The 67,579-nt window shown below is 47.3% G+C and overlaps 1 protein-coding gene across 3 annotated transcripts; it reads left to right on the forward strand.

Moving 5' to 3' along the window:
• The first annotated feature begins 4,578 nt into the window (after positions 1–4,578).
• Positions 4,579–54,997, forward strand: ACVRL1 (activin A receptor like type 1). 3 transcript variants are annotated; one of them, XR_014508039.1, is made up of 11 exons: positions 4,579–5,112; positions 20,279–20,362; positions 21,163–21,384; positions 24,091–24,311; positions 24,780–24,879; positions 27,510–27,656; positions 28,954–29,229; positions 30,755–30,952; positions 40,351–40,481; positions 51,721–52,531; positions 53,963–54,997. XR_014508039.1 is itself a non-coding variant. In XM_083427668.1 (10 exons), the coding sequence occupies exons 2-10, from the start codon at positions 20,284–20,286 to the stop codon at positions 51,853–51,855; spliced, it is 1,509 nt and encodes a 502-aa protein (XP_083283794.1). In that variant the 5' UTR covers positions 4,579–5,112; positions 20,279–20,283; the 3' UTR covers positions 51,856–52,831. The 3 variants fall into 3 exon arrangements, 1 of the variants encoding a protein (XP_083283794.1); XR_014508040.1 differs by having other exon boundaries at positions 51,721–52,436; positions 53,993–54,995; XM_083427668.1 differs by lacking the exon at positions 53,963–54,997 and having other exon boundaries at positions 51,721–52,831.
• The last annotated feature ends 12,582 nt before the right edge of the window (positions 54,998–67,579 follow it).

Raw genomic sequence — 67,579 nt, forward strand, 5'->3', positions numbered from 1 at the left:
ATATAGAGCTCCACTAGAACACAACAGTAAACCACTTTCTGTAACTATCCAATCACTGAACGTCACTTTCAAATCCTTATTTGCATATGTGGACCTGAGTGAAAACTATCTACAGTATCCCCCTGCTGGCCCAGGGTGAGAACTTCAGTACATAACACTGAGATTTTTCGTTTGTTGAGAGTTGTTAGGAGACGCACACACCCCTCACAGAGCTGCAATACCCGGCACGCTTAAAATCTACATTTCCCATGATTCTTTGGGGGAAGCCATGACAGTTAAAGTATTTAAGGTGGCACCATGAACATGAGGGAGCACATGGTTCAATGAATGGTTTCCCTGCGCTTTGCCACGACTCCATTAGACTAACCCGTATTAGTGTTTTATTATATGTATATAAAGTACCAATAAGCAATCAGAGTGTTTATTTACATAGTTTTCCTGATTTATGCCTCATGACCCAGTCAGAGCCTTCACGACATGCTGTCTCTCTTTAGAGTTTCTGCCTTTTCCCCCCAGCATGGCTGCTATGCTTTTAATTGCTGCTAATTTAACAGATAAAGCTTTCTCATTGCCAAAGGAAGCTTCACATGATGAGTTTCTGTCGGTATCTGACAAAGAGCAACTCCACTTCTCTCTCTCTCTCTTGTGGTTTTAGAGTGCTGGCGGGTTACACTTAAAAAGAATGAAAAGTGAGACAGAAAAGAGAGAAATCTCGCACAACGTAATTCTTTAAAAGGGGAAAAAAACCTACGGATGTCACGAGGTTGTGCTGAAAAATGCACTTCCACTGTTAAAAGGAACAATAATGAAAGATGGATTCAGAAATAGACCAGGACCAACTGACTCCATTATGAAGGGGTGGGCAGCTGAGATTTCCAAGAAGGAGGAAAGATGGCTAAAGCGATTAGCGAAAGGTATTCCAAGACACATTTCCTGCAAGGAGGGGACTTCCTTTTCCTGTCTGCATGGCAACAGACCTGCTCTTTATCAGATCAAAACTGTTTATTTCCAATTGAGGGATGCAGACTCAAAGAAGTTTTCTTTCCCATCCACAAAGTCTTTGGCTGAGATAATGAAACAGCCCTTTAAAAACTGAGCGGCATTCTGGTAAATTCAGTTGATATGTATCAACCCACACATTTGGGGAAACAGGATAAGGGGAGTTTAGCAACCTATTCTTAAATAACTCTGCAGTGTCTGGAAAGGGTCTGTCCCCACATCTTCTCATAGCAGGACATTTCAGAGGACTATTCCATTCTGGCCTTTTTATTTCCACTCCTGTCGTGTCCCTGGCAGCTTACGTAAATTGACTATTTGTCCTTTTTCTGCATTCTGTCAAAATTTGAATTTTTCGACATTTGAAAGCAACTTCAGAACATGGTTTGAAAACAACAACCACCTCAGACTCTCATACATTCCAATAAATATGCACACAGTCTTTATTTTGTATCGGATATACTCGTTGCTTTTTTCGGGGGGGGGGATGCAGGGGTACATTTTGTGAATCTAAGTTTGGCCTCATTGAGGGGCAGTATTTCAATATGAGTAGGAAAAGGACAGTACCCCTAAACATTTTTTTTAGGAAAAAAAGCACTGGATATACTGATTTAATGCAAGCGGCACACAACAGAACATACTAGTCCAGTTATTGAGATAAATGTGCAGTCAAATGGCAAACCAGCACACTGGAGAAAACAAGCTTGCTCCATCTTTCATGTGACAGCCCTTTAGATATTTGAAGGTGGCTATCATATCTCCTCTCAGGCTCCTCTTATCCATAAACTGTTATCCAGGCTAAACATACTCAGTTCCATTAACTGTTCCTCATAAAGCTTGGTTTCCAGACCCTCAATCATCTTGGTTGCCCTCTGAACACATTCAACATCCTGTCAACATCCTTTTTAAACTGTGTTGCCCAGAACTGGACACAGTACTCCAGGTGTATTTTGATCAAGGCAAAATAGAGCAAAACTATCGCAACACTATATTTCTGTTGATGCAGCCTAGAACAGCACTAAGTCATTTATAAAGACGTTGAACAACGATAGCCCAGGACAGAATTGTATCGCAACCCCACTTACCACTTTTTTCCAGGATGGCAAGGAACTATTAGTGAGCAGTCTTTGGGTTCAGTCAGTCAACCAGCTACAACTCCACCTAAAAATGACCTCATCCAGACCACATTTTACCAGCTCCTCTGCAAGAATATCATGGTGGACTTTGTCAAAAGCCTTACTGAAAGCTCCATCCACAGAATTGCCTTGACCCCCCAAGCTTATCAACAAAATGGAAATGTGATTCATCTGGCATAACTTGGTTTTGAGAAACCTATGATGGGTTTATTACTATCACTGCATCATTTTCTAATTGCTAACAGACAGACTGTTTAGGATCTATACTGGTATCACCATCAAGCTGATAGGTTGCTAGTTACGTGGGTCTTCTCCCTCCACCTGTTGAAAATGGGGACATTTACCTGCCTCCAGTGTGCAGGGACATCATCTTCACCTGTTCTATAATCTTTGAGAAGATTATAGACAGGGGCTCTGAGATTACATCCTAATAAAAGGTAGGTGTGCAAGAATTTAGGGTCACATATTAATGGTACAGTATGCATAGATTAAATTTGTCCAAAAAGTGTTCTTCCAAGTGCCCATCTTCACAGAAGACCAATGGACACCATCCCATAATACTGGATGGGGGAACTGAAAACCAATTGTTGCAGTCCTGGTTATACATATATAGTAGCTTTTTCAAAGCCCTTGCACGTTGGAAATCTCCTTTGAAAACTGTTTGCACAGCTAGAAATTGTGGGTGTTTGGTTTAAAGGTAAAGGTAAAGGTACCCCTGCCCGTACGGGCCAGTCTTGACAGACTCTAGGGTTGTGCACCCATCTCACTCAAGAGGCCGGGGGCCAGCGCTGTCCGGAGACACTTCCGGGTCACGTGGCCAGCGTGACATCGCTGCTCTGGCGAGTCGGAACGCCGTTTACCTTCCCGCTGGTAAGCGGTCCCTGTTTATCTACTTGCCCCCGGGGGTGCTTTCGAACTGCTAGGTTGGCAGGCGCTGGGACCGAGCAAAGGGAGCGCACCCCGCTGCGGGGATTCGAACCGCCGACCTTTCAATCGGCAAGCCCTAGGCGCTGAGGCTTTTACCCACAGCGCCACCCGCGTCCCGTTTGGGTGTTTGGTTTAGGTTTTCGAATTTTACATGTGTTTTGTTGGCCTGTTTTATTTATTTGTGAACCACCCTGGGATCTTTATTGAGTAAGGGTGGCTTAGAAGTGCAGTCGATCAATCGACCGACCAATCAATCAATCAATCAATGTTCTGTAAGAGTTGCTGCAGTGTGGCATTGACATTCATCCCGTAGTGAAGAATGTTGGTCAGCTTTATATTTAGTCTCCAGAGTTGACTTACACAAAATTACCGAAGCTATGAAAGCAGAACAGTCATGAGATGCGGCTGGTTGGTACTACTGGTCCTTTAAAAAGAATGGTAGGGATTGCCAAAATTCGCTTATCAATCCCATGTCCAGAGCAGATAAATGCCAGTGCCTGTGGTAAAGGTAAAGGTACCCCTGCCCATACGGGCCAGTCTTGACAGACTCTAGGGTTGTGCGCCCATCTCACTCAAGAGGCCGGGGGCCAGCGCTGTACGGAGACACTTCCGGCTCACGTGGCCAGCGTGACATCGCTGCTCTGGTGAGCCAGAGCCACACACGGAAACGCCGTTTACCTTCCCACTAGTAAGCAGTCCCTATTTATCTACTTGCACCCAGGAGTGCTTTTGAACTGCTAGGTTGGCAGGCGCTGGGACCGAACAACAGGAGCGCACCCCGCCGCGGGGATTCGAACCGCCGACCTTTCGATCGGCAAGCCCTAGGCGCTGAGGCTTTTACCCACAGCGCCACCCATGTCCCCAGTGCCTGTGGTACTGCTGGTTAATAAGGAATGAGAGATTTTGATTGCAAAAATACAGGGCCACTGGGCTGAGGACAGAGCCAAGACAAAATCTGGAGGTACACTGTCAGAGCCAGAGTGGAACCTGATGCATTGTGGGTGAACAATCTGGACAGAGGCAACTCTAGATGGTGGTGCATTTTCTGTGGGTCCAAGCACACTCCAATTCTCAACTAACATAGGATCTCTCTTCAAGGTCACTGCCTTGTCTGGTCCACAGACCTCTGTCCTGTGACGGCAGCTGGCCCAAGGCATCCACAAAGCTTGTAGCCAGGACTGTGGGTTTTGGTGGCTGGCTGGATCACTGTTCTGGTTGCCTGACAGCAATAGGGCATAATCTTTCTGCCCAGACTGGTGAAATAGAGACTGATCTGGTTGACAGCCCCCACTCCCACCCCCCAAATTAGTCAACTGCATTCTGAAAATGAAAACAGATAAAAAAGTAACCGATCAGCTGGAGGAATGAAACAGAGTAAGGTGAGGCAATAAGAATCACTTAGTTGTCAGAAATAGGAGATCATGAAGAATAATTGCGCAGGACCCTACTGTGTTCTGGGGGAAGAGAGGGAGGGAGGGACTGTGTGTGTGTGTGTGTGTGTGTGTGTGTGTGTGTAGATCTGTGCTTTGCAATAGGAAATGCTTTATTAGCTGGGAGTGGTGGAGAAAAGCCAAGCAGGAAGAGGCAGTAATAAGAAACATTTTTAACTTCTCCCACTTCCAGAGCTTGCCAAACCACTGCTTTCAGAGCGAGAGGGAAAGTGCAGAGGGGGCTGTAGAAAAGAATCCTGGCTCCTGCTCCCCATTTAATCAACCCTGCTTTCGATACGCCGGCCTCCCTGGGATACGCTTTGCCAGAAAGGAGATTCAGACTGAATCAGGGGACGCTGCGCCTTTAAAGTTGGAAAATTCAGGAAGGTTCGTACGGTCATCGGAAAGGAGACCCATGATTCTGTATCAGGCCAGGCATCTGAGAATGGTGAGGAGCTCCCCAGGGTGATCTAAATACATGCATCTGCTGGTGTTTTAAAAAAACAACACTTCAGACTTTGGTACCGAAGAAAACTTTTAGCCGAGGCCCGTTGAAAGCAGGAAGGCAGCAGGATACAGGACGTGCCTAAGCTTCACTCTCTTCCACCTACATAGACTTCTGGGTAAGTTGGATTCAATGTTTCTGACATTTTCATTTTTACTTGCGGGTTTTTTTTAAAAAAAAGAATCTGTCAAGCAAAACAGGAATTTCTAAGATCCGATCTTTAGGCACCAGGCCCCTCATAAAAGAATGGAGAAAAGATTGAAATGCATCACTACTGAAATCAAATTCCTAGCAGCATTTAGCATCTTCGGTTTTTTTCTAGCCTGGCTCTCAGACAGGACAGACCAGCTCCCTTGAGCTCCTCCACAAAACCAACTGACCATTGCAATGGACTCTTGTTGAGCTCAGCTCAGCTGGGGGATTATGGCGAAATCCTTGGGGGAAAACGTCGCAAGGACGATGCTAGACAGCAGCACCAATTTGCGGAGAAAAATCAAAACAGATGTTTCCAGGGGTGGGTTGAAATATTTCATTTGTGGGTCGTGGGAATCTGGGGGGGGGGTGCCAGACCTCTGGCAGTGAAAGCTGACCACAATAATAATTATGATTTCTTTTATTTATACCCCGCCCATCTGACTGGGTTTCCCCAGCCACTCTGGGTGGCTCCCAACAGAATATTTAAAACACAATAAGAGATCAAACATTTAAAACTTCCCTAAACACATGTCTTCTAAAAGTCAGATACAGTGGTACCTTTGGTTAAGTACAGTGGTGCCCCGCAAGACGAATGCCTCGCAAGACGGAAAACTCGCAAGACGAAAGGGTTTTCCGTTTGCAGAGGCGCTTCGCAAGACGAATTTCCCTATGGGCTTGCTTCGCAAGACGAAAATTGAGGGTTTTTTCCGCTCCAAAACCCCATTTCCTGAAGTGCTAAGCTGCTAAAAGCATTTTAGCAGCAAAACCGCTAATCCCTTAAGCCTTAAAAAGCCGTTTTTAGCCCTTAAACTGCCAATAGCGCTAATAGCGCTACTCCGCTAATGGGCTTGCTTCGCAAGACGAAAAAACCGCAAGACGAAAAGACTCGCGGAACGGATTCTTTTCGTCTTGCGAGGCACCACTGTACTTAATTCATTCCGGAGGTCCCTTCTTAACCTGAAACTGTTCTTAAGCTGAAGCACCACTTTAGCTAACAGGGCCTTCTGCTGCTGCTGCCGCGCCGCCAGAGCACGATTTCTGTTCTCATCCTGAAGCAAAGTTCTTAACCTGAAGCACGATTTCTGGGTTAGCGGAGTCTGTAACCTGAAGCATATGTAACCTGAAGCGTATGGAACCTGAGGTACCACTGTACTTGTTTATTTCCTTGATATCTGATGGGAGGGTGTTCCACAGGGCGGGCGCCACTACTGAGAAGGCCCTCTGCCTGGTTCCCTGTAACCTTACTTCTCGCAGTGAAGCCCTTGGAAGTGGACCCCAGGCTGAACGATGGTAGTGGAGATGCTCCTTCAGGTATAAGAGCAGCTGTAAGAGGATTTATGGCAGTGGTGGAGAATCTTGTGCCTTCCAGGTGTGTTTAGACAACAACACACATCGGCTTGGACCACTGGCCATGCTAGCTGGGCCTCATGGCAGTAGAGAGTCCAACAACACGTAGAGGGTCACTGGCTACCCCACCCCACTCCTGTGTTGTAGTGATTTTGTCTCTGCCTGCATCTGAAATTGATAGGCATGTCCGTTCAAAATCTATTTAGTGTGGCATTCTTGAACACAGCGAAAGGGCAACCTGACAAAGCAGAGGATACAACTTTATTAATCCAGGTAGTATAGAGAAATTCTAATTTCCTCAATGGCTGGTTCCTGAGGAAGCTACAGATTCCTGAAATTGTTAAGTCAGCTACCACTGCAGATGTCAGTCCTTGCACAGGATTCAAAAGCGGAAGTCCTTTTCAAAGGCTTCCACCTGCACAATGGGGCTATTCCCCCCTCTCCTCCCCCATGTGCCCCCCGCCCTAAAATTAGCTGGGGGCGGGGAAGGAGTCAGAAGAACCACCAGAACATTATGCAGGGAATGGAGAAGAGGATTGCTCCATCTGGCAATCAAACAATTGCCTTAGTGAGATGCTTAGTTCCTTCCATGTTGCAGGAAAACGGAGCTGAAAGGAGGAGGTTGCAGGAGGATGGTAGTGGGTGGGATAAGGGTTAAGCACCTCCCCCTCCACCTCCATTTTTCCACTCCAAATCATACCCTCCCCTTCTGCTTTTGCAACTGTTTGGCAAAGGCTCATATTCATAGGCCATGTTTTGCACCCCAATGTCTGGTTCCAGCTAGGAACAGACGAATCTATCAATTTTGCTTTCTCTCAGTTTTCCTATCTTAAGTTCCGCTCTCTGCATCTCCACACCAGTCTGCGAATTTATTTAAGTTTGCGAAAATTTGTTAGCATCACGGTGCAGATTTGCCCTAATAGTCACACCTTTGTGCAATTTTACCTAATACTGTGCGCATAACTTTTGTGAGCAAAAGCGAATCTCATTTTATTTCCATTCATGACAACAGAAACTATGCTGTGATTTACGTCAATTTCTAAAATGCAAAACTGCACATGCTCGGAGTATTTCTGCAAATCACATTTTCCTCGACCACTGGCCAGGCTGACTGGGGCTGATTAGAGTTGTAGGCCAACAACATCTGGAGAGACAGAAGCATCTGGTCTAACACATCAGGAATGTAGACACCCTTGTAAAGTGTGGAAGGGCGGGTGGAAATGTGAATTTTGTGCTTCACAACTAAAGTAATACACATGCCTATCTAAGGGGACCCCTGTAAGTCCATTGGATCAGATCAGTTTATTTGTACCTAGCTTCTCAAAACAAAAGTTTAGCAGTGTAAAAGTAGCACGAGAAGACATCAGGCCTATTGAAGGCTTTTCTATTCCCGCAGAAATTCTGGTTTTATAGTTTTATCTGGTTTTTATCTTTTTGCACCCTGCTTAGAGTTGATTATAATAAAATGGCATATAAATTGTTCAGATAAGTAAATAAAACTCAGACCTGAGCAAAACTATTGCAGTAAGCCCACAATTTGCATGCATTTAACTTGTGTGCATTTAGCTTTATGCGTGTGGCAAAAATTTGTAAAACAATTAAAAAGAGGGCAGAAAGGGTACAGGGTTCCAGGAAAAATGGGGTTTGGCTATACGCAGTGCTATTTTTCTAGAAAAAGAGGTGCCGTAACTCACCATGAACGCCTCTCTTGTTCTCTTATAATGGCAAAGGCCATTATAACCTGAAAGGTTGCCGGAACTGAGTTCCAGAGAGTTCCGGCTGAAGAAAAAGCCCTGACTATACGCGGTTTTGGCTTTAGATGCAATCCCCAGAACATAACCCCTGCATAAAATTCCAGATAAAATCAGAAACCAGGACAGCTTCTGTAAATCCGGGACAACCTCCCGAAAAAAGGGACATTTGGAGGGTTTGTAGAATTGTAACTGCACACACATACACTCATCTCGCAAAAGTGAACTATGAAAGTTTATTGTGCCGATTTCTGAGTTGTGTTGCTGTGCGGCCCAGACACAGGGAGCCTGATGTTGTTGAACTTGGATAAGCCACAATCAGTATTGTCAAAGGCAAGGGAAGATGGAAATTGGAGCCAACAGCATCTGAAACACAGCTTTCCGCAACTCAAAGGGTAAAAAATATACAGTGGTACCTCGTTTTACGAACTTAATCCGTTCCAATAGGTCCGTTCTTAAACTGAAACCGTTCTTAAACCAAGGCGTGCTTTGCCTAATGAGGCCTCCCGCCACCGGTGCCCTTCCACCATTTGGATTCCGTTTTTAGTCCGAGGTAAAATTCACAAACCGGGATGCTACTTCCAGTTTTACGGAGTTCGTAAACTGAATAGATTGTGAACAGCGCTGTTCTTAAACCGAGGTACCACTGTTCTTTTGAAATGTGTGGTGAGATTTTCATGCATTTTGTAAAAATTTTAGGAAGCCGGCTGAAATGACAATACCTGTGAGGTAAACTCTAGGTGTCCTCTTAGGCCACCTACATTTTTAGGGCACTATTATACCACTTTAAACAGTTGTGGCTTCTTCCCCCCAAATAATTCTGTGAGGTGTAGTTTTTTTTGGGTGCTGAGAATGGTTAAAGGTAAAGGGACCCCTGACCATTAGGTCCAGTCATGACCAACTCTGAGGTTGCGGCGCTCATCTCGCTTTCTTGGCCGAGGGAGCTGGCGTACAGCTTCCGGGTCATGTGGCCAGCATGACTAAGCCGCTTCTGGCGAACCAGAGCAGCGCATGGAAACGCCGTTTACCCTCCCGCCGGAGCGGTACCTATTTATCTACTTGCACTTTGACGTGCTTTCGAACTGCTAGGTTGGCAGGAGCAGGGACCAAGCAACGGGAGCTCACCCCGCCAACCTTCGAACCGCCAACCTTCTGATCGGCAAGTCCTAGGCTCTGTGTTTTAACAGAAGAGGGGCCTTCCAACAACTCTCAAGTACAACTCCCAGAATTGTTTGGGGGAAGCCATGACATGGCGGTTCGCTCACTGCGAGAAGCCAAGTTACAGGTAACCAGGCAGAGGGCCTTCTCGGTAGTGACGCCCTCCCTGTGGAACGCCCTCCCACCAGAAGTCAAAGAGAACAACAACTACCAGACTTTTAGAAGACATCTGAAGGCAGCCCTGTTTAGGGAAGCTTTTAATGTTTGATGTATTACAGTATTTTAATATTTTTTGGGAAGCCACCCAGAGTGGCTGGGGAAGCCCAGCCAGATGGGCGGGGTATAAATAATAAATTATTATTATTATTATTATTATTATTATTATTATTATTATTATTATTACTGTTTAAAGTGGCATTGTAGCACCTTAAAAGCATGGTATGGATGTGGCTTTAGATTGCGAATCTGTCACCCAGTTGTGTACTCTTCACTCCATCACAGGCACTCGGTTTTTAAAAAATAGCTGGTCACTGCAGGGAGGACTGCACCCGTGGGAAATTCTCCAGCCCCTAACCTTGAAACAAAGCCAAATATCATCCTTGAAGTCACACGCCCTGGCTTTTATTTATTTATTTATTTTAAAAAGGAACCAAGTCATGAGTACTATTTTGGCCTTCAAAAAGCAGAACCAACAAATGCGTTTGAGGTTTCCAGCCACAGAATGGTACTTGGCATTTACAGAGGACTTTTCTTCTTATCATCTTCTCAGCAATCCTTACAAAGATCCTACAATGAGTATTATACTTGTGACATATTACAGATTAGAATGGGGGCAAAAGCACCCAGCCCAGCAGCACGGGGGCAGATCGGGGGCTATATTGCTGACTTGGCTTGCCAACACCGTACACCACTTCTGTTAATAAAATAATAATAATAATAATTATTTATTTATTTATACCCCAGCCACTCTGGGCGGCTTCCAGCAGAATATTAAAATACAATAATCAATTAAACATTAAAAGCTTCCCTAAACAGGGCTGCCGTCAGATGTCTTCTCAAAGTCTGGTAGTTGTTTTTCTTTTCGACATCTGGTGGGAGGGTGTTCCACAGGGCAGGTGCCAATACCGAGAAGGCCCTCTGCCTGGTTCCCTGTAACTTGACTTCTCGCAGCGAGGGAACCGCCAGAAGGCCCTCGGCAATGGACCTCAGGGTCCAGGCAGAACAACGGGGGTGGAGACGCTCCTTCAGGTATTACCAAGAGGAAGAGGGGCAAAGCAGCAGGGTGCTTGCCAGAGTTTGGGCATAGCATCAGATTGGCTCTGCCATCGCACAATCCCCATTCTGAGCTCCTTGCTTCTTTGCCCCTCGGTTTCTCAGTACCTGGCAATGGCACACAGTGTTGGGGAGACAGGTCAGCGGCGCAGCTCCATCTGTACTACCTGCTACTGGATGGGCGTCCAGGCTGAGAGAGGGGCTTATTGAAGGGCACTCAGTGCCCTCAGCTAAGATCTGAACCATGGACGTCTAGCTCATACTATTATTATTATTATTATTATTATTATTATCATCATCATCATCATTATTTGAGTTTATATATTATATATATTTGAGGTATATACCTATACCTGGAGGTCTCAGGGCAGTTCACAGAAAAGATCACACCATATATAATCAGAATAAAAACAACACACCCCGGAAAACACCACATTTTAAAAGGGTATAGGATGTCAAATAGACATAGTTGTTAACTTTTCCCTTTTCTTGCGAGGAATCCTATTCGGAATAAGGGAATTTCCCTTTTAAAAAAGGGAAACGTTGACAGCTATGCAAACAGATCAACCAAAGGCCTGGTTAAAAAGAAGTTGCTGAATAACAACTTATCACTAAAGTGAAAACTATGGAGAGACCTGGTCTTAATAGAGATATTGGATTCCTGTCTCATTACATATGCTGATCATCTGCATACAATCCCTTGCTTTTTTCTGTAGGACTAATTGCAGTCATTAATAGTCCTCTACAGGTTTACCATACCCATTGAGTCAATCACCCATCTCCCACTACCCTCCTGAGAAAAACCCCACCCCACCCTTCCATGATATATAAGGGTCTGATGACTTCTGTTTCAGTGTATCTGAAGAAGTGTGCATGCACACGAAAGCTTATACCAAGAACAAACTTAGTTGGTCTCTAAGGTGCTACTGGACATTTTTTTAATAAATAAAAAAGACCAACCCGGCTACCTACCTGGTTAAAAAGAAACACTTTTGCCTGGCGCCTAAAGGTGTATGATGAAGGCACCAGGCAAACTTCCCTGGGGAGAGCATTCCACAGATGGGGAGCCACTGCCAAGAAGGTCCTGTTCTCGTGTTGCCCCCCTCCAGACCTCTCGAGGAGAAGGCACACGAAGGAGGGCCTCAGAAGATGATCTCAGGGTCTGGGTAGGTTCATATGGAAAGAGACGGTCCTTAAGGTATTGTGGTCCTGAGCCATTTAAGGCTTTATAGGTCAAAACCAGCACTTTGATTTGGGCCCGGAAACTAATTGGTAGCCAGTGCATTCGGACCAGGATCGGTGTAATATGCTCAAACCGTCTTGCTCCAGTGAGCAACCTGGCCACTGAATTCTGCACTAGCGGGAGTTTCTGAACCGTCTTCAGAGGCAGCCCTACATATAATGCATACTCTTAGCTTTTATGAAACACCAGCTGCGAAAGGTAGGAAGTTCAAGAACCCACGATAGGTGGTGTCTTGAGAGAAAAAGCCACAAAATGGTTGAAACCTGCCTGAACCTAAACAACAACAACAAAATGCAAAATCTCAAGGGCTGGCCCCAGATATTTTGTTGGAGGATGCGAAGCGCAAGATGGCTTCTCACTCACTCAGTTCACGTGCAAAAGGCAAAACCAGTTGACTGGCATTTGAATCTTACACTGACACCAGAAACAGGTCAGAGTCCTCCAGCCCACCAGGGGGCAGCAGCCTACCTCAAGAGATGCAGGGCGCTTGTTGCGCACAGGTCTGTCCAGTCCCTGTTCCTCCACATTGACTGCCTCCCTCTGCCTTATGGAAGGTTTGGCCTTCTAGGAAAAGAACCATAGCTCTATGGTAGATAACATGCTTGGTCCCAGGTTCAGTCCCTGCCATCTCCAGTTAAAAAAACCAAGTAGCACATGATGGGAGAGACCCTCTGTCTGCCTGAGAGACCCCAGAGAGTGCTGCTGGTGGTGGAGATAGCATTGAGCTAAATAGACAAACTGTCCCGATTTAAATCCAGTCTCTTCTAGACAACCTGTTTATGTAGTGAAATATACTTGGAGTCAAGTGTGAATTTCATGCTCTTTATTCAGCTCATAGTAGCAATGAATGAAACTTTCCTCAGAAAGTCTAGCTATATATACATTATTTACACAATGTGATTGGCTAATTCCGGGCTGCTCCTGCAGGCCAATCAGGTCGCTGATTCACTTCCACCTGGAGTTGGATTGGGTGGCTCCTGCGGACCAATCAGACTGTGGCATTCTGATCTAGGATTCATCTCAGTACATAACATGTAGCGTTCATTCTGATTTGTTTGTGGGGAGGTTATATGATGTTGTGTCAAGCATGTGTCATCCCACACTTTTTAGTGCATTTTCCCATCACTTGCCTTATAGCAAAATATGGGCATGGGTTTGGATATGTGCGTGGGTGGAGATTGATTGTTACACAAGAGTGCCAAGTCAACTTTCATTGTGCCGTCCGAATTATCCACTATGTGGCTGAATCCCAACAGCGACAAAGGTACAAAGAGGAGGTCTTGTGAGTGCGGAAATTGGGATCCGTTCCCGTAAGCAAGCTGGCAAGCAGGAAATGTGGCTTACGAGGAAGCCTGCCAAATTCTGCCTGTGGTGGAGCAACCGTGCAATTGCTTCACCATGTGGCCGGCTCACAAGCCTCAAACCGCAATGACCGCTGCAGTTTTTCTGGTGTGTGGCTTCAGTGCACCCTGAAGGAGACCACATCAGCACATGCCAAATGTTAGCACCCGTTCCATTCAGCAGCAAAATCCTGCACTGGCAGCAAGTTCCGACTTGTATAATCAGTTCCACTTCCTGCTCAGCTTCATGTCATTTTAGGGGTTTTTAAATGTCAAAAACGATGACCGTACGATGAGCCCTGCTGAATTGGAACAAGGGTCATTCTAGTCCAACACCCTGCGTCCCGTGCAATGGCCAACCAGATATCTCTGGAAAGCTCACAGGCAGGGCATGAGGGCAATAATAGCCCTCTCCTGCTTTTGTTCCCAATAACTGGCCTTCAGAGGCATACTGAATTGGGGGGGTTTCATTTACCTGTCAGGGACATGGGTGCATAGCTGTCAAGTGTCCCTTATTTGGCGGGAAAGTCCCTTATCCCAGCGCCGTGTCCCGCTGCTGTCCCTTATTGATGATGTCCCTTAAATTTCCCGGGTTTCAAAGGAAGCAGCTCCTCTCACTCCCTGCCTGCCGGCCAGGGAGGAGGGAGGCTCCAACTGTGTTGCTTGGCTGCGTTGCTCACCCAATAAGAAGTCTAAGAAGGACTGCGGGGTGGAGCTTGCATGCCTTGTGCCGATCAAATCGGCCATGTTGCCTGGGGACTCGCCTTTGCTCAGCGCTTCCCAGCGGAGAGGTAACAGTGGTTTTCCTTGAGGCTTGAGGCTTCGCTTGACTGCTGGCTGGGCTTTCTGCCTTTGGCTCGGAGGGGCTCAGAAGTTGAACATACCTGTCTTCGGAAAACCCCTTATTTTGGCTGCTGATCCCTTATTTTCGAGGCTGCTAGTCCCTTATTTTCAAATCTGTAAGTTGACAGCTATGCACGGGTGGCACTGTCGTCTAAACCACAGAGCCTAGGGCTTGCCAATCGGAAGGTCGGCGGTTCAAATCCCCGCGACGGGGTGAGCTCCTGTTGTTCGGTCCCAGCTCCTGCCCACCTAGCAGATCAAAAGCACGTCAAAGTGCAAGTAGATAAATAGGTACCGCTCTGGCGGGAAGATAAACGGTGTTTCCGTGTGCTGCTCTGGTTCGCCAGAAGCGGCTTAGTCATGCTGGCCACATGACCCGGAAGCTGTCTGCAGACAAACGCCGGCGCCCTTGGCCTATAGAGCGAGATGGGCATGCAACCCCAGAGTCATCCGCGACTGGAGCTAACGGTCAGGGGTACCTTTACCTTTACCTTTATTTACCTGTCATGACCAAGAAGAACCTTTGGCAGAGCTATACTCCATGCATTTGTCTAGTGACCAAAAATACAGGTATTTGGTTCCCATTAGCATGCAATAGATGACTGGGATTATGAGATAGATAGATGATAGATAGATAGATGATAGATAGATAGATAGATAGATAGATAGATAGATAGATGATAGATAGATGATAGATATATAGATGATAGATAGATAGATGATAGATGATAGATAGATAGATATAGATGAGAGATAGATAGACCATTAAAGTGATGCTTTGGCAATCCATTCAAAAGCTCTTAAGTGCACACGCATACTTTTCACCTTTCTCCTCCTCTGTACATGGGCTGTAAAAGAGATGCGGGTGGCGCTGTGGGTTAAACCAGGGAGCCTAGGGCCTGCAGATCAGAAGGTCGGCGGTTTGAATCCCCGCAACTGGGTGAGCTCCCATTGCTCAGTCCCTGCTCCTGCCAACTTAGCAGTCTGAAAGCACGCTACTGCAAGTAGATCAGGCATGTCCAAAGTCCATTTCAGGGGCCTAATCCGGCCTGCCAGTCGGTTTAATCCAGCCCCGTGGCAGTTTATTTCCTGGGGTAAAAAACCTCCACAATTTCAACCCTAAAAAAAGGCTCAACAACTTTGGGGTAAAATCATAAAAAAGCTCAACAACTTCAATCCTAAAAAAGGATTTTGTGGGCCCTTTGATTGGCCCTCACGGCCCTTCACTTCATCAAATCTTGCCCTCTTTGAAAAAAGTTTGGACACCACTGAAGTAGATAAATAGGTACCGCTGCGTCGGGAAGGTAAACGGCATTCCTGTGCGCTCTGGTTTCCGTCATGGTGTCCCGTTGTGCCAGAAGCGGTTTAGTCATGCCAGCTACATGACCCGGAAAGCTGTTTGTGGACAAACACCGGCTCCCTCGGCCTGAAAGCAAGATGAACGCCACAACCCTATAGTCGCCTTTGACTGGACTTAACTGTCCAGGGGTCCTTTACCTTTTTAAATGGGCTGCGATGGAGCCGATTTATAGAAATGCTCGATTTGACGATTCCCTGGTCTCATCCAAGAAGGATCTGGAGAGCAGTAGACACAAGAAGGCGCCTCTTTGGCGCATCCTCCAGGGACTTCGATGCAGACAGTGTCTATGAGAACTAGAGATCAGGCCAGTTGTGAAATGACGAGGTCACAAGGTTCCCCATCTCGGACAGAAAAATCTGGGATTCAGCAGCTGGAGCAAAGGCAATGCTGAAGTGTTGTAGCTGTCGGGCTGTCCAAGAGGATGAAAATGAGCAGAAATTGAGAACAGAGTGGGAGGAAAGATGATAGACAGAAAATGTCTCTATTGAGCATCCAGTCTGATTTGTCAGCGGGGCAGTTGTACGACAATGAGTATTTATCCTGATTTATGTTTACATACATTCCCATTAATCATTTGTTCCTCCCACACTTACCAGGCCGCAAAAAGACCAATTCTCTTTTAAAGTGGATTTGTTGTGCTGGGGAAACAGAGCCCTTTAATCCATAATTGCCTGTGCAAAGCTCTGGTATGCACCTGAATCTTGCAAAAAGAGTCACAGTCTGGAGGTACTCTTGAGCGATGGAGAAATGCATTCAAAGGTGTGGAATGAACTAATTGTTATAACTGTACTGCTGCAAAAAGATCAAATGGATGCTCATGGTTGTATAACCAGTGCTATTTTTTAAAGAAAAAGAGGTGCCAGAACTCACCATGAATGCCTCCCTTGTCCTCTTATAACATACCCTCCAACATTTCTCTTCTGAAAATATGGATGGCCTAAGGCAGGCATGAGGGACGCGGGTGGCGCTGTGGGTTAAACCACAGAACCTAGGACTTGCTGATCAGAAGGTCGGCGGTTCAAATCCCCGCAACGGGTGAGCTCCCGTTGCTCGGTCCCTGCTCCTGCCAACCTAGCAGTTCGAAAGCATGTCAAAGTGCAAGTAGATAAATAGGTATCACTCCGACGGGAAGGTAAATGGTGTTTCCGTGCGCTGCTCTGGTTCGCCAGAAGTGGTTTAGTCATGCTGGCCACATGATCCGGAAGCTGTACGCCGGCTCCATTGGCCAATAAAGCGAGATGAGTGCCATAACCCCAGAGTCGGTCACGACTGGACCTAATGGTCAGGGGTCCCTTTACCTTTACCTTTAAGGCAGGCATGAGCAAAGTCCATTTCCGGGGTCTAATTTGGCCCGCTGGTTCGTTTAATCCAGCCCCTGTGACAGTTTATTTCCTGGGGTAAAATCCATAAAAATCTCCACAACTTCAACCCTAAAAGAAGGTCAGCAACCTCAATCCTAAAAAAAAGCTCAACAACTTTGTGGTTAAATCCCCCAAAACTCAACAACTTCAATCCTAAAAATAGGTCAACAACTTTGGTGGGCCCTCATGCATGTTCACTTCATCAAATCTGGCCCTCTTTGAAAAAAGTTTGGACACCCCTGGCCTAAGGAAAATCGGGACATTCTGGGATCAAATCAGAAACCAGGGCTGCTTTTGTAAATCTGGGACTGTCCCTAGAAAATAGGGACACTTGGAAGGTCTGTTATAATGGCAATGGTGCCCACCTGAGAGGTGCCGGAACTGTGTTCCTGCAAGTTCCGGCTGAAAAAAGCCCTGTGTATAACCTCCATTCAAACAAACCACAACACTGCATGTGGAATTGGACAAACTAACAGGAAGGATCCAAAACCAGCAAGACCAGAAGTTTACAGAAGACTGGAGTAAATTTACGGACTATCTGAAAAGTATTTGTGATGATCAGATGACATTTGTAGGTTTGCAAGAAGTTCTGTGAGGAGTAATATTAGAAATATTGTAAAAATGGAAAAAGAGAGATGATATGTTAAAAGATTTAATGGCAATATTAAGTTAAGAAAGGCAGGATTAAGACAGAGGATTATCAGAGGTGCTGATGGAAGTCCAAATAAGAATGTATCTGTGATAAACTGTGAGGTATGTTTTATAATTTTGTAAGCTAAAAACCAATAAAATATAAAAAAACAAGAACAAACAAACCACAACAAATGCTCAATCTAACCTCTGTATATGCTTTGGACAAGCAAATCAAGGTGCATGCTCAGTAAAGAGGTTGTCTGGAGGAGCCCAAAGGCTGAAATGGGGGGGGGGGGCGTTGTGCTAGAAAAGAGAGGGGGGGACCAGCTCTCGATACAGACTTCTGATTTGCAAGGAGCCAACATTCCCTCTGCACAGGATCTTGATCTTAGTCTTCCTTTCTGATATCACTATTTACAGGCCAATGTTCTCTGAGCTTTAGCCTCAACTTCCCCTCCACCGGCAAAAACAAAGCAAGCTGTTTCTGGGGGAGTTGCTATTCTTCCAAGGCTGGAGCCATGCAGCATATGCCTTTCTCTGATAGATCTTTGCAGACTGGTCCCTTTGCTTGCCTATCTCCCTTTCCACCCCCAAACATCAAGGACAGAATCTAAACAATCTTGATTCCTGTCCGGGCTGCAACGCCCTGGCTACACACTGGAATTCTTGAATAGCAGGAAGCTGAGTGGTGACTTGTTTATGCTAGGAATTTGTGGGCGACGCAGGACAAGAACGGTCTCAGACTCCCAGGACCCAAATTTTGCCTGTATTGACGAAGGGGAAGCTTGCAGGAATTGGAAGGGGCATGGGTGAGGTCAAGACTCCCAGAGGTTTAGTTTGGCAAGAGTTTCTGTTTCACAAGGAAATGAACAAACAAGCAATCCAAAAATACAAAACAGAAAAGCCCACCCAACCGCCTTCCCACTCCTGTCTCTTCAGTGGAGCAGCTGGAACATTTCTGGATTCCTGCAAAGAGTATTTTTATGTTAGCGATAAGCCTGCGACAAAACCCCTGAGTCCCTGAAATCAACAGCTGGCCTCAGCTCATGGAGATACAGAAGGGACAGCTTGGAGCACAGCCAGGCAGCGTAGCACGAAAAAGAATCCAATCGCACAACAGCGCAGGATGAACTCAGCATCCTTTGAGGCCAGATCTTTCCAAGAAGCAAAATTAGAAACCCTTCTCTCCTTTAAAAACAACAAAAGTGGAAACCAGTGCAGTGGTACCTGGAGTCAAACGGAATCCGTTCCGGAAGTCCGTTCAACTTCCAAAACCAAGGTGCAGCTTTCGATTGGCTGCAGGAAGCTCCTGCAGCCAATCAGAAGCTGTGGAAGCCCGGTCGGACGTTCGGGTTCCAAAGAACGTTCGCAAACCGGAACACCGGTTCGCAGCATTTGGGAGCCAAAACGTTGTTTGGGATCCAAGGTACGACTGTATACCCACAATTGCAGCTCAGAAACGCTCCCCATGTGATGGGCAGGTTTTCTAATTTAGCACACCATCATCTCCAGATAGGGTTTCATCATGAAGAGTCAGTGAATAGAAGACAGTGGCTGCTCAAAAGCCTGCCTTCTCTTTGCAGACCTGCAGAATAGCTCCCTGCCCAACACCTTTGTGCTAAACATGAACGACGAGAAGTGCTGTTCTCATTTGGACAAGACATCCTGTTCTCTGAAGGATGCCTTCTTGCTTCTAATAGTGACCTGATTCTTCTGGTTAACTGTGCTGGCATCCTCTAGTCCCCCACAGCACTGCAGTCTGCCTTCAGCCAGCCTGCCCAAGATGGAGCCCGCTCTTCCTTTTTCCTTCTTCCTAGAACACTCCCTAAAAACTCTCTTGTCCTGTCACCTCATACCCTGCCAACCTTCCAAACTCCCAGTCTCTGTTCACACCTCAAGGCAAGGGGGAAGGAGAGTTCTCTTGCATTGCTAGTGGCTCTCAAAGGCCCTGTATTTTTTTCGTAGTGGTCCTAGCTTGGCCAGGTCATTTTGCATAGGCTTGCTCAGGAATTCCTCTGCACCTTGTCTTTCTCTTTTCATATCCCAAATAATCAAAATCCTACCATTTATTAATTTCTAGGATTTAGGGGGTACCACCCCCAAATCTATAAGTATGCAGTCGTACTTTGGAAGTCAAACAGAATCTGTTCCGGAAGTCCATTTGACTTCCAAAACGTTTGGAAACCAAAGCGCAGCTTCTGATTGGCTGCAGGAAGCTCCTGCAGCCAAGTGGAAGCTGAAGAAGCCCCATCAGACGTTTGGCTACCAAAAATAGTTCGCAAACTGGAACAGTCATTTCCGTGTCTGGGAGCCAAAATGTTCACCTTGCAAGGTGTTTGGGATCCAAGGTACGACTGTATAACTCTATGGTCAGTGTTCCCCATCAGTTCAACAACACTCAACTTCGCACACCAGGTCCTGAGAGATGAAGACTGTGGTCACCTCCCCTTCGTTCAGTTCCATGCCCCAGATGTTCTAGAGCAGACATCTGAAGATAGCCCTGTTTAGGAAAGCTTTTAATGTTTCATGTATTACTGTATTTTAATATTTGGTTGGAAGCTGCCCTGAGTGGCTGGGGAAGTCCAGCCAGATGGGCGGGGTATAAATATATTATTATTATTATTATTATTATTATTATTATTATTATTGAATACATTTAAAAATAGGTAAATGTATAAATCTCAATGTAGCATATCTTTGGTGAGACAAATGCTGTTATCCTATGTGTCTGAAATCTTCTTCCATGATCCCCTTCCTTAACTCATTCTGCCCTTTTTGTAGAGAAAATGCGGCAAAGAGCTATCGCTGGCCTTTTCGTGGCCATCATGAGCCTGCCAAGAAACATCGAGGCGGCCGGAGGAAAAGGTGAGTGGGAGACAACTGTGTCAGGCAGAGTGGGGAGAGGCACAGATTTTGGCATCAGGCCCTCTTGCAAAAACAGCTGTTTGCCAAAGAGGCAGCTGTTTCTTAGAGACACTTAGCTTCAGGACTAGGCCCCACTAGCTACTCAGCTAGTTCCGCCACCGAGTATGGAGGATTGAACACATCTGTCAATTTACGTTGCTTCCAGTTTGTAATTTTTCCTGTCTAAAGTTGTGTTTTCCACATTTCCACATCAGTTCCACCCCCCCCCCCAAAAAAAAGCTTATGCATTATGGCTGCATAACTAGCAGCTTATTTCAAGTCAATTGTCATTAAAGAAATAAATCATATTTCGTTTATAAACTTCCCTACTCAATTTTACATTTCTGTATCAGTTTGTGATTTTTAAATTGAAAGACCATAACTGTTTTAGCGCAGATGTCTCCTAATAGATGCCTTTTTGAACTCAAGTTTTCCTGTTTTACACATTCTTCCAAACAATCTTCCCAATGTATTTCATATGCCATTTTTACTAATGTGTATGCATTTTATGCACACTTTCCCTGAATTTTCACGTTTTTGTACACGTAATTTGGCTGGGGAACAGCATCCCAAAATTCAGAGAAATATAGATTTCAAAGGCTAGCTGTGATTCAGTTTGCGCATCTTGTTTTGGAAAATACAAATCAGGTAGGTTTGTGGCAAAATCTGAACCACGTTTCTCCATCATCCTTACTGGGCAGGGAAGAATCAAAGGCTCAAACATCAGGGGGAAACACTGTCCTTCTTTTGTCTTCCTGCAGATCTGCTGAACTGTGTGTGTGAACATCCAAACTGTCTCAATAGCACTTGTACAGGGAAGCTGTGTTTTGTGAGCAAGCATCTGACCGAGGGGGTAATGATCCACAAGAAAGGGTGCTTTCAATCCATGTCTGAGTTCTGCAGAGGCTCCCATACGACAAAAACTGCCATCATATGTTGCTCAACCGACATGTGTAATTTGAATCGCACCATCCAGTTACCAGGTACAGCTATGCTTTCTCTTGCAGGGACCTAGCCTCGAGGATTATTACATAGCTGTCAACCGTCCCTTATTTGGCGGGAAAGTCCCTTATCCCAGCGCTGTGTCCCGCTGCTGTCCCCTGTTGATGATGTCCCTTAAATTTCCCGGGTTTCAAAGGAAGCAGCTCCTCTCTTTCCCTCCCTGCCGGCCAGGGAGGAGGGAGGCTCCAACTGCGTTGCTCACCCAATAAGGAGTCTAAGAATGACTGGGGGGTGGAGCTTGCATGCCTTGTGCCGATCAAATCGGCTGCGTTGCCTGGGGACTCGCCTTTGCTCAGCGCTTCCCAGCGGAGAGGTGACGGTGGTTTCCCTTGCTGCATCCCCTTTGCCGGGTTGCTGCGCTGTGGGAACCACCTCTTGAGGCTTTGTTTGGCTACTGGCTGGGCTTTCTGCCTTTGGCTCGGAGGGGCTCAGAAGTTGAACATACCTGTGTTGGGAAAATCCCTTATTTTGGCTCCTGATCCCTTATTTTCGAGGCTGCTGGTCCCTTATTTTCAAGTCTGTAAGTTGACAGCTATGGATTATTATTAGCTCCCATAGGTAGGAGATCCCACAGGTAGCAGCTGGATTGCCATTTGATTGGAGTGAATGTCTGTCGCCCATTGAAGGTGGGGAGCAGGAAAAAAAACTTAAACACATAGCAGAGTTTCCAAAAAATAGACAAAGAGGTAATTGTACTTCATCCAGCAGAACTTTACAGATACTGAAGGGAAATGAACATAATGGTCACAAATCCAGTACATTCCGGATTGGCATGGTCCATAAAAATCCAGTTGCAGCAAAAAACAATAAAACTTATAAATTGATAATAAGACTTAACCTTAACACTAAGCATACAGAACAGAACACCAGAACAAAGAGGTAGAAAGTGAATGAGCCCCGTGCTTCTCCTGGTCTTGCTATTATAGTCAGTACGACCTTGACAGAAACATAACAGAACCAATTTAAACCAGCTATCTACAGCTTAGGGACGCGGGTGGCGCTGTGGGTAAAAGCCTCAGCGCCTAGGGCTTGCCGATCGAAAGGTCGGCGGTTCGAATCCCCGCGGCAGGGTGCGCTCCCGTCGCTCGGTCCCAGCGCCTGCCAACCTAGGAGTTCGAAAGCACTCTCGGGTGCAAGTAGATAAATAGGGACCGCTTACTAGCGGGAAGGTAAACGGCGTTTCCGTGTGCGGCTCTGGCTCGCCAGAGCAGCGATGTCATGCTGGCCACGTGACCCGGAAGTGTCTTCGGACAGCGCTGGCTCCCGGCCTCTTGAGTGAGATGGGCGCACAACCCTAGAGTCTGTCAAGACTGGCCCGTACGGGCAGGGGTACCTTTACCTTTTTATCTACAGCTTCCCAGAGAAATAACCCATCAGAAACTTCTTCCTGTTTCTCTCACGTAGAAATAAACCTTCTAGAACAGTGCTAAACTAATCAGAATAGGAAAGATCTCTACATATCAGATCAATACTTTCTGTACTAGGATGTAAGGAAGGGGAAGGTACATTTTACCACATGTGGTGGGATTACAAGATTATTATTTTTTTAAAAGGGAAATTATATACAGGGTGAGTCTTTTAAAAGAGGCCCCATGGAACATGTGTACTCTGTATCCACGGGGCCTCTTTTAAAGGACTCACCCTGTACAATGAATTGAAAAAAAATGTTTAAAATAACATTTGTTTTTAAAAAAACCAGAAGCTTTTTTTGTTAGCTATTTTAGGACAAGTGTTGTCGAAAGAAAAACGGACACTATATATGTATGCTACAACAGCGGCAAGAATATTAATGGCACAAAACTAGAAGGCCAGAAAGGATGCAGGTGGCGCTGTGGGTTAAACCACAGAGCCTAGGGCTTGCCAATCAGAAGGTCGGCAGTTTGAATCCCCGCGACAGTGTGAACTCCCGTTGCTCGGTCCCTGCTCCTGCCAAACCAGCAATTCAAAAGCATGAAGTGCAAGTAGATAAATAGGTACCACTCCGGCAGGAAGGTAAACGGCGTTTCCGTGCACTGCTCTGGTTCACCAGAAGCGGCATAGTCATGCTGGCCACCTGATCCGGAAACTGTACGCCATCTCCCTCAGCCAATAAAGGAGATGAGCGCTGCAACCCCAGATTCAGTCACGACTGGACCTAATGGTCAGGGGTCCCTTTACCTTTACCTTTACCTTTACCTTTAGAAGACCAGAAAAGTACCATCAAAAGAACAAGGGCAAGAAAAGTTGATGAGCCATGCAGAGTTAGCAAAGTTAACGGACAAATTGCGTGAAAAGGACAATAGTGATTTTGAAAAAGAATGGGAGCCCTTTACAATATATTTGCAGAAACAACAACAAAAATGGACTCGTTGGCAGGATTTAAATAAACAGTTACCATTTTATTCATAGAGGACAAGAAGTATAACAATATGATAACACAGTATTATATACAAACAGCAGAATGTATCATTTGATGTAATAAACCAGAAATGGAAGCTGAGGGAAGTCAACAGGGAGGGGGGGTGGATTTGAAAATGAATATTTTGTAGTGATATTGGATATTTGTTATGAGAAAAGAAAATCAATTTTAAAAATTATTTTGAAATAATACTTTCTGTACTAAGAAATGAATAGTGACAATGCCAAGGGGACTCCTCACCATTAGAGAAGCGACAATAACTGAGTTCAGTTCCTTTCTTTCCAACCAGGTGAAGAAAATCAGCCTGAAGAAGAGAGTCCTTCTCTGAAGAACCTTCTCCTGATGACCCTGGTCCCCCTCTTTGCTTTTCTGCTTCTCGCTGCGTTGGTGGGGCTGTCTGTATGGAAGGTGTTCCAGAGCCGGCAGAGACGGATACGGTTGAGGCCTGATGATCTGGAGGACATGGATTTCATACTGAAGCCATCCACGCTTGGTGACAGTACCTTAAAAGTAAGTACAGTCATACCTCGGGTTACAGACGCTTCACGTTGCGCTTTTTTAGGTTACGGACACGTCAAAACCCAGAACTACCAGAACGGGTTACCTCCGAGTTTCGGCGGTCGCACATGCGCAGAAGCGCTAAATCGCTCTTTGTGCATGCGCCGAATTGCAACCCGCGCGTGCGCAGATGCGTTGCTTGACGTCACAGAGTTCTACAGCGCCGATTTTTGAAATCGGCATTCTAGAGTAGAGCTTGTTTGGGACGAGAAAGGCAGGTATTGAAAGCATTGAAATGATTCTCATGATTATGATTATTTGATTCTTTATGCAATTTCAGCCATAGATCTCTGGGTGGTCCTATGATAAAAGTGCATTGAATACGGCTTGGTAGATCGTTGTTAGCTGTTGCCATTTCCCTGAAGTGTGTCTCACTTGCCGCCCCTCTGTGTGTCACTGCTTGTTTCAAATTGCATTTAGAACCTGCTGAACGATGACTGCACCACCGGGAGCGGCTCTGGGCTCCCCTTCCTCGTCCAAAGAACCGTCGCTCGGCAGATCAGCCTGGTTGAATGTGTCGGTAAGCAGCAAGAAACCCGGTGTGCAAATTGTCACCAACCGAGAACTTCCTAGTGTGTGTGAAAACAGGATCATATTTTCCAGCTCTCTCCTAAACTCTGGACTCTCGAGCCATTCCTTTGCTCAGCATTGTGTGGAATTGCCATCACAAATAGCAAGCCCAAGAAAGGTGGTGTTGTTCACACAGATTGTGCATCCAGTCCAGAGCCAGTGTGGTGTAGTGGTTAAGAGCGGTAGTCTCGTAATCTGGGGAACTGGGTTCGCGTCTCCGCTCCTCCACATGCAGCTGCTGGGTGACCTTGGGCCAGTCACACTTCTTTGAAGTCTCTCAGCCCCACTCACCTCACAGAGTGTTTGTTGTGGGGGAGGAAGGGAAAGGAGAATGTGAGCCGCTTTGAGACTCCTTAAAGGGAGTGAAAGGCGGGATATCAAATCCAAACTCTTCTTCTTCTTCTGTTTAGGGAAGTTTTTAAAGTTGGACGTTTTGTCGCTTTATTGTTATTATTATTAATATTCTGTTGGGAGCTGCCCAGAGTGGCTGAGGAAACCCAGCCAGATGAGCAGGGTAAAAATAATTTTATTATTATTATTATTATTATTATTATTATTATTATTACCCACTCATCCAACTGGATCCTAACCTTAAAGGTGAACTTAATTTGTTCATGTGTTCAAGGATGTTTTTTTTTTAAAAGCAAACATTTTGAAAACAGTTCAAAAAACTCTTCCAGGGACTGCAGGGAAGAGACACGAGTTGCTGTCATCACAGTTGGGCTTCTATGCTTTTTACAGTGACTGAACTGGTATCTTCAGAACCACTTTATCCATCACTCATTTTGAGTGAGGAAAAATTGCATGTGTATTGACAGCAATAAGGAATCTTCTAAACGTTGTCTGTCTCTCATGCTCAGTTATGCAACTGACACCCTTCCAGTTTTCGGTTGGGGACAGAAAATCCCATGCTCAAAGCCCAGATCCAATTAGCACAGTTGATATGACCACACCTTGTGCCGGCCTGTGGTTTTCTTCACGCCGTGGGAGACCTGTATTTTAGGGGAATGGACTGTCCAAATTGTTTAACACAAGCAAAAGTTGCCAGTTTTGCAGATCACCATAAACCAGGTCAGCTTGGGAGATCTCCATTATTACCCTTTACGCAGGTGGCGCTGTGGGTTAAACCACAGAGCCTAGGACTTGCCGATCAGAAGGGTGGCGGTTCAAATCCCTGCAACGGGGTGAGCTCCCGTTGCTCGGTCCCTGCTCCTGCCAACCTAGCAATTTGAAAGCACAAAGTGCAAGTAGATAAATAAGTACTGCTCCGGCGAGAAGGTAAACGGCGTTTCCGTGCACTGCTCTGGTTCGCCAGAAGCGGCTTAGTATAAAGCAAGATGAGCGCCGCAACCCCAGAGTCAGTCACGACTGGACCTAATGGTCAGGGGTCCCTTTACCTTTACCCCATGTTTGCCTCATGCTTAGGACTCCCCTGCTTTCTGCTATCTCTAGTAAGATGCATGAAGAGGTTGACCCTGGGTGCAGGGGCGGAGGAAGGGGGCGGTAGGGGCGCCTCCCCAGGTGTCATCACTGAGGGGGGTGACATACAGCACGCCGCCCACCCACAACTCCCAAGTCTACCCCGAGCCATCGGGCAAAGGGGCAGAGTTGTGCCGCTTTCCCAGCAGCCTTTCCCCCTTCCCCTTTCATTCTGACAGCTCAGGAGAGGCTTGGGAGTCGCGGGTGGGCCGTGCGCCATCACCCCCCACTCCCGGGCTGCTTCCTTGGGGGAGAGCCTCCCCCAAGCTGTCAAAAGGAAGGGAGGAAGGCTACTGGGAAAGTGGCGCGGCTCGCCCTCTGGAAGGCTCGCTGCGGTGCCCCTCTGGGACACTCGCCCCACCTCCCTGGAACGTTTGCCCTGCCCCATGGCTCCGCCCCCATGCGCACAGCATGCGCGCCAGTCCAGGTGCCAGAACAGCTAGCTCCGCCTCTGCCTGGGTAGCAATTCCCACATCGTCTCAGGCAAAAATGGATTTTGCATCTCAATGGCTGATGCCTGTGGCACAGGAAAAATAGATAGATAGGTGATAGATAGATAGATAGATAAACTTTATTCGCATTAGCCGATGGCCATAACAACATAAAACAAGCAAAAGGTAAAGGGACCCCTGACCATTTGGTCCAGTCATGACCGACTCTGGGGTTGCGGTGCTCATCTCGCTTTATTGACCGAGGGAGCCGGCATGACTAAGCCGCTTCTGGCGAACCAGAGCAGCGCATGGAAACGCCGTTTACCTTCCCGCCGGAGTGGTACCTATTTATCTACTTGCACTTTGACGTGCTTTCGAACCGCTAGGTGGGAAGGAGCAGAGACCGAGCAACGGGAGCTCACCCCATCGCGGGGATTCAAACCACCGACCTTCTGATCGGCAAGTCCTAGGCTCTGGGGTTTAACCCACAGCGCCACCCGCGTCCCTAAAACAAGCAATATATACAATTAAAAAGACAACAATGGGTAAAAGTGGGTAAAAGGAAATATGTATGCTAACATTCTTTAGTGTATGTTTATGCACCAGCTCAGGATGATGAACCTAGATGGAGGTAAGCAAAACCAAGTGTGAAATCTGTCACCCCCAACAGGCAAAGGACGATATGGGGAGGTGTGGCGTGCTACGTGGCATGGGGAAAACGTGGCGGTCAAGATCTTCTCGTCCCGGGATGAGCAGTCGTGGTTCCGTGAGACAGAGATCTACAACACAGTGCTGCTGAGGCATGACAACATCTTAGGTGAGCAGAAATGGGGCAGTTTTTCCGGAAATGTCAGCACAGATAAATCAGTATTGTCAATCCTTTTTTTTTTTAGAGCGCAGTTCTGACACCTTTTATATTTTTAAAAAGCACTAAATATATATACAGTGGAACCTTGGTTCTTGAATGCCTTGGTACTCGAACATTTCAGCTCCCGAACGCTGAAAATCCGGAAGTAAGTGTTTCGGCTTTTGAACATTTTTCGGAAGCCGAATATCTGATGCAGCTGTCGGCTATTGTTTCTGCGCCATTCAGAAGCCGCGCCTTGGTTTTCGAACGTTTCAGAAGTCAAACTGACTTCGGGAATGGATTACATTCAAGAACCAAGGTACTACTGTATATAAAGTCTTCAAAATTTACAATCTTTGAATTTTGCCATTCATTTCACTAACCAAGTAACGTGTACAGAAATGAATATACTAGGGCAAAGTGCGTAAAAATGTGTGTGCTTCGGAAGATAACATACAAAAGTGCATTGTATTAGGGAAAATATTAATGTGCTTTGCAGAATGTATATATTGGGCAAAATTGCCACCAAAATCTGTATATTAGGAGAAATAAGCCCTAAACTGCTGGTGAATTTTAATAGGTGCTTTTGAAAACAGAGGTCACAAACCAGTACGGAAAGGTTGAAAACTCCAGATTGGAAAAATGAAGAACTGAGCAAAACCGAAATGGCAGTATTTGTCCATCCCTACCTCACATCTCCTTTATTTTCTCCTCCTTCTGCCTCTGTGCAGTCACAGATAGCAAACCTAGGAGATGCCTCTGTTTGGAATCGTGAAGAATGAGTTTGAGGCCTACTGCCAGTCAGAGCAGAGTATTGAGAATGGGCTGTGGGTCCAACAGCATAACATCTATTCTCAGTTCACCAATGCCCTTCTTCAGTTTTTACTCTTGTCTGCTCCTCTGCAATCCCTTCCTAGTTATCCTAGCTCAGGCATAGGCAAACTCGGCCCTCCAGATGTTTTGAGACTACAACTCCCATTATCCCTGACCACTGGTCCTGTTAGCTAGGGATGATGGGAGTTGTAGTCCCAAAACATCTGGAGGGCCGAATTTGCCTATGCCTATCCTAGCTTCACCTTTTCCTGCTTCTCTCCCTTTTTCCTCCATCCTTCTTATTTCACCTACCCCTCACTCCCACAATCCCCTCCTAAAATTTCCTTAGGGCAAAACGGGCAGCCATTTTGCATTTCTTTCTGAAGCCCCTTGATCATTCATGCCCTTGTGTGGGGTCCACTCCTGATTTCTGCCCTCCTTCAACCGACCGCAGGATTCATTGCCTCCGACATGACCTCCAGGAACTCCAGCACCCAGCTGTGGCTGATCACCCACTACCATGAGCACGGCTCCCTCTACGACTACCTTCAGCACACGGCGCTGGATGTGGAGAGCTGCCTGCTCTTCGCCAACTCCATCATCTGCGGCCTCCTCCATCTCCACGTGGAGATCTTTGGTACCCAGGGCAAGCCAGCCATTGCTCACCGGGACCTAAAGAGTAGGAACATCTTAGTCAAGAACAACAAGCAGTGCTGCATCGCTGATCTGGGTAAGTAGACTTTAGGTGCTGAGGTGGGGCACTGGAAATGCTGGTCCAACCTCTGCTTAAGGAATTAGGAAGCTTTTGAGGGGAAGAAGAGAGTCGCCGGGAAGTCTGACTCTTGCATCTTCTGAGTGATGAAAAAGAAAGGTAAAGGACCCCTGGACGGTTAAGTCCAGTCAAAGGCAACTCTGGGGTTGCGGCGCTCATCTCACTTTCAGGTCGAGGGAGCCAGCGTTTGTCCACAGACAGCTTTCTGAGTCATATGGCCACAGGACTAAACCGCTTCTGGTGCAACGGAAACCAGAGCGCATGGAAACGCTGTTTATCTTCTCACTGCAGTGGTACCTATTTATCTACTTGCACTGGTGTGCTTTCGAACTGCTAGGTTGGCAGGAGCAGGGACCGAGCAACGGAAGCTCAACCCGTCACAGGGATTGGAACCGCCAACCTTCTGATCGGCAAGCCCAAGATGCTCAGTGGTTTAGACCACAGCGCTACCCGCGTTCCGTTTCCAAATGATTACACACAAGTGGGCACACAGAAAGGCAGGCAGGTGGGCTGCTAGCCAGGGGCGGAGCTACCTGCCCCGGCACCCAGAGTGGCGCGGGGGCGGGGCTAGCCGCCAACTCGGCGAGCGGGCGGGGCACTGTTTGCCGCCTGCAGCAGTGTCATCCCTAGTGGCCTACCGCCTGTGCAGCGAGCATCCGGGGCACTGCACACGCAGCGAGCATGGGGGGGTGGCATGGCGATGTCACCTGCTGTCATGGCTGACACCCGGTGCGCACCGCACCCGCCCTCCTCCATCAGTGCTGCCAGCCACTCCAAGCCAGAATGGAGAGGTATGGTTTTCGTGTAGGGATGTGAATAGTTGCTAGGTGAGGGTATATTTATTGGATATTATCCTTCCTCATGTTTGTGAGTCCAGCTTAAAAGCGAAGCTTAGATAGGCTAGTTTTAGCCTTTTAGTAATCCAGGGTGCTTTAAGGCAGACTGGATTCTTCTGGCATTCCCCCCCCCTTTGCCCCCTCCCTTAAACAATAATCACACGAACAGTCTTGTAAAATGTGAAAATAACATTTACTCACTCAGAATACAGTGGTGCCCCGCAAGACGAATGCCTCGGAAGACGAAAACCTCGCAAGACGAAAGAGTTTTCCATTTTCTGAGCTGCTTCGCAAGACGGATTTCCCTATGGGCTTGCTTCGCAAGACGAAACGTCTTCTGCTTTTTTTTTTTAAACCGCCAATGCATTCCTATGGGAAACCGTCAATACACATTGGTGCTTCGCACGACGAAAAAACTTGTAGAATGAAAAAACTCGCAGAACGAATTAATTTCGTCTTGCGGGGCACCACTGTACTTGTTGATGAGTAACACATACAGCAGCTCTGTTCAGGCAGGCTTAAAACGGTAATTCAGTTACTAGTATATGCTTTAGTCTTGGCATAAGTTGGCAGGATGTTGTAACAGGCTCATCAGTTGCCATCACAAACCAGCATTCTTCTAACCATTGGCACTGTTTCTCTCTCAGGTCTGGCAGTCATGCATTCCCAGAGCAGCGACTACTTGGACATTGGCAACAACCCAAGGGTGGGCACAAAACGCTACATGGCCCCTGAAGTTTTAGATGAACAGATTCAAATGGACCGCTTTGAATCCTTCAAGAGGACCGACATTTGGGCATATGGCCTCGTCCTCTGGGAGATAGCCCGGAGAACTGTCGTTAACGGTAAGGCGACCATTATCTCAAGGTTCAAGTATAATCAAGTTGGTTCATCAATCCCCCACTTTTCACGATGGCCATAAATGGCTCCCTAGCCCAGAGATGGGAAACCTGTGGCTGTCCATGTCATTGGGACTGCTGGCTCTTCAACCTTGTCCTAAGCCATAGCGTGTGGCTTGTTTTCCAAGCTTTTCTGTAAAAGTGTGTTAAGCATTTTTAACCAGTTCATTAACCAAAAGGGCTTCCGGAGTGGCTTACATCAGATCAGCAAAAGCAGTAACAGTCCTTGCTGTCTTATTAGATCAGGGACTCAGCTATACAGCTGCAAATCAAACCTTTTAAGTGTGTTGTAAGATGCATTATACAAATGTGACACTAGATGGCGATTGTGAGCTATGGCAAATTCAATATATTTTTCAAAGTTGTTTTTTTAAAAAGCATTCTCACAACGTTTTTAATATGTGTCTAGATTCCTCCCAGGACATCCAAAGTCCCATCTGGACTCCCCCCACCCCACCTGCAAATACCTCTGGAACGTTCTGTCTCCATCCCATAGCAAGTGACCATGTGCATTTTACCATTCTATGCAGTGCTCGGCTTCTGGTATGATGCCTCTGTTGGAGGCAGCATGCCTCTGAACATCAGTGGCTGAGAATTGGAAGTGTGGAGAATGCTGTTGTGCTTCAATCCTGCTTGCGGGTTTCTCATAGGGCCAATCGGTTCGTGTGCTCTATGGGTCTTCATCTGTCCCTGGCCAGAGTCACATGGAGTGCTGTGGCTTTGCAATCTCCAATGATCAGCTGAATGTTGGCATTTTGCAAGCTGTGCCTTTTCCTGCACGGTTTTATTTCAAACTATGCGGGCAAAAAACAGGTCCCCCCCCCCCTCCGCCCCGAATCGTGCTGACATGTGATTGAAAGGTGGGTGGGTCAGGGAGATCAAGATCTGGCTCCCCTAGCCAGATCCAGTTTCCCGCCCCTGCTGTAACATCTCACACAGCCAGCCTGTCTAAATTGTCAATTTAGGATTGAAAATAGCAGCTGCAGCCAGAGAATGCAAAGGGGAGGACAGCCACACACCACCATCTCCCTTAGCATTTGGCTCCCTGCGCAGAAATAATCACTAATCAGGCTTGTTAATGCGAAGGCTTTCGGCTGGTCTAGTTGGATGGAGGCTTCTCTTTTATTTTCCTTTTCCACGCGAATGATTAGCTGTAAATTATAAACACTGTAATCTAGTGTCAGCGCCAGGCTTACTGATTAAAGGGACCATTAGACTCAATCAGCACTTTGTTTGTTCAGCTCTGATTAGGAAACAAGCAGCATCGCGGCTCAGTCTGGCAATGGGCCACGTCCATGGAACTTCTGCTATCCCCCAGCCAATCCTGCAGGGGAATCGCAGCAAAGCCGTTCCTGTCTTCATAAGGATGCAGGGGCCTCCGAGAAACGGCCTCTTGTTTCTCCCCATATGCATGCATGTAGGAAAGAGGCCACAACCTGATCTTCGCTAGGCAGCTTTGCAGGGTGAAAATGGTGCTGTGCAATTCTCATACCCTCCGACATTTCTCCGAAGGAAATAGGGACATGCTATTTCATACCTGCCAACATTTATCCAGTGAAAGTTTTGTTGTGTAGTCATGTCCGACTCTTCGTGACCCCATGGACCAGAGCACGCCAGGCACTCCTGTCTTCCACTGCCTCCCGCAGTTTGGTCAAACTCATGCTGGTAGCTTTGAGAACACTGTCCAACCATCTCGTCCTCTGTCGTCCCCTTCTTCTTGTGCCCTCCATCTTTCCCAACATCAGGGTCTTTTCCAGGGAGTCTTCTCTTTTCATGAGGTGGCCAAAGTATTGGAGCCTCAGCTCCAGGATCTGTCCTTCCAGTGAGCACTCAGGGCTAATTTCCTTCAGAATGGATAGGTTTGATCTTCTTGCAGTCCATGGGACTCTCAAGAGTCTCCTCCAGCATCATAATTCAAAAGCATCAATTCTTCGGCGATCAGCCTTCTTCATGGTCCAGCTCTCACTTCCATACATCACTACTGGGAAAACCATAGCTTTAACTATACGGACCTTTGTCGGCAAGGTGATGTCTCTGCTTTTAACGTCCTAAGGAAAAGCGGGATATTCCAGGATCAAATCAGAAACCTGGATGGCTTCCGTAAATCCAGTACTGTGCCAGGAAAACAGGGACACTTGGAGGGTTTGCTGAATTTTGCGGTGCGTGCAGGTTCCCTGTAAATAGTGCAGTGCAGCTGCTATTTAGTCTTCATGCAGGGAAGAACAGAGTCAAAAAGTAAGGAAATGCCAAACGAGAGACAGTGTGCTACTGGTGAGAGAAATGGGTTAGGACTGGGGAGACCTGAGTTCTGATGTCCACCCCCAGGCATGGAAGTTGTTTTGGGCAGCTTCTAGGCTGGTTGTTTATTGAGCATTCTTCCAGATAGGTTTGTGTGGTGGTCACACAACATTGTCAGCTAGGGGTTGTTGTTCTGCACTTTACAGCACAGTTTTCTATCATTTTTCGTATATTAATTGCACTGGAAGGTGCTAGATAACAGCGAGATCTTGTACAACTCAGAAAACCCATTTGGAAGCATCTTAGATGAGCCTGGGCCAATCATTTTTTCATAGCCTAACATACTTCACAAGGTTGTTAGGAGGATAAACTGTGGGTTGAGGGAGACCCATGTGAACTGCCCTGAGCTTTAGAGAAAGGAGCTACATTATTTATTATTAGTAAAAATAAACCCATCCCAATCTCTTGCCCATAGAGAAGGCATTGGGGGCACAGTCTGCCTGATACTAAGGTCCAAGATTCAGAACTATGTGTCCTGAGATCATGACGTTTAGCTTGTTCCTGTGGCTTGGATGCTTCTCAGTTTACAATAATGCCAGCCAGGGTTCACCCTGACCTTTCCCTGTGGGGAATTTCTATTACAGGTGAAGCAGCAGCTTGCTAATTCTCAGCCCTACCTGCCCCCAGAAATGAGAGGCTGAAAAGAAAACACTTGTTAATTAAAAAGCAAAAAGAATCTCCTAGTCAAAGCACAGATTGGCCGGGCTAATCCTATATCTCTCTTTTGGAATAGGCACTGCCCATTAATAAGCCTATTATATTCACAGTGCACGGCCTTAATTGGATGCCTGTTAACTGTTAAGTGCCTAATGTGGCTATATGCCTGCACACATATGCCAGCAGAAACACACACAATCTCTACCAAATGTGGAGTCCTATACAAAAAATATAGAGAAATCCTTGCTTGCTTTGATTACTGTTTTGATGGTCCTTATCATCCACTGCCTTGACAGTTCTTTTTTTAGTTATAACAAGGCACAGCGCGACATTTCGCTGGGCTTTGGGGCAATCAATATTTAAGAAACCCAGAAAACACCATGTCAGCGAGCCCCAAATGGTTAAAGTCTCCAGTGCTAAAGACATATGGAGCCAATTAGCATTGGAATGGATTAACAAACAAAAGACCAGCTGCCAGAGGTTCTAGGTGAGAGGAGATTCTGGCCACCAGGTGGCGCCACAGGCACAAGGCTTTGGGAACAATGAACCTAGCCTTTTGCCATTTGGTTGGCAACCCCTTGAAAATAACTTGTCGGAGTTGGAGACTAGTTTGAGCTTTGAGGGGGGGTGGCTGCACCCTGATCAGCCTCAAAGGACCATTGGCCCAGGTGAAACTTCCTGCTGAGTTGTGCAACCAAATCCTTTTTTGTTATGGGGTTTTGTAAGCTTAGGAAAAAAGGTGAGTCTTCTTCTTCTTTGGCGATCACTCATAGCCAAGGAAGATTGTCCGCCATAAACGCGGTCTTAACAGTGAGTCCGTCAGTGACTGTGGAGGCCAATTCTGGATCCACACGTCCTTCCACAGTGGCGACATAGGTTTCCAGGAGGAGCTGATCACAGTGAGGGTTTGCCAAGCGTGTCTTCCTCTTGGCACATTTCTCCCTTTTGTCCTGGGTTCGAGTGTCTTCAAAGTCCATGACACCTTTGGAAAAGGCTGTTCTCCAACTGGAGCGCTCGCAGGCCAGTGTTTCCCAGTTGTCGGTGTTTCTACTACATTTTTTAGATTTGCCTTGAGAGAGTCTTTAAACCTCTTTTGTTGACCACCAGCATTAGGCTTTCCATATTTAAATTCGGAATAGAGTACAGTGGTACCTCGGGTTACATACACTTCAGGTTACAGACGCTTCAGGTTACAGACTCCACTAACCCAGAAATAGTACCTCGGGTTAAGAGCTTTGCTTCAGGATTAGAACAGAAATCATGTGGTGGCAGCGGGAGGCCCCATTAGCTAAAGTGGTGCTTAAGGTTAAGAACAGTTTCAGGTTAAGAACGGACCTCCAGAACAAATTAAGTTCTTAACCCGAGGTACCACTGTAGTTGTTTTGGGAGAGGATAATCAGGCTTCTTCCACTCAAAGATATCTTGGGATATGTCAGTCTATATAGCAGAGCTTTCCAAACTTTTCATGTTGGTGGTGACACACTTTTTTAGACATGCATCATTTCGCGACGCAGTAATTCAGTTTTACTAGCAAAACAGGCGTTAAATTAACCCTTTTCCAGCCCTGGGAGGAGGGCAGGGAGCATTGCAGGACACACTGCAGCCGACACACTAATATGTCAGCAAACCTTTTCAGCAGGGGACCAGTCCACTGTCCCTCAGACCTTGTAGGGGGCCGGAATATATTGGGGGGGGTGGAATGATGCAAGAGCACCACAAGCCCTGGTGACTGCTTACCTGTGTCTTGCGAGCGGTGGGGGCTGGCGGCGGGACGATGAGCGGTGCACAATAGGGCTCCAGAGAGGGGCTGCTTAAAATGGCGGCCGCTCAAGTGCTGCTGTTGCTGGCAATAACAAAACCCAGCCCCCTTCCTCCTCTAGGCAGGGCGGGGAGAAGCCAGGAGGAGGGAGGGAGGAGGCGCTGCCGCCGCCATGTGAGGGAGAGGGAAAGAACGTACGCACTGGTGATCCACGTGACGATTCCCGGGCCATCTGTGGGCTGGATCCAGAAGGCAATTGGGCCTGATCCGGCCCGTGGACCTTAGTTTGCCTAGGTAAAGGTAAAGGGACCCCTCACCATTAGCTCCAGTCATGACCGACTCTGGGCTTGCGGCGCTCATCTCACTTTACTGGACGAGGGAGCCGGCGTACAGCTTCCGGGTCATGTGGCCAGCATGACTAAGCTGCTTCTGGCGAACCATAGCAGCGCACGGAAATGCTGTTTACCTTCCCGTCAGAGTGGTACCTATTTATCTACTTGCACTTTGAGGTGCTTTCAAACTGCTAGGTTGTCAGGAGCAGGGACCGAGCAACGGGAGCTCACCCCGTCGCGGGGATTCGAACCGCCGACCTTCTGATCGGCAAGTCCTAGGCTCTGTGGTTTAACCCACAGTGCCACCTGCATCCCTCCTTAGTTTGCCTACCCATGCAATAATGTGTCACAACACACAGTTTGGAAAGCGCCGGTCTTTAGCCTGACATTTTCTTGGAATCCAGAAATGCCCCACTTCTTAGTGTTTCAGATCTGGATTTCCTGTTGCCAAACAAACCACCCCTATTGTCAAATTTGGCTAGGGTGTGTGCAAATAGCAAAAGACTGTAATTTTGCACCCGCCAGCCATTGATTATTCCATGGCTTAATATCAGAATTTGTCACTGCCTGCAGTAGATTACATGGACATGTTTTCCCCGTGATATAGGAACAAGATTAAGATATCAGTGCCATCAGCAATCACTGTGACAAGCTTACACCCAGCAAAGTTCAAACAGCTCTTTACAACTGCTGTCGCCCTTTATGACCTTTTCCCTGCTAGTAGTTCTCAAAATTGTGTTTGTTTGTTTTTGGAACTAAGAGGCATTCTGGTGATAAGGACCTTAGAATTCTCACGAAACATTACTGCCACTGTTCACCATTTGTCTGTATCTTTTCTACACCCCCGTCCATCAAACACCACTCAAAACTTTTCCAAACATGCATTTCAGATAAAGGCCTCAGAAACACATGTTGAAAAAGCAACATTATGAAGTCACCAGAGTGGTGCTAGCCCACATGTTCAATATACACCCATCTCCAAATGGGCTTGAACTGTGATGCTGTACCCGGCCATCAATAATACAGCAAGGTTTTTTTCATGTTAGGGTTCACATTGGCTGTCATCAGTGGCGTAGCGTGGGGGGTGCAGGGGGGGCCGGCCGCACCGGGCGCAACATCTGGGGGGGCCGCGCGCTTGCACTCGCAGCTCTCTGCCCCTACCTGGCTCACTCACTCTCTCTCACTGCAGTGCTGGCTGTGCGAATCTGATCCGAGCCGCCGGGTCGCCGCCCACTGTGGAGGGGAGGGTGCCAGGCGTGTGGTGCGGTGCGGAGTGAGAGAGAGGGACTATCTGGGGGAGGGACAGTGCAGGGGGGCGCACAAATTACTTGCCTTGCCCCAGGTTAGGGGGAGCAAATTACTTGCCTTGCCCCGGGTGCTGACAACCCACGCTACGCCACTGGCTGTCATGGTATAGACACTGCTCAGCAGAGATTCTCTTGAGATTTCTGTAAATCTTACGTGTTTCTCTGTCCAAAAATTACGGTGCTGCTCTTTGGCCAACAACTTTTAAAAGCAGCTCACAAATTACAGAACAGTTTTTCATCCAGATCTAAAATAATGCAAAAGAGTAATACAGTGGTACCTCGGGTTACGGACGCTTCAGGTTACAGATGCTTCAGGTTACAGACTCCGCTAACCTAGAAATAGTAAGAACTTTGCTTCAGGATGAGAACAGAAATCGTGCAGCAGCGACGCGGTGGCAGCGGGAGGCCCCATTAGCTAAAGTGGTGCTTCAGATTAAGAACAGTTTCAGGTTAAGAACGGACCTCCAGAACAAATTAAGTTCTTAACCCGAGGTACCACTGTAAAAACAGCAGAAATAATCTGAGGCACCACATTAAAACCAGCTGGCTGATATGCTGGAATGCCTGCACTGGCGGAGGAATGGGGGGGCAGGGGGCACACAGCCCCCGGCACCATCTGGGAGGGGGGTACCATCACGGCCGCCCCCCCCAGACATGCGCCGCGCAATCCCCCCCCCCCACACACACACTGCACTGGGAGCATACAGCTTCGCCTAGGACCCTCGTACCTACGGGACTGCCTCTCCCAATATGCCCCACGGAGAGCCTCAAGGTCCATAAATAGCAACACCCTAGAGGTCCCGGGCCCTAAGGAAGTTAGATTAGCCTCAACCAGAGCCAGGGCCTTTTCAACACTGGCTCCGGCCTGGTGGAACGCTCTGCCTCATGAGACCAGGGCCCTGCAGGATCTGATTTCTTTCCGCAGAGCCTGTAAGACAGAGTTGTTCCGCCTGGCCTTTGGCTTGGAGCCAATTTGATTCCCTCCCCCTCTTTCTTTTTTCTTTCTCGTTTCTCCTCCTGTGATGAGGCTGCATTTTAATATTTTCATGTTTCAATATTTTAATGTTGTATTTTAATCTTTTTTAAAAATTTGTATTCATTCAACTTGTTTTTATTATTGCTTTTTAGCCGCCCTGAGCCCGGCCTTGGCTGGGGAGGGTGGGCTTTAATAAAAAGTATTATTATTATTATTATTATTATTATTATTATTATTATTATTATAAATGCCTGTGCAAATAAAAACATTGCCCGGCACTGGGAAGTTGTGAGGTGTGTGGCATCGGGCAATTCTCCCTGGGAAAGATTTTCCAAATGTGGTGTGCCACTCATGCAGTGGCGTAGCATGGGTTGTCAGCACCCGGGGCAAGGCAAGTAATTTGCACCCCCTAACCCATGGATTTGCGCCCCCTAACCCTAACCCCCAGATGTTGCGCCCAGTGCGGCCGCCCCCCCCCCCTGCACCCCCCACGCTACGCCACTGCACTCATGGAAGGCTCTTTCTCTCCAGTCACAACACACCTAACTTCAGGCAGTTGGGAGTCTCAGGAAGGGTCTTTTTGTAAGTCAAACGGACTCCCAGAATGGATTACGTTCGGGAACCAAGGTACAACTGTCTATGTTTCCACTCAGGTCTTCAAATATCCTGTTGGAAGCTGCCCAGAGTGGCTGGGGAGGCCTGGCCAGATGGGCGGGGTATAAGTAATAAATGATGATGATGATGATCATGGAAAGCACATTGCAGTAGTCTAGCGTAGATTACCATGGCTGGTGGATGCACTTGATTGTGTTTAATGAGAGGCATACACACGTTTGGCTCATAGGGCATGTATCAATGTGATGGGTTTGCGCCATCAACAATACAACTGTTCTTCGGCAATCGCGCCATTTCTTCTTGTGCTGATTTCAGCGCTATGACATTTTGGAACAAATTGCCCTTTCCCCTTCCTGTATTCTCTTGCCAAACTCCTCAGCTTCATTGGCAATTATCTTATGCTGGCTATGCTATTCCACTGAATGTATTAAGTAAACCAGAAAAATGCGAATGGAATTGATTACAATGTGCCAAAAAACATGCAGTTATCTTGCTTGCCATAGCTTTGAAATTTCCGGATATCCTAGCATCAAAAATGTCAGTGCATTGCAAAATGAGGGTGCTGAGTAGCTGATCACAGTGCAAGTCTGGAGCATGTCTGGAGCATGTCAGCTTCCCTTGATCTGTGAATAAACTTTTCAGGCCATCTTCAGGATCTTAATGCTCTCTTTCTTTTTAAAAATTCAAATACTGTTTTTGTTTATTTTCATGGTACAGAAGATCGATTTTGAGAAAACAATTGTTACAACAATTGTTGTCCTGATAAAATTATAGACTTTTATCATGCCGTGTGTTAAAGTTTCATTTAAGAACTCTTAAGAGATCATGCCAGGGACGCGGATGGCGCTGTGGGTTAAACCACAGAGCATAGGACTTGCCAATCAGAAGGTCGGCGGTTCGAATCCCTGCGACGGGGTGAGCTCCCGTTGCTCTGTCCCTGCTCCTGACAACCTAGCAGTTCGAAAGCACGTCAAAGTGCAAGTAGATAAATAAGTACCGCTCCGGCAAGAAGGTAAATGGCATTTCAGTGTGCTGCTCTGGTTCGCCAGAAGCGGCTTAGTTGGACCTGGAAGTTGTACGCCGGCTCCCTCGGCCAATAAAGCGGGATGAGCGCCGCAACCCCAGATTCGGTCACGACTGGACCTAAGGTCAGGGGTCCCTTTACCTTATCCCTCTGTCTGCAAATCCTCACCCTGTGTGCCATTTCTTGCTCGTTCTCAAGTTTAGCTTGGGGCCTACAGCAGACCAAGGTACATACTGCACACATTTGCAGATGAGTTAGACAGTTTGGTGTACAGCAATATGGATGGAATGCCCTATAGATCTGCACACCCTGACCTCAAACATCTCTCTCTCTCTCTCTCCCTCCCTCCCTGTTGCTCCATCTTTTCATATCGCAGGGATTGTCGAAGATTACAAGCCTCCTTTCTTTGACATGGTGCCAATTGACCCCAGCTTTGATGATATGAAGAAAGTGGTTTGCATCGACCAACAGACGCCCACCATCCCAAATCGGTTGTACTCAGACGTGGTGAGTGATACAGCGTGAAGACTCTCTTTGTTCTAAGTAGGGAGGGTCTCTATGCAGCCGAGGGGAGGAGACCAGCGAGCCAGGTCTCTATCTCTTGCCCTGTCCTCCACCTTTATAAGGAAACAAGGAGTGTGTTTAACATCATAGCTGGATGTGAACTGGGCTTCCATGTCAAATCGAGGGACCCAGCCACAGGGGAAACTGAGCGGCACCTTCTGTGCCCAGAGAGAAAGGATGTTCATAACATCTAAGGTATCAGTCTGCAACCTCGGGTCACATCTACACCATACGTTTAATGCACAAGAATCCCGTGCAAGAATCCTGGAAACTGTAGTTCATTAAGGCTGCTGGGAATTATAGTTCTGCAAGGGTAAACTGCAGTTTCCAGAACTCTTTGGGGGAAGCCATGTGCTTTAAATCTAAGGGGAGGCTGTGTTGCATTGTAGCTTTGAAAATACCCGTTCCTGAAGGCACACATAGGTAGCTTCTCCTACCTGTTCTTACCTTGGTCTTGCTTGCTGCTGGTTGTTGTTGTTGTTTAGTTGTTTAGTCGTGTCCGACTCTTTGTGACCCCCTGGACCAGAGCACGCCAGGCACTCCTGGCTTCCACTGCCTCCCGCAGTTTGGTCAAACTCATGCTGGTAGCTTCAAGAACACTGTCCCACCATCTCGTCCTCTGTCATCCCCTTCTCCTTGCGCCCTCCATCTTTCCCAACATCAGGGTCTTTTCCAGGGAGTCTTCTCTTCTCATGAGGTGGCCAAAGTATTGGAGCCTCAGCTCCAGGATCTGTCCTTCCCGTGAGCACTCAGGGCTGATTTCCTTCAGAATGGATAAGTTTGATCTTCTTGCAGTCCATGGGACTCCCAAGAGTCTCCTCCAGCACCATAATTCAAAAGCATCAATTCTTTGGCGATCAGCCTTCTTTATCGTCCAGTTCTCACTTCCATACATCACTACTGGGAAAACCATGGCTTTAACTATACAGACCTTTGTTGGCAAGGTGATGTCTCTGCTTTTTAAGATGCTGTCTAGGTTTGTCATTGCTTAATGGCAAACCATGCTTAATGCTTAATGTCATTAACAGCAGGCATCTTTTAATTTTGTGGCTGCTGTCACCATCTGCAGTGATCATGGAGCCCAAGAAAGTAAAATCTCTCACTGCTTCAATTTCTTCCCCTTCTATTTGCCAGGAGGTGATGGGACCAGTGGCCATGATCTTCGTTTTTTTGATGTTGAGCTTCAAACCATATTTTGTGCTCTCCTCTTTCGCCCTCATTAAAAGGTTCTTTAATTCCTCCTCACTTTCTGCCATCAAGGTTGTGTCATCTGCATATCTGAGGTTGTTGATATTTCTTTCGGCAATCTTAATTCCGGCTTGGGATTCATCCAGCCCAGCCTTTCGCATGATGAATTCTGCATATTAGTTAAATAAGCAGGGAGGCAAAATACAGCCTTGTCGTACTCCTTTCCCAATTTTGAACCAATCAGTTGTTCCATATCCAGTTCTAACTGCAGCTTCTTGTCCCACATAGAGATTTCTCAGGAGACAGATGATGTGATCAGGCACTCCCATTTCTTTAAGAACTTGCCGTAGTTTGCTGTGGTCGACATAGTTTGCTTGCTGGTACCCTTCCCCAGCCTGCTGTAACAATGAAGCCAAGAGTTCTCCAGGCACCCTGCAGAGTGTGCAAAAAAACAAAGGACCCAGCAATGGAAAGGGCAAGCAGGAGAAACTGCAGTTTCTGGATCAGCAATTTCTAATGGGCTGAGCAGTCCTCTGACATGAAATTGGCAAAACCTTGAGTTCAAATTGTGACACTGGGGTAGGGAACCTGTGGCTCATCAGCTGTTGCTGGACTCCAGCTCCCACCATCGCTGACCATTGGCCATGCTGGCTAGGGCAGATGGGAGTCCCATAGCAGTTGGAGGGCCACAGCATGCCCCAACCTGCTGCCCTAAGGCAGATCTGGCTTAGGCAGAGCATTCTGTGTTGTGTATGTTACAAAAATTGGGTGCCTCCCCTCCTCTCTGCTGAGTTGCAGCAAGATTCCAGGGGGTTCCAGGCATTCACGCTGGGTCTGTGGTCCTTGGGAGAACAGAGACACGGCAGAGACTGTTGTCGCTTTAAGAAATATGATTTATCCACCTATTTACACCTTACGTCTCCATGGAGGGAGTCCAGCTCTTACAACACGCTCATTTCAAGAGGGGCTTACACCCCACAGAGGTGCAACCCTAGAGTCCAAGGTATCTCTGCCTGGCAGCCTTCAGCCAGCCTGCCCAAGATGGATCCCAGTCTTTCTTCCTTCTTCCCAGCAACACTTGCTCAAGACTCTCTTTTCCTGTCACCTCACACCCAATTAACTCTGGCAACCTTCCAACCCCCCCCCCTCTCTGTTCACACCTGGGGCAAGGGGATGGGGACAGTTCTCTTGCATTGCCAATGGTCCTCAATGGCCCTGTATTGTTTCTTGATGGCCCTAGCTTGGCGAGGTCGTTGTTGTTTTTTTGCATGAGCTAGCCCAAGAATTCCTCTGCAGCTTGCATTTCTCTCTTCACATCCCACATACTCAAAATCCTACAATTTATTAATTTCTAGGGTTTGGGGTAGCATCCCCTTCCCAAATCTATAATACAGTATGTAGATTTGCAATCACCCTGTGGCATTAGGATACAACATTTGCATCCCTGGTGATCTCCACTTATCTTTCCAGTTAATTAAATAAGGAAATTCCTTGCTGTGAAGATAAGAATATGAATCTGTGTGGGCGTTGCTGGGTGGAATCTCAGGAGCTCAGAGGGAGGATGACCAGGACTTTGGGTGGTCCGGAGATAAGGCTCAAGCTCAGAGTGGTTCTGCCCTCCACAGCAATAATAATAATAATAATTTTTTATTTATACCCCACCCTTCCCAGTTCAAAAACCGGGATCAGGGCGGCTAACAACAAATTTAAAACACTTAATTGTAAAAGCAGCATAAAATACAGTATAAAAACATGAATAACAATAAAATAGAAAAATCAATTTAGGGGAAATAAGCATTAGATAATCCCCAGGACTAGCTGGCTGAATTGGTCCTTCTTGGGCCAGCGAGGAGGCCAGGGGAGAATTAGCTGTGGGGTCTCAGAGCAGGTAATCTTCATAAAAGGGGAGGGGGAGGGAAGAGAAGGGAAATAAAAGATCAGGCTAAATTCAAATTAAAGGCCAGGCGGAATAGCTCTATCTTACAGGCCCAACGGAAGGTGGTTAAATCCTGCAGGGCCCTGGTCTCATGGGACAGAGCATTCCACCAGGTTGGAGCCATCGCTGAATAGGCCCTGGCGGAGGATAGTCTGACATCTTTGGGCACGGGACCTCTAAACTATGGTTATTCATGGACCTTAAGGTCCTCTGCGAGGCATACCAGGAGAGGCAGTCCAGTAAATACGAGGGCCCTAAGCCACAAAGGGCTTTAAAGGTCAAGACCAGCACCTTGAACCTGACCCTATACTCCACAGCTGAAGAATTAAAAGTGCACACACTGTGAATACGTGAAAAACAGGATTTGCTTGCTTTGTGCAAGTAAGAGATGGGCAACCTCCAGGATGCTATTGGACTCCAACTTGCATTAGCCCCAGCTATCATGGCCAATCTAGGGACGCGGGTGGCGCTGTGAGTTAAACCACAGAGCCTAGGACTTGCCAATCAGAAGGTCGGTGGCTCGAATCCCCGCGACGGGATGAGCTCCCGTTGCTCGGTCCCTGCTCCTGCCAAATTAGCAGTTCGAAAACACGAAGTGCAAGTAGATAAATAGGTACCGCTCTGGCGGGAAGGTAAACGGCGTTTCCGTGCGCTGCTCTGGTTCGCCAGAAGCGTCTTAGTCATGCTGGCCACATGACCCGGAAGCTGTACACCTGCTCCCTCGGCCAATAAAGCGAGATGAGCGCCGCAACCCCAGAGTCGGCCACGACTGGACCTACTGGTCAGGGGTCCCTTTACCTTTACCTTTATCATGGCTAATGTTCACGGACAGCAGGAGCTGGAGTTCAACAACTGCTAGCGAGGCGGTGCCAGGACACCTTGCCTGAGCAAAGCGGGGAGGAGAGAGGTCCTCTGTTACCAATGCCTTCCTTGCGCAGTAGGCTTCCGCGCAGAGAGGGGAGGCGCAGACTGGGCGTCAAAAAACTACTCTGCTGGGGAAGGTTTAAGGACCGCCCACTCTCAGATTCGGCCAGTGAATGAGCAAGACACGGAATAGAGGCGCTCTGCATGGCGAAGGGTTTTTTTGCACCAATAACAAGGCTTTACGGGACGCGGGTGGCGCTGTGGGTTAAACCATAGAGCCTAGGACTTGTCAATCAGAAGGTCGGCGGTTCGAATCCCTGCGACGGAGTGAGCTCCCGTTGCTTGGTCCCTGCTCCCGCCAACCTAGCAGTTCGAAAGCACATCTAAGTGCAAGTAGATAAATAGGTACCACTCCAGCGGGAAGGTAAACGGCGTTTCCGTGCACTGCTCTGGTTCGCCAGAAATGGCTTAGTCATGCTGGCCACATGATCCGGAAGCTGTACACCGGCTCCCTCGGCCAATAAAGCGAGATGAGCGCCGCAACGCCAGAGTCAACTACGACTGGACCTAATGGTCAGGGGTCCCTTTACCTTTTAACAAGGCTTAACAACAGACCAGGGAGGCATTTGCCTGATTGCTCTCGAGCAACCCCCTGACACCTGTAACACTAGCCTATAAGGGAAACGTTTCAGCTTCCTATAGCATGGAATTATTTTTTTAAAAAAATCACAATGTGAACTGCTTCACACATCCACATTTAAGGTGCCTGCAGGAGATAGGCTAAGTGAGTGTGGCTTGAGGCTTTTCACCCATGAGAATCTGGTAAAGGAATTGTGTGTCTGCTTCCTTATGCAGGCAGATCCAGATTTTTCATTGCAGGACTGCATTCCACCACCCTTCCCTGAGCTTTGTTTAGATTTGTTATCATGGCGAAGCAGTTGTATAACCCTTCCACCACACACCCAAGAGGGAAAAAATGCAAGTGCTGCCACCAGTTCTTCCTGCTTTTTCACTGTGAACAGACAGAAAGTCTGCAAACCTAATGGATCAGGTTCAACATGGGGATTTTAAATGTGTGTTGCTGTTTTCTTTGTACGCTTCGTACTAGAAGTGTGAACTGAAGCTGTGGAACCCGAGAAACGCATCTTCTTAGGAATACAAATTGTTGTTGGGCTTCTGTTAGAGTAAGCATGAATAATATTGGGCTGCTTTTTTTTTAGAATGGTCATATAAGATTGAAGAGAAGACAGATGAAAGAAGCAGGGTTTGCACTGGGTTTGAGGGGGACTTCAGCAAAGGGCCTTTTGGTAAGCCCAGGTCGGCTTTCCTGTCAGCAACAAGCCCATAGCTGTCAACCGTCCCTTATTTGGCGGGAAAGTCCCTTATACCAGCGCCGTGTCCTGCTGCTGTCCCTTATTGATGATGTCCCTTAAATTTCCTGGGTTTCAAAGGAAGCAGCTCCTCTCCCTCCCTCCCTGCCAATCAGGGAGGAGGGAGACTCCAACTGTGTTGCTCGGCTGCGTTGCTCACCCAATAAGGAGTCTAAGAACGACTGGGGGGTGGAGCTTGCATGCCTTGTGCCGATCAAATCAGCCACGTTGCCTGGGGACTCGCCTTTGCTCAGCGCTTCCCAGCGGAGAGGTGACAGTGGTTTTCCTTGCTGCATCCCCTTTGTCGGGTTGCTGCGTTGCGGGAACCACCACTTGAGGCTTTGTTTGGCTGCTGGCTGAGCTTTCTGCCTTTGGCTCAGAGGGGCTCAGAAGTTGAACATACCTGTGTTGGGAAAATCTCTTATTTTGGCTCCTGATCCCTTATTTTCGAGGCTGCTGGTCCCTTATTTTCAAATCTGTAAGTTGACAGCTATGGACAAGCCACTGACAAAAGACTGGCAAGGCTGCCATCAGCACTGGGTGGACTGAGCCACCATTTTAATTTCCCACCGTTCTCCTGAGCATTTCTTTGGCAAATGAGGGGTGGGAAACAGAATGGCACCAGGTGCTGGGGGCCCGGGGAATATTAGTACTGATGCCAAGCCTGTAAAGGAACTTATTGTCATGCAAACTAAACCCGACAAAGAGAAAATATGTCCCAGCAAAAGAAGAAAAAAAGAAAAATTGGGATCGGAACATAAAATTCTACAAAGTAATATGATATAAACTAAGTATGTGGAAATTTTATAGCATGAACAAATTAACACTAACAAAACCTTTAAATTCTCATTTTAAAAATGCAACTCAGCCTGAGCATAACTAAACCAAATGCAATTCGACTATAAGTCTTCTTCAGTGGTCTATAGACGTACAGAACATAAAACATATACCAAAAAAAGAGTTTAAAATGAATATTTAAAATGTTATGCCAGTGTTAATTTGCCTGTATTCATGATATAAGGCTTTCGTGTGATTAATTCATGCTTTGTGGGATTTTTATGCTCAGCTCCCAAGAAGTTATTTTCATACAATTCATTCTTGCACAATAAGGACAGCATATATCAAAGTATCAGTACACTCTTGAGTCGTTATAGCAGATCCAGAAATATGAGAGAAAAAGCCACCCAAATAGGGTATTGAATGAATATATGAAAGAGGGGTGGGATCCAGAATGGGTTACGAAAGACCTTTTCCATACTTATGACCATCCAAGGCAGCTTAATCCACAGAAGAAGGCGAAAACCATAACTCTTTCTGTTCCAAGGCTTGGCCTGAGTTGGTAGCAGTGTTTATCGCCAAGTGTTCATGTGAGATTTGGGCAATTGCAGATCGCATCCAAACAGCAGAGAAAAAAGGGGGAGAAATTCAGTCGATCTTCCATTTACCGTAGTTTGGTCTGGGTGTTCATCAGTATGCGGATGATACCCAGCTCTACCTCTCTTTCAAATCAGAACCAGTGAAGGCAGTGAATGTTATGTGTGAGTGTCTGGAGGCGGTTGGAGGATGGATGGTGGCTATCAGATTGAGGTTGAATCCTGACAAGGCAGAAATGCTGTTTTGCGGGGACAGGGGGTGGGCAGGTGTGGAGGACTCCCTGGTCCTGAATGGGGTAGCTGTGCCCCTGAAGGACCAGGGGCGCAGCCTGGGAGTCATTTTGGACTTGCAGCTGACCATGGAGGCGCAGGTTAATTCTGTGTCCAGGGCAGCTGTTTATCAGCTCCATCTGGTACGCAGACCGAGACCCTACCTGCCTGCAGACTGTCTCACCAGAGTGCATGCTCTAAGTTATCTCTCACTTGGACTACTGCAATGCGCTCTATGTGGGGCTACCTTTGAAGGTGACCTGGAAACTATAACTAATCCAGAATGCGGCAACTAGACTGGTGAGTGGGAGTGGCCGCCAAGACTGGTCCTGAAAGACATACATTGGCTCCCAGTATGTTTCCGAGCACAATTCAAAGTGTTGGTGTTGACCTTTAAAGCCCTAAATGGCTTTGGCCCAGTATACCTGAAAGAGTGTCTCCACCCGCATCATTCAGCCCAGATACTGAGGTCCAGCTCCGAGGGCCTTCTGGCGGTTCTCTCGCTGCAAGGAGTGAGGTTACTGGGAACCAGACAGAGGACCTTCTTGGTGGTGGTGCCCGCCCTGTGGAAATAAACAACTATCTGACTTTTAGAAGACATCTGAAGGCAGCCCTGGTTTGGGGAAGTTTTTAATGTTTGATCTTTTATTGTGTTTTTAGTATTCTGTTGGGAGCTGCCCAGAGTGGCTGGGGAAACCCAGCCAGATCATAGAATCATAGAGTTGGAAGAGACCACAAGGGCCATCGAGTCCAACCCCCTGCCAAGCAGGAAACACCATCAGAGCACTTCTGACATATGGTTGTCAAGCCTCTGCTTAAAGACCTCCAAAGAAGGAGACTCCACCACACTCCTTGGCAGCAAATTCCACTGTCGAACAGCTCTTACTGTCAGGAAGTTCTTCCTAATGTTTAGGTGGAATCTTCTTTCTTGTAGTTTGGATCCATTGCTCCGTGTCCGCTTCTCTGGAGCAGCAGAAAACAACCTTTCTCCCTCCTCTATGTGACATCCTTTTATATATTTGAACATGGCTATCATATCACCCCTTAACCTCCTCTTCTCCAGGCTAAACATGCCCAGCTCCCTTTGCCGTTCCTCATAAGGCATCATTTCCAGGCCTTTGACCATTTTGGTTGCCCTCCTCTGGACACGTTCCAGTTTGTCAGATGGGCGAGATATAAATAATAATAAATTATTATTATTATTATTATTATTATTATTATTATCATCATCATCATCCTCATTATCATTATCATTATTTTTAAGAGGTATACTCTGCATTTCATTTTAATGATCTCCAAGGCAGATTACAAACAACACAAAAGCCATGATAGCTCCCAGCTCCCCTCTGGGCATTGTGACCCCGCAGAGAGTCAGTGAGGTGTGGGGTGGACATTTTATTTCCAGCTCCCTGGCATTTTTGCTGTTGCTGTCCATATGGGACCCTCACCCCCCCCCCCCCGAAGTGCTCTCACTTTCCAACACCCTAGGCTGAATGCTTAGAAAGCTTCCAAGCAGTTCCCCCCTGAGAATTATTGGATGTGTAGAGAGATGGCCCCAGTTCTGCAGAGATGGCATCAATTACTCTGGCTCGCTCAGAAAAAAGATATTTCTGTCCGCATCGGTTAAATTGAGAGTCTCCCTCAGTCTTCAGAGATCCAACTTCCTCACGCAGACTGAGCCACATTTAACTGCCACTTCAACTGGAACCCTATTTGAAAATCCCACACACACCCCTCAGCCCCTTCCCTTGGAATACAGCCTCGTGTAAATTAGTCTCCTGGCTGCTTTTATAGGTGTAATTTTTCCGGACCTCCCTTTTCCTGTCTGCAAATGAGAGGCAAAAACTGTTTCTCGGAACGCAGAAATCTGCTTGTATGCTGAGTCGCACTAATAATCCATGTGCCTCTAACTTGAAGCAGTTCCCAGCGTTTCAGACAGGAATGTATCTCAGCCCTGCCTGGAGCAGCCAAATCTGAACCTGGGACCTTTTAAATAAATGCAAAACGTCTAATCATAGGTTTGTAGGATCCTATCATTGCTAAAGTTTCAGCCCAGTGCCAGCAGGTGGCCAGGTTGGGCCTTGGAAGAGCTTCTCACTCACCCAGCTTCCAACATATATAAAAACATAATAAAACATGACACATTAAAAGGCTTCCCGATACAGGACTGCCTTCAGATGTATTCGAAAAGTTTAAAAGTTACTCATCTTCTTGACATCTGATGGGAGGGTGTTCCACAGGGCGGGTGCCACTACCGAAAAGGCCCTGTGCCTGGTTCCCTGTAGCTCCACTTCTCACAGTGAGGGAACCACCAGAAGGCCCTCGGCGTTGGACCTCAGTGTCCGAGCTGAAGATGAGGGTGGACATGCTCCTTAAACAGCAACCAAGCACAGTTTCCATCTGCCATCTCAATTTCCCCAAAATACAGTGTCCTGGCCTATTGCTCTATGAGACGTGACCAGAACTGGGATTGGAGTCGCCACCTGATTTTATCTAAAATGAAATGCTGCGGTAATTTGGGAGTTTCCCACTCAGGAGAAACATCTAAAGCATGTTGAGAGAAGAAGAAAAAGGTTTGGTGTGACTAGCATACCATTCAAACCAATTTAAGTGGGGCATCCTGGAATTATAGAAACCTGTCTTGGCTTCTGATTGGATCCTAGAATGTCTCTCTTTTTTCTTTTCTTTTTTGGTCCAGCACTCTGGTGCAAGTCAGCTGGTTCGCACCAGAATGCTGGACCAAAAGATGTTCGTTTTTTGTCTTGACCTCTGGCGTGAGTCATCTGGTTCCTGCAAGAGCTCGGGACCAAAATAATAATATTTATTTATTTATTTACTTACTTACTTATTATTTGTACCCTGCCCATCTGGCTGGGTTTCCCCAGCCACTCTAGGCGGCTTCCACAAAGACCAAAAATACACTAAGATGTCACACATTAAAAACTTCCCTGAACAGGGCTGCCTTAAGATGTCTTCTGAATGTCAGGTAGTTGTTTATCTCTTTGACATCTGATGGGAGGGCATTCCACAGGGCGGGCGCCACTACTGAGAAGGCCCTCTGCCCGGTTCCCTGTAGCTTTGCTTCTCGCAATGAAGGAACCGCCAGAAGGCCCTCGGCGCTGGACCTCAGCGTCCGGACAGAACGATGGGGGTGGAGACGCTCCTTCAGGTATATTGGGCCGTGGCTGTTTAGGGCTTTAAAGGTCCACACCAACACTTTGAATTGTGCTCGGAAACGTACTGGGAGCCAATGTAGGTCTTTGAGGACTGGTGTTATAGAAGTCTTGGCAGCCACGCCGAGTCACCAGTCTAGCTGCCGCATTCTGGATTAGTTGTAGTTTCCGGGTCACCTTCAAAGGTAGCCCCACATACAGCGCATTGCAGTAGTCCAAGCAGGAGATAACTAGAGCATGCACCACTCTGGCGAGACAGTCCGCAGGCAGGTAGGGTCTCAGCCTGCATACCAGGTGAAGCTGGTAGACAGCTGCCCTGGATACAGAATTGACCTGTGCCTCCATGGACAGCCGTGAGTCCAAAATGACTTCCAGGCTGCGCACCTGGTCCTTCAGGGCCACAGTTACCCCATTCAGGACCAGGGAGTCCTCCACACCAGCCCGCCCCCTGTCCCCCAAAAACAGTACTTCTGTCTTGTCAGGATTCAACCTCAATCCATTAGCCGCCATCCATCCTCCAACCGCCTCCAGGCACTCACACAGGAGCTTCACCGCCTTCACTGGTTCTGATTTGAAAGAGAGGTAGAGCTGGGTATCATCTGCATATTGATGGACACCCAGCCCAAACCCCCTGATGATCTCTCCCAGCGGCTTCATATAGATGTTAAAAAGCATGGGGGAGAGGACGGAACCCTGAGGCACCCCACAAGTGAGGGCCCAGGGATCTGAACACTCATCCCCCACCACCATGAAAATAAAATGAGCGTCCCAATTTGGATTACCTGGACGATGGAGGGTATGGATTAGTGAAATTTGGGAGTGGTGGGGAAGAGGTTTCCACGCATCCCTAACCAACGTTCTACATATACAGGATTCTGATCATGTAAAATTATACTAGAGGCAAGCCTATAGTAGTTGAATGTTGCAGTTGTTCCTGTGTGAAAATAATATTCCTCCTCCTCCTCCCCTTTCTTTCTCTCTCTGTCTCCCCTCACCCCTGCCTCCCAGACTTTGTCCGCCCTGGCTAAGATCATGAAGGAATGCTGGTTCCAGAGCCCTCCAGCCCGACTCACAGCTTTGAGGATTAAAAAGACACTGAAAAAACTCAGCGACTCCTTCGACAAACCCAAACAACACTCGTAACTGCAGGGACCAGCTCTGGGACCGGGGATCAAATTTCTGACTGTTTGGCTCAGCAAGAAAGTTCAAGGTCACTTCTCCCACTTCCAGTGTGCTAGTCCTGGCCTCTGTCTGTGGCCGCAGCAAACTTTGTTTGAAACCCGGCCAAGAGGATTTGGTCTAGAGCCCCCCTGGCTGGGATCGATCCTTTGCAGGAGAATTTCATGGAACAGATGACTTGCTTCGGGCGTCTTTAATTTGTTTTCTCTAGCAACGAAAAGCGGGGTGAGCGGGGGGGGGGAGGCAGGGAGAAGAAACACCCACTTCTCCGAGAACATACATTAATATAAATACCCCCTGGATCTGTAACCTGACGCCAGGCCGTCTCGCCACCAACGCCTGAAAAATGGGGAGGGATCCTGCTTGGAAAGAGCACAGCTGTTCTGCCCAAGGGCCTGCTACCTTGGAAACACCAGTTTAAGGACCATTCATAAGCCGGTATTTAGATTAGGCCTATAGGATATCTGTCTGTGTGTGTGTGTTCTGTCTGCATCACGCATATGTGCCTACAAAAGGAAAGAGAGAGCAGACTTGCAAGAACAGGAGTACAGTGGTACCTCGGGTTAAGTACTTAATTCGTTCCGGAGGTCCGTTCTTAACCTGAAACTGTTCTTAACCTGAAGCACCACTTTAGCTAATGGTGCTTCCTGCTGCTGCCGCGCCGCCGGAGAACAATCTCTGTTCTCATCCTGAAGCAAAGTTCTTAACCTGAAGCACTATTTCTGGGTTAGCGGAGTCTGTAACCTGAAGCGTATGTAAGCTGAGGTACCACTGTAGATTCACACGCACATGTAGACAATTGTTCTATGCCACCGGAATTTAAGCCTGGGGTGTATAGACGTATATGAGCATGGAAGGCTGTCTGGATGGTTAAAGGTAAAGGGACCCCTGACCATTAGGTCCTGTCGTGACTGACTCTGGGGTTGCGGCACTCATCTCGCTTTATAATAAATAATAAATAATAAATTTTATTTATATCCCGCCCTCCCCAGCCGAAGCCGGGCTCAGGGCGGCTAACAACAATTAAATAATCAAACAATCAAATAATCAAACATTCTAAAAACATTCCATTATAAAAATTAATTAAGGTCAAATTAATGGCAACCGTTGAGCAAAATTCTGTGCAGGTTGCCAGAGGAGGGAGTCAGGCTGGGACCTGACCAAAGGCCTGGTGGAACAACTCTGTCTTGCAGGCTCTGCGGAAAGATGTCAGGTCCCGCAGGGCCCTAGTCTCTTGTGACAGAGCGTTCCACCAGATTGGAGCCGCAGCCGAGAAAGCCCTGGCTCTAGTTGAGGCCAGCCTAACCTCTCTGAGGCCTGGGACCTTCAGGATGTTTTTATTTGATGAGCGTAGGTTTCTCTGTGGGGCATACCAGGAGAGGCGGTCCCGTAGGTACGAGGGTCCTAGGCCGTATAGGGCTTTAAAGGTTAAAACCAGCACCTTAAACCTGATCCTGTACTCCACCGGGAGCCAGTGCAGCTGGTATAGCACCGGATGAATGTGATCTCGCAGTGAAGACCCTGTAAGGATTTGCCGAGGGAGCCGGCATATAGTCAGCAAACCACAGCAGCGCACGGAAATGCAGTTTACCTTCCCGCCAGAGCGGTACCTATTTCTCTACTTGCACTTTGACATGCTTTCGAACTGCTAGGTTGGCAGGATCAGGGACCAAGCAAAGGGAGCTCACCCCGTCCCAGGGATTCGAACTGCCGACCTTCTGATCCGCAAGTCCTAGGCTCTCCCTAGGCTCTGTACAGGCAGGGAGAGCCCAGTGTCCCCACTGGATGGTTAGGAACTCTGGGTGGTTAGGAGCTCCATCAATTGGGATAAGGTCTACATTCCAGTATAATGGGCACTAGCAACTCCCTGGCCTCATCCTTCACCCCCAGAGGCTTCCCATATAAAATGTGTTGCCTTGGACAAGAAGGGCTCTCCCTGCCTGTACAGAGGTACCTCGGGTTACAGACCCTTCAGGTTACATACGCTTCAGGCTACATACTCTGCTAACCCAGAAATAGTACCTTGAGTTAAGAACTTTGCTTCAGGATGAAGACAGAAATCACGCAGCAGCGGCACGGCAGCAGCAGGAGGCCCCATTAGCTAAAGTGGTGCTTCAGGTTAAGAACAGTTTCAGGTTAAGCATGGACCTCCAGAACGAATTAAGTTCTTAACCCGAGGTACCACTGTACTTCCAAACTGGGTTGCAAAGGGGAAATGCTTCCTTGCACCCCTGGTTTGAATTCAAGCCATGACTGTTAAGGAAGAATCAGGGGCTCGTTTTAAGGGCTCTCCTGATTCTTCTTCCTTTCAGCCACACCTTGAAGTTTCCAGATGTCATATGTGATGTCAGGTCCAGGAAATATAGGTTTGCCCCAAACAACCCGGTGAGCCAAGCTTAGAAGAAGAAGAGTTTGGATTTGATATCCCGCCTTTCACTCCCTTTAAGGAGTCTCAAAGCGGCTAACATTCTCCTTTCCCTTCCTCCCCCACAAGAAACACTCTGTGAGGTGAGTGGGGCTGAGAGACTTCAGAGAAGTGTGACTGGCCCAAGGTCACCCAGCAGTTGCATGTGGAGGAGCAGGGAATTGAACCCGGTTCACCAGATTACGAGACTACCGCTCTTAATCACTACACCACACTGGCTTAGAGGCCTGGCAGGGCTGTTTGCACATTGCATACACTGTGTGCATTAGTTTTCCTGTGCAGGATCAGGCCTGTGCACATGAGCAGCTTGCAGACGGGATCCCCTGATGCATGTACACTGCCAATTTTGGGGGGATGGAATTGGGGTTGGGGGACTTGTCCCATTTTAATCCAACTCCAAGCTGTATTGTCACCCCGAAAGAATTAATCTCCCTTGCCATTCATCCTTCAGAAACATTTATTCCCGCTCAAAATTTATCCACGACAGGGCAGCTGAGGTAAACCTATGTGAAAGACATGTAAACTCATTTCACACAGAAAAAAACCTCAGGTTGCTTCAGAAATGTAATTATTTTGCACGGAAATGCGTTTTATATTTATTAAATTTGTACCGGAAAAAAAGCACCCACGAAGTTTGTCATTTTGTACAAAGCCGCATTATTTTTGCCGAAAGAGGAAAAATTGCAGGGGGGATTTTCTATGGGGGGGCGGTCATTGACAGTTGAAATTACAGGCTTTTGTTTGGGAAGATAGAAAGCAACTGAAGGTAATCAAATGTTCTGTCATGGGAAGGAGCACAAAAGAACGGAAAATGGCAGAAAGTGTTCAAAAAGAAAAGAAATTAATAACATGGAGAAGACAAAAATAGAGCTGGATCTCAACGTAGGGCTGTTTAAATCCCATTAAGGCTAGTGGGAGTTAAGAACTCTAATTGCTGGTTTGTAAATAAATCCTTCTCCACTCACCTATAGCAAGTAATGATTCCCCAGTGAAGCCCTACAACGGTTCCCTATTTCTTTTAAGTTGCAAATAGCCAACAGGGATGTTTAGACAGGTGGACTAGTTAAAATAAAAAGGTGGGTTTGTACACTTTGCAGATATATTTGCCAAGGGACAGAGACATGAAAGCAAGCCTATAGCTGAGCTGGAATTTGAAGTTGGGATTCCCTCTGTCAGACACATACTTTTAAAATGTTTCTATATTTGGGATTAACCAGTGTGTACTGTGACGCTGTGTACTGTTAGTTTCACTTCTCTTGGAAATTATGTGCCACTTTTCATGCAGTATATTTTTACACGGATGTATGCATGTGTGTACATGGAAGGGGACAGGCCCTCCACAAGTTGATGAGCACTGCCATTCAAATAGTGTGCGTGCACTGTGTCTTGTGATTGATTACGTGGGGCACGGCTTACCTGTCCCCCCCCCCTATTTTATTCAGGCTGGCACCCATGTATGTGTGTGTGTGATCAAAGTATACACCTAAAAATGTGAAATGTGCAAACAAGTTTTGACAATTATGTATATTGTGCAGATATAACCATCAAGGACTCAGCGCTGTGGGTTAAACCACAGAGCCTAGGGCTTGCCGATCAGAAGGTCAGCAGTTTGAATCCCCGCGACGGGGTGAGCTCCTGTTGCTCGGTCCCAGCTCCTGCCAACCTAGCAGTTCGAAAGCACATCAAAGTGCAAGTAGATAAATAGGTACCGCTCCGGCTGGAAGGTAAACAGTGTTTCCGTGCACTGCTCTGGTTCGCCAGAAGCGGCTTAGTCATGCTCGCCACATGACCCGGAAGCTGTACACCAGCTCCCTCAGCCAACAAAACGAGATGAGCGCCGCAACCCCAGAGTCGGTCACGACTGGACCTAATGGTCAGGGGTCCCTTTACCCTTTACCTTTTTACTGTGCCCTGTGTGTCTTCTTCTTCTGCTGCTGCTGCTGCTGCTTCTTTGGTGATCACTCCTAGCCAAGTAAGATTGTCTTCCATAAACACGGTTTTAACAATCAGTCTGTAAATGACTGTGGAGGCCAAATCTGGATCCACGTGTCCTTCCACAGTGGGGACATTGGTTTCCGGGCGGGAGTTGATCACGGTGTGGATTTGCCAAGCGTGCCTTCCTCTTAGCACGTTTCTCCCTTGCATCCTGAATTCGAGTGTCTTCAAAACCCATTACATCTTTGGTAAAGGCTGTTCTCCAATTGGAGCACTCGCAGGCAAGCGTTTCCCAATTGTTGAGTGTGTGTGCCCCGTGTAAAATAGCATCGACTCCTAAATCCTTACGCTTGGAATCTGCTGACTTGTGCTTCAATCCCGGTGTGAGTGAGGGCTCCAGTGCTCACCGAGATTTCTGCATCCGGTTCACATGCATAAAGAAAAGCGGGTTTGCTTTCTCCATAGAAATGAATGGGACAACCTGTGAGCATGTAAGCTGCAAGTGCAGCCTGGAACACAAGTGGGGCTCAAGACTGGGGAAAATTTCAGCCTCCAAGCGTAACCAGGGTGGGTTGCTAAATTAAGGGGCTCGCTCCTGCAGGATGGCTACTAACTTTGATGGGTCCCAAAGAGGACTAGACAAATTCATGGGAGATAAGGCCATCAATGGCTACTAGCTATGATGGCTATGCTGTGACTCCATGGTCAGAGTCAGTAATGCTTCTGAATACCCCAGCTACCCAGTCCAACACTTGCCCTGTCCCGGGCACTGGCAACCCATGCTACACCACTGGAAAAGGGCCTTGCATGCCAAAGGTGCTACATTCAATCCACAGCATCTCCAGGTAGGGATCAGAAAGACTCCTGCCTACCACTCTGGAGAGCTGCTGCCAACTCCCATCAGCCCCAGCCAGCATGGTCAGAGATGATGGGAGTTGTAGTCTAGCAACATTTAGAGGGCAACACACTGCTACCCCTGTAGGGTATAATACTGAAATCCAGTCTCTCATGCAGAGCATTGGCCTGACTCCGTATAAAACAGCTTCCTATGTTCCTAAGAGCTCAAAAAGCTACAATAGTTTGCAATCAGCAATCAGTTAGCTATCCAGGCTGTATGTGCAAAATATTATGGCTGGCTCCACAGTTTATTTGCCTAGGAAGTTCTGAATTCCCTGTGGTTCTGACTGGATGCTTTTATCAAGTGGTGGGTGAACAAATATTTGCACATTAAGGGCTCCAGCTCCAGCTCCAAAAGTGGAAGTTAAGCTGAGCCACAAGATAGCAAACTGATAAACCTAAGGACATTTGGGTGGTATGTCATGGTGTTCCTTCTCCTCCCAAGCGTTTATCCCATTCTAGTTGCTAGCTTAAAAGACGCCTGCTTCTTGGGAGAAAAGCAATGAAAAACATAGACAGCATCTTAAAAAGCAGAGACATCACCTTGCCAACAAAGGTCCGTATAGTTAAAGCTATGGTTTTCCCAGTAGTGATGTATGGAAGTGAGAGCTGGACCATAAAGAAGGCTGATTGCCGAAGAATGGATGCTTTTGAATTCTGGTGCTGGAGGAGACTCTTGAGAGTCCCATGGACTGCAAGAAGATCAAACTTATCCATTCTGAAGGAAATCAGCCCTGAGTGCTCATTGGAAGGACAGATCCTGAAGCTGAGGCTCCAATACTTTGAGAAGCCTCTCTGGAAAAGACCTTGATGCTGGGAAAGATGGAGGGCAGAAGGAGAAGGGGACGACAGTTTACGAGATGGTTGGACAGTGTTCCCGAAACTGCCAGCATGAGTTTGACCAAACTGCGGGAGGCAGTGGAAGACAGGAGTGCCTGGTGTGCTCTGGTCCATGGGGTCACGAAGAGTCGGACACGACTAAACGACCAAACAACAACAACAACAAGTTGCTAGCGAATATATTCCCCCCCCCATACCCCATCAGTACAGGAGCTCTGCTGCATATTAATTTTAATCAGAAGCATGCAGATGCACATCAATAACGTGAGTGTAATAAAGCTGGTGGGGCTGTGGTCTAAACCTCTGAGCCTCTTGGGCTTGCCGATCAGGAGGTCGGCGGTTCGAATCCCCGCAGTGTGGTGAGCTCTCGTTGCTCTGTCCCAGCTCCTGCCCACCTAGCAGTTCGAAAGCACGCCAGTGCAAGTGGATAAATAGGCACCACTATGGCGGGAAGGTAAACGGTGTTTCCATGAGCTCTGGTTTCCGTCAAGGTGTTCCGTTGCGCCAGAAACGGTTTAGTCATGCTGGCCACATGACATGGAAAGCCGTCTGTGGACAAACTCCGGCTCCCTTGACCTGAAGTGAGATGAGCGCCGCAACCCCATGGTCGCTTATGACTGGACTCAAACTCCCAGGGGTCCTTTACCTTTTTTTTTTTTTACCTTTATCCAAAATGGTTCTGGTTGGGGAAAAGTAAAAATAAATAATTCTATGTGCTGGAAAAGAGCCCTTCTGTGGAGACTGTAAATTCAGGGAGAAATCTGAGATTCGGCTGTATGTGGATAGGAAACCTCTTGTCTCCATATCTACTGTGCCCATACTACCAGAAGTGTGCTAAATTGTGGCTTACATCAGATCAGCAAAAGCAGTAACAGTCCCTGCTGTCTTATTAGATCAGGGACTCAGCAAATTCAATATATTTTTCACAACTTTTTTTTTAAAGCATTTAGCAACGTTTTTTAATATGTGTCTAGATTCCACCTGAGGATGCAGGTGGCACTGTGGGTTAAACCACAGAGCCTAGGACTTGCCGATCAGAAGGTCAGCGGTTCAAATCCCCATGACGGGGTGAGCTCCCGTTGCTCGGTCCCTGCTCCTGCCAACCTAGCAGTTCGAAAGCACTACAAAGTGCAAGTAGATAAATAGGTACCGCTCCGGCCGGAAGGTAAACGGTGTTTCCGTGTGCTGCTGTGGTTCGCCAGAAGCGGCTTAGTCATGCTGGCCACATGACCTGGAAGCTGTACACCGGCTCCCTCAGCCAATAAAGCGAGATGAGTGCTGCAACCCCAGAGTCGGCCACAACTGGACCTAATGGTCAGGGTTCCCTTTACCTTTACCTAGATTCCACCTGAGTTGCCCCAGCTGCTCAGGGTGGCTTCCAAAATACGTATATTAAAAACATAATAAAACATTAAACAGTTTTTTTAAAACTTCCCTATACAGGGCTGCCTTTAGATGTCTTCTAAAAGTTGTATAATTATTTATCTCAGGGGTCATGTAACTTCATACCCTCCAATATTTCTATGATGAAAATAAGGACACCCTAAGGAAAAGGAGGACATTCTAGGGTCAAATCAAGAAACTGGGATGGCTTCTGTAAATCTGGTGGACTAATGATTCCTGGACCCAAGTTGTTCAAGAATGTGTATGTCAGTGCAAGAGCCTTGAACTTGGCTCAGTAGCATACAGAGAGATTGCATGTTGTCGGCCATTGGTTCCCATAAACAGTCTAGCTGCTGTGTTCTGTGCTAGCTACAATTTCCGAACCAAGCCCAAGGGAAGCCCCACGCAAAGTACATTGCAGCAATCCAGATTTGAGGTTACCAATGCATGGACCCTAGTGGCCAAATTATCCTGATGCAGATTTCTGAAAATCTCAGCTTTCATTAAAAAAAAGAGGAAGAAAAAGCAGAAACAGCCAGTTTTCTACGCCAATGGCTGCACAAATAAACCTGGAATCAACTAAGTATCTCCTTGTGAAATAATCATCATCATCATCATCATCATCATAATCATAATAATTTGTTATTTATACCCTGCCCATCTGGCACTCTGGGCGGCTTCCAACAAAATACTAAAATACAGTAATGCATCAAACATTAAAAGCTTCCCTAAACAGGGCTGCCTTCAGATGTCTTCCAAAAATCTGGTAGTTGTTGTTCGCTTTGACATCTGGTGGGAGAGCATTCCACAGGGTGGGTGCCACTACCGAGAAGGTCCTCTGCCTGGTTCCCTGTAACTTGGCTTCTCGCAGCGAGGGAACCACTAGAAGGCCCTCGGAGCTGGACCTCAGTGTCCGGGCAGAACGATGGGGGTGGAGATGCTCCTTCAGATATACTGGGCCGAGGCCGTTTAGGGCTTTAAAGGTCAGCACCAACACTTTGAATTGTGCTCGGAAACGTACTGGGAGTCAATATAGGTCTTTCAGGACCGGTGTTATGTGGTCTCGGCGGCCACCCCCAGTCACCAGTCTAGCTGCCGCATTCTGGATTAGTTGTAGTTTCCAGGTCACCTTCAAACATAGCCCCACGTAGGGCGCAGTGCAGTAGTCCAAGCAGGAGATAACTAGAGCATGCGCCACTCTGGCGAGAGAGTCTGTGGGCAGATAGGGTCTTGGTCTGCGTACCAGGTGGAGCTGGTAAACAGCTGCCCTGGACACAGAATTAACCTGCGCCTCCATGGTCAGCTGTGAGTCCAAAATGACTCCCAGGCTGCGCACCTGGTCCTTCAGGGGCACAGTTACCCCATTCAGGACCAGGGAGCCCTCCACACCTGCCCACCTCCCATCCCCCCAAAACAGTACTTCTGTCTTGTCAGGATTCCACCTCAATCAAATCTCACTGGTGAACTGAGCAAGACCTTCCAAGCACTGAGGGACGGGGCTACAATATCTGCCCCACCCTCTGCCCTCAACACAGGTTAGCAGGAGCAGAACAAATTATGCACAATCAAGTAAACATCAGTAATGGGCATAATGCAAAATGTTGCTTTCGGGATGCAGAAATGGATTTGTTTCAATGGGCGGGGGGAGGGCACACCTTTTTGTGAAGGGCAAGGGTGGGGAACCTGCAGCTGTGGCAAAAAGTTGCCCTACAAAGGTCCCTTTCCCCATAGTAAAGGTAAAGGGACCCCTGACCATTAGGTCCAGTCGTGACCGACTCTGGGGTTGTGGCGCTCATCTCACTTTATTGGCCGAGGGAGCTGGCGTACAGCTTCCGGGTCATGTGGCCAGCATGACTAAGCCGCTTCTGGCGAACCAGAGCAGCGCACAGAAACGCCATTTACCTTCCCGCCGGAGCAGTACCTATTTAGCTACTTGCACTTTGTGCTTTCGAACTGCTAGGCTGGCAGGAGCAGGGACCGAGCAACGGGAGCTCACTCCGTCGCAGGGATTCGAACCACTGACCTTCTGATTGACAAGCCCTAGGCTCTGTGGTTTAACCCACAGCGCCACCCGCGTCCCTCCCTTTCCCCATACTACAGCCAATTACTGTCACACCTGAGATCAGGTGGAGACATGGCTGGACAGGTTGCATGAGCAGCCAATCTATGCAGACAGAAGGACTGAGCTCCTTGCTTATTAGCTGGTGGGCAGGGGGTTTAATCCTGCTTAGTCTCTGTCTGTCCGTCCGTCCGTCCATCCATCCATCCATTCCCCCCCCCCCGTGTACAGTCATATGCCAAGTCATATGGGGAAACACACCTGTCCAACACCTGACTTTATTACTTCCCAGTAAAGGTAAAGGTACTCCTGACCATTAGGTCCAGTCGTGACCAACCCCGGGGTTGCGGCGCTCATCTTGCTCTATAGGCCAAGGGAGCCAGCGTTTGTCCGCAGACAGTTTCTGGGTCATGTGGACAGCATGACTAAGCCGCTTCTGACAAACCAGAGCAGTACATGGAAATGCCGTTTACCTTCCCTCCATAGCAGTACCTATTTATTTACTTGCACTTTGACGTGCTTTCGAACTGCTAGGTGGGCAGGAACTGGGAGCAAGCAACAGGAGCTCACCCTGTCATGGGGATTCAAACCACTGACCTTCTGATAGGCCAGCCCTAGGCTCTGTGGTTTAGACCACAGCGCCACAATATACCAATTCAAATGTACACACATCACATTTGTAGCCACTGGAAATGCCAAGGCCATTGTTCGAAGCAGAACAGCCCATGAACTCGCATGCCCTGCATCGCCCGGGCGCTTATCAGCCAATTCACTTCTTCTAGAATCTAGGAGTTTCCTGCTGATAACAGAAGCAAACATAGCCAGAAGAAGAAGGGTGGGAAAGCAGATGGAGACGAAATAATAACCTAGGCCAATTTTTTTTGTTGAAATGACTCCTTGGTTTGATTTTCTGATAAAAGTCCAGATGGAGCAATGACATTTCCTGGAATATGTGATTTTCCCCCTCCCCCTGTCACTGATTCCAGTAATGTTGCAAAACATTAAGAAGTACACAACATGGAAGTGACCTATTAGATATCCAAACCCTTTACACAAGCCAAACTTTAAAAACAGATTTGGAAAACATATTTTTTCCCCTTTAAAAAAAATATTTTGGAGGGGAGGAATAAAACACAACTAAACCTGCAGTTCCTTCTGGAGTAGACTTGTATCCCCCCTCTCAACCTCAACAGAGGTCTCCTACCTTGGAAAATCCAATATATATGATCCAATTAAAGCATGCAAAGGGGTTCGATGTGTATTAAATATTTCGGAGGGGCTGACGTATCTTCTCGCAAGGTAGCTTGTTGCTTTGAGAAAAGGCAGCTATCTCACACAGAAAATGAGGACCGGAACGGAAAGGGAGCTGCTAGCCTAGGCGAGAGGACTATGAAGTCTTATTAGCGTGTTTGAGGGAACTGAAAGTGTCTGAGGGACCACATGCCCATGATGGGAAGGACCCAGAGGCAAAAGCGAATGGGGTAACAACTGTAATTTTTATTTTTATCTCTGCTAGTTTCTACACACAATTGCACATCTGTCTCTCTGCTCCATGCAGGCTAGTGAGAGCGTAGCATCATCAGACTTCAAGGACACTCAGGGTGCAAAATAGGGCCAGTGAGGGGGGGTGGACTGGGGGAACCTCCAAGGGCCAGACAGAGTCCTGGAGGGCCACATTCAGCCCACTGGGCTGAGGTTCCCCACCACAGCAGGATGGATGTACGGGAGTCTCCCCACTTAACGCACACTTGACTAGTGCGCAACCGCACAGTGCCGAGAAAGGATTAAATCAATCTATTTAAATGGCCAAAAGGCGCAAAACAGCAAAAAAAAAAAACCAGCCTGAAAAGAGCAGGAATAGTGCAAAAATGGCGTAGAAAGAGCAGTAAAATGCCAGGAGCCTTTGCAACTGCAATCCCATCAGCCTTTGCACCGAATGTTGATGCCTGTGGAGAATTGGAGTTTGCGAAAGGAGGTTTGGAGGGAGCGACTGTGGTGGAATTTTGTCGATTTGGGGCGGAGTTTTTGGTGTTCCCCGCTATAGGTGCATGTGCAGTACTCAGGAACGTAACTGTTATGTTGTGGGTGAACATATCAGATGACACAGCGATTTTTCAAACAGCTCTTGTTTATTCACAGGCCAGAACAGAACTGAACTGAAGGGTTCAGTCAGCCTGCTTATATAGAGCTCCAGTACCAAGTAACTGTAACAATTTTCTGTAACTATCCAATCACTGAACGTCCCTTTCGATCCCTTATTTGCATAACTATCTACAGTATCCCCCTGCTGGCCCAGGGTGAGAACTTCAGTACATAACAGTAACCCTCAAGTAAGCAAGGAGATGCCTATAGTTCCATAGGCTTGCAAGGAGAAGGGCCTGCATGAATGGAACATAAAGCAAAGAAAGTACACATTATGTTTCCCTAAACCCTGTTGATAGTCCTGTGCACAGGCAATGATGCCTCCCATCAATGGTATTCTTCTCCTTGCGCCTGCTGCATGTACAACTGTCCTCCATCACTCCGGCTGTCTCAACATTTCATACGCCCCCTCTCCATAAAATGTCCTAGTGGTCTGCATCAAACTTCTAGCACCTTCAGTGTGGTCATAATCAGCCTCCCGCTAGACAAACAAGCAAAAGCAACCCCACTGCAATCATTTGATGCTTAGGATGCAAGCTCCTCGGGGCAAGGACCAGTAGCTTTGCTTATCTTAACTCAGGGGTAGGCAACCTAAGGCCCGAAGGCTGGATGCAGCCCAATCGCCTTCTCAATCTGGCCCATGGACGGTCCGGGAATCAGCATGTTTTTACATGAGTAGAATGTGTGCTTTTATTTAAAATGCATCTCTGGGTTATTTGTGGGGCCTGTCTGGTGTTTTTACATGAGTAGAATGTGTGCTTTTATTTAAAATACATATCTGGGTTATTTGTGGGGCATAGGAATTCATTCGTTATTTTTTTCCAAAATATAGTCCGGTCCCTCACATGGTCTGAGGGACGGTGGACCGGCCCATGGCTGAAAAAGGTTGCTGACCCCTGTCTTAACCCATAAAGGACCATTACACTGGTGCTGGAACAGAAATAACAATAAAAATAATAATCAGACAAAGCTAGGGCTAGGTTACTCTGGGTTAACACCCAATGGGAAGGCTTACAGCTGTGCTGACTCAGCTGTGGCCCCAGGGCCGCCTTTATCCGGGGATGCAAGGGTGCGGGCACCCGGGCACTGAATTCTGGGGGGCGCCAGGTGCCCACCGCTGAAGCCACCTAAGCCAGGGGTCTGCAACCTTTAAGACAAAAAGAGCCACTTGGACCCGTTTCCGAAGAAAAAAAAAACCTGGGAGCCGCAAAACCATTATGACATTTAAAGCATGCGCGCCGCTGCCCTCTGATCTGACAGCAGGCGGGAAGGTGACGTTGGGACGGTGCGTGACTAACGTACGCACCGCCCCCATGCGACGTCACAGCCAGTACAGCACCCGCCACAGTGGGGAGTGTCGGGGCGCACAATGCGCCTCCTCCCCTCGCTAGTATCTGCCCCGGAGCCGCGACAAAGGTGTAAAAGAGCCACATGCGGCTCCGGAGCCGCGGGTTGCAGACCCCTGACCTAAGCTCTTAATTATCTACCTGTTATGAAATAATAAATAATTTTTATCAAGCTAGAAAAACAAAACACATATATACCTAGGTATTACCAAAATGTATACCTACTGTTTCACTAAAGGACTTTGTGCGCTCATTTACCAAAGCTGCGCCGTGCCAGTGGCAGCGCTTGTCATTCACAATGGCGTCTCTCTCAACGACGCTGTGCACGCAAAATTAACTCTTACATCAAAGTATTATGTTGCATGGTGTCTGACATAAGCATAATGAAAGTTAATTTGGGGGCTAAAGTAAATTTGGGGGCGCTGGGTGGATCTTTGTATCCTGGCGGCGCATATGCTAAAGACCCCACTGTGTGGCCCTCCAGGCTTCATCCCCCATGAGTCCCAGCCAGTGTGCTGAATGTGATACAGCATCATCGCAGGGCCACAGGTTCCCCTCCGCTGGGTAACAGGGACACCCTTTAGGGAAGCCTACCTCCCCCCTTGTGGACCACTCATTTAGCTTATCTCCTCTTTGACTATATGCTGAGCCAGCAAAGCACTGTGGCTACGGACAAATGTTTTTCTGTGACAACAGCGGAGGGACAGGGAACAAATTCGTTTCGATGAAGTATTGCCAACTTCTCTCTGAAACGCTTCCTCCTCCGTTCATTCCAGGGAGATTTCTCATTTTCCAGCGATCCCTTATTTGCACTCTTTCTGCATCTCTTGGCAAGGCTGCTGCAGCTGGACACAATCTCTGCTCCTTAAGCTCCGGAGAGGCCTGGTGTAACTGTGTGCACGAACACAGGCAGACGAGGAATTCCACAAGTGAATCATGAGCTGAGCCTTCAGAGAGAATTTAAGATGGGGATTTTCTTTTAAGTCTGGAATGCAACTGCTCCAATAGTACACACGGTCCCCAAGGGACCAGTAGCACAGTGTGTGCGTGTACCGTAGCTAGAAAAGGGAGGAATGGCGCTTTGACTTTCTGTTGCAACCAGACACATTTTAATTTGAATCCTACACTACCAGCAGGGATGCGGGTGGTGCTGTGGGTTAAACCACTGAGCCCAGGACTTGCCGATCAGAAGGTCAGCGGTTCGAATCCCCACTACGGGGTGAGCTCCCGTTGCTCGGTCCCTGCTCCTGCCAACCTAGCAGTTCGAAAGCACGCCAGTGAGAGTAGATAAATAGGTACCACTCCGGCGGGAAGGCAAACGGCATTTCCGTGCGCTGCTCTGGTTCGCCAGAAGTGGCTTAGTCACACTGGCCACATGACCTGGAAGCTGTACACCCTTGGTCAGTAAAGCAAGATGAGCACCGCAACCCCAGAGTTGGCCACGACTGGACCTAACGGTCAGGGGTCCCTTTACCTTTACCTTTATACTACCAGCATGGTAGTGTCCGACTCTTCGTGACCCCCTGGACCAGAGCACGCCAGGCACTCCTGTCTTCCACTGCCTCCCACAGTTTGGTCAAACTCATGCTGGTAGCTTCGAGAACACTGTCCAACCATCTCGTCCTGAGTCATCCCCTTCTCCTTGTGCCCTCCATCTTTCCCAACATCAGGGTCTTTTCCAGGGAGTCTTCTCTTCTCATGAGGTGGCCAAAGTATTGGAGCCTCAGCCTCAGGATCTCTCCTTCCAGTGAGCACTCAGGGCTGATTTCCTTAAGAATGGATAGGTTTGATCTTCTTGCAGTCCATGGGACTCTCAAGAGTCTCCTCCAGCACCATAATTCAAAAGCATCAATTCTTCAACGATCAGCCTTCTTTATGGTCCAGCTCTCACTTCCATACATCACTACTGGGAAAACCATAGCTTTAACTATACGGACCTTTGTTGGCAAGGTGATGTCTCTGCTTTTTAAGATGCTGCCTAGGTTTGTCACTGTTTTTCTCCCAAGAAGCAGGCGTCTTTTAATTTCGTGACTGCTGTCACCATCTGCAGTGATCATGGAGCCCAAGAAAGTAAAATCTCTCACTGCCTCCATTTCTTCCCCTTCTATTTGCCAGAAGGTGATGGGACCAGTGGACATGATCTTCGTTTTTTTGATGTTGAGCTTCAAATGTAACAATTACTTGATTCAAATGTACTTGAGTGTGTGCTTTTATGTTACCCTCTTGAAGAAGTGTTTCCTTGTACTAGAAAAATCTAGCTAGAGAAATGTGGTTTTTTATATATACCAGGCTTTCTCTCAACCCAGGTCAAAGCTGATGGGCATTGCCATTCAAATAGTGTGTGCAAGCAGCAAGAATGTTATTGGCCCAAAAATGGAAGCAAGAAGAACTACCGACAAAAGAATGGAGGACGAAACTAATGGACTATACAGAATTGGACAAACTAACAGGAAGGATTCGAACCTGGCAGGACCAGAAATTCACAGAAGACTGGAGTAAATATTTGAAAAGTATTTGTGATGATCAGACTACGTTTGTAGGTTTGCAAGAAGTTTTGTGATGAGTATTATTGGAATTATTGCAAAAATGGATAAGGGGGAGGACGGTTAGTTCAAATAGTCAAAGGCAATATGAATTTAAGAAATGCATATGAAGGGGTCA

The sequence above is a fragment of the Podarcis tiliguerta genome (genome assembly GCF_965153285.1).
Source record: "Podarcis tiliguerta genome assembly, chromosome: 2".
NCBI lineage: Eukaryota > Metazoa > Chordata > Lepidosauria > Squamata > Lacertidae > Podarcis > Podarcis tiliguerta.

Excerpts from the sequence above, each read along its gene's own strand:
- ACVRL1 (XM_083427668.1), top strand. The coding sequence starts at position 20,284 with ATGCGGCAAAGAGCTATCGCTGGCCTTTTCGTGGCCATCATGAGCCTG. Across the intron at positions 29,230-30,754 it reads GTGCTGCATCGCTGATCTGG|GTCTGGCAGTCATGCATTCC; the intron begins GTAAGTAGACTT and ends TTTCTCTCTCAG. Across the intron at positions 40,482-51,720 it reads ATCGGTTGTACTCAGACGTG|ACTTTGTCCGCCCTGGCTAA; the intron begins GTGAGTGATACA and ends CCTGCCTCCCAG.